This window comes from Neovison vison, chromosome 2, assembly GCF_020171115.1.
Source record: "Neovison vison isolate M4711 chromosome 2, ASM_NN_V1, whole genome shotgun sequence".
Classification (NCBI taxonomy): Eukaryota; Metazoa; Chordata; class Mammalia; order Carnivora; family Mustelidae; genus Neogale; species Neogale vison.
Genome location: NC_058092.1, coordinates 103,384,893 through 103,445,840, shown reverse-complemented (window position 1 = coordinate 103,445,840; position 60,948 = coordinate 103,384,893). Strand labels below are relative to the sequence as shown.

General features: G+C 47.3%; 2 protein-coding genes across 3 annotated transcripts; one reads left to right on the top strand and one right to left on the bottom strand.

Annotated features, from left to right (window-relative positions):
- Positions 1–379: 379 nt before the first annotated feature.
- On the top strand, positions 380–31,180 carry ZNF697 (zinc finger protein 697). 2 transcript variants are annotated; one of them, XM_044239018.1, is made up of 3 exons: positions 380–474; positions 24,586–24,866; positions 26,488–31,180. In XM_044239018.1, exons 2-3 carry the CDS (start codon positions 24,623–24,625, stop codon positions 27,882–27,884), a joined length of 1,641 nt encoding a protein of 546 aa, XP_044094953.1. In that variant the 5' UTR covers positions 380–474; positions 24,586–24,622; the 3' UTR covers positions 27,885–31,180. The 2 variants fall into 2 exon arrangements, with proteins under 2 accessions (XP_044094953.1, XP_044094954.1); XM_044239019.1 differs by lacking the exon at positions 380–474 and adding an exon at positions 17,998–18,009.
- A 13,749-nt stretch (positions 31,181–44,929) lies between these two features.
- LOC122898812 (3 beta-hydroxysteroid dehydrogenase/Delta 5-->4-isomerase) lies at positions 44,930–53,177 on the bottom strand. Its single transcript, XM_044236493.1, has 4 exons — positions 53,093–53,177; positions 52,758–52,976; positions 48,535–48,699; positions 44,930–46,089 (listed from the first exon to the last, which is right to left on the bottom strand). The coding sequence occupies exons 2-4, from the start codon at positions 52,900–52,902 to the stop codon at positions 45,278–45,280; spliced, it is 1,122 nt and encodes a 373-aa protein (XP_044092428.1). The 5' UTR covers positions 52,903–52,976; positions 53,093–53,177; the 3' UTR covers positions 44,930–45,277.
- Positions 53,178–60,948: the final 7,771 nt, after the last annotated feature.

Here is a 60,948-nt window from a genome sequence, read left to right as displayed (position 1 = left end):
GGGGGCGGCCGCGTTCGGGAGCGCGGAGTCGCGCTCCGCGGGGCCACGGGGCGGAGCGGGGCTGCGGGGCGGGGCCGTGGGGCGGGGCAGGGCCCAGGGCTAGACGCCCCTGCCGCTCCCAGTCCTGGAGCGCGAGAGAAGGAGCGAGCGCGTGTCCTCGCGTGCGGAGTGCGCGTGTGGCTGGGGGAGCCTCCGCGCCCGCTGCCCTGGTGGCAGGAAGTCCCCGGGAACTACAAATCGAGGCATGCTGGGAACATTCCCCTGCTCCTCCCAGGAAATGTCCTTTGTCCAGCCCTACAGGAAGCCCCAGTGAGGAGTCAGCCGGGCAGCCAGCCAGTCAGCCAGCCAGCCAGCCAGCCAGCCAGCCTGCGGCCGCTGCAGACGCCGCCGCCGCCGCAGCAGCAGCACAAGGGCAGACGCGGCGCGGGACTCCGGCCGGGGCGCGCGCTGCCCTCGCTTCTCGCCGCCGCGCAGGTAGGAGCGTGGCTGCGGCGGGGCTCTCGAGCGGCTGGGATTGGTCGGGTACCCGACCCGACCGCTGCGGGGATGGACTGTGCGCCCGCGAGCGGGTGGCGGAGCGGCTGGGCGAAGTTGTGCGGCGTGCGCTGGACCGCTGTCCGCTCCCCCGGGGCGCAGGGGCCCCGCGCGCGTGGGGTGCTCTTGCGGCCCCGAACCCGGGAGGAGCTCCCTCCGGGGTCTGTGGCGAGGGGCGGGGAAGAGGCGGCTGAGACGCTAGGGAGGAGGGGGCAGAACGGCGAAAGCGGGTGGGACCGTCCCGCCGACCACCGAAGGGGGCATCCGAGACCCTCGGAAAAACGAAGCCCAGGGAGGAGCTTGGAAGGCAAGGAGAAGGTGAAGGGCTTTGTGTGCAGCTGCGGACAGGGACCGAGTGTGCTTCCCTTCCCTTGTCTGTCTGCGCCCCCAGCCCGACTCGAGGCTGGAGGGGTGGGGGTGGGGCACTTCAAGGAGGGGCAGCGGGTCCTCTTGGGTCCCTGTGCTATGTGTTCCTCCTTTGCCCTCTCCGCTGCATTCTAGCCGACTCACATCAGCGGCTTGGGCTGCCATCAGACTGGGCAAATGGCACAATAAGGATGAGTGGGTGGGAAGATGGGCAGCAGCTCGTCGCCCCGTTTCTGTGGTAGACTTCCCAACCCCAGATGTCCATGTCTGCCGGTGGTGGGTAGCGGGGCAAAGCTGATACATTCACCCAAGGATAATGCTGTGAGTGGAGGCATGGGGGTGAGACGCGTGTTGGGAGGAGAGGGCGAGTAAGAAGAGGTTGAGGTGGGAGAGCAGCGGCAGCAGGGGCGCTGAGTGTACCTATGAGCCAGTGTACATTCTGGCCAGGCTTCGAGAATAGGGTTACCACTTCCTCTGGGACTTTCCACGATTTTCCTTTTTCCTCACTGTCCCCCCACCCCCACCCCAGGAGTGAATCACCCATCCCTTGCTACAATGAGCGCTAGGCTGGATTCAATTTGGGCTTGTTGTATTCCCGCTTTTATAGCGGACTTATTTGTCTTTTACCTGGGGTAGGGGGTGACATGAATATGCCGCATCCCCTCTGGCCTTATGCTTTTCCCTGGGGGACTGAGGGTGTGGTGAAGGTGGTTGGATAATGGCTAGCAAGTTAATAGCCTTTGAAGAGCTGTGATGGATGAGTGGGCAACTTTGAACACGGCCCAAGTGTTATTGCTGTATCTGAACTCACTTGACCAAGGCCTCTGGTTCTCCTTTTCCCCTTCCCGTCTTTTTTTTTTTTTTTTTTTTAATGCCGTACCCAGATGGTTACCTCTTTCTCTTAACAAGACAATACATGGATATTAGTTAATGTGGAATATATTTTAAGAGCCAGATGGACCTTTAAAAATGACACTTGGGTGGTGAAGCAGGAGCACCCAAGGCTCATGGTTAAGGAGGAGGTTGTAGGGCAGAACCCTGCACCTTGTATAAAGGGTTTGTAGGGAGAAACACACTATTTACACTGATTTCTGTAGGAGAAATGAAACTTCTGAAGGTACGGTAAGAATGGGGTGTTGGGGGAGAAACCCAGGTGTCCAGGCTGAGGGCATGAAGATGGCAAAATAAAGGGGGAAAGCTCTGTCAGTTTGGAAGATGATTTCGAGTTGGAACAATTTGGCTGTGTGTGCGTGTGCGTGTGCAAATGTTGGAGGTGGAGGTGGTCGTTGGGGGAGAATTTGATGTCAGAATTCCAGCTGGGCCCCCAAAGAGAATAAGATGGCACCAGAGTGAAGCAGAGTCATAAAAGGGAAGTCAGGCCACCCTTTACATTACACACAAAGGGCAACATTGATGGCCTTCAAAACCCGTTGGGATTAAGGAGGTGAATGGAAACAAATCAGACTGGGGCAAACGAGCTGGTGCAGCTGGCGTGAGGCAGGCGGTGGTATGAAGCTGACCTCACCGAAGGTTGTATGACTAAAGCCGATGGAGTTGCACCACATTTCCTCCCCCACCCCACCCCCAAAAAAGCTCCTTGGATTTCCTCAGAATCTACATGTTTGCCTCATTTCTAGCATCTGGCTAAGGGAAAGAGAAAGGGCAAAAATTGATGATAAAGAGGATAAATTAAGACAAGAAGGATATTGCCTGCTCATGGAGGGTGGGAACCCCCTTCCCCCAAAACTGCAGTGCCGTTTTAAGAGGTCTGGAGCCTGAAGCTCTGCCAGTGCTATGTGGGCTTTTCTTTGGATCTAAGATCTGATTTCTTTTCCTTCTCCCCCCCACACCCTTCCTGAACAGGTTTCTTAGCACTATGTAATGTTAATGTACTCAGTATAGTTACCTCCTTAGCTGGGCATACAAAACCTTTCACGGTTCTGGGCCCACCTACTTCCATTGGATCCAGGGCACCTCAAAATACCTACCCATTCTTGCAACAAACAGCTCCCCATTTCCAGATGCCACAGATAGACTTCCCCCAGTGTCTCCACCACGTTGAATTCCATGCTTGTTTGGCATCCCTGCGCGGCCTCTGATTAGTTTCTGCAAATCCTTGCCTATCTGATGTAGCACCCATCTAGAAGGCTTCCCAGACCTCCCAGTGAGAGTTCATCCCATTCCCATGGTACTTTGTATGCTTGGGATGACTCGAGGTCGGCCTTGTGATAGCTAGATGTTGATTTTATGCCCTTGGGACTGTAAACCCCTTGAGGGCAATGGCTTTCTCTACCTGGTGCTTTATACCTAGCAGTGCAGAACAGATGTTTCTTTGAAATGCATGAGTAAATGAGGAATGAGTGAAAGAATGCATATGTCTTAATTTATCTCTTTCCTTTTCTATAAAAAAAGGGGTGAAGCCTTTCTCAGACCTGTGAGGATTCCTCGTAGTTGTGAATTGAAATCGTCTGGGTCATGAGAGTCTCTGGTGCTTTTCCATGTGCTCCTGGATTAAGAGGCCCTAAAAAGATCCATCACAGTGTCTAATACAACGACACTCATTAAAAGTTTGTTCAATAGGTTCTTTGCCAGCCTATGTTTTCGAATTCTTATAGACAGGGTACGGAATCGATTAATCCCAGGTGGGTAATTAGTGAGTTTCCGCCTGGCTCCTGGACTGAAGAAGGTGACTGTTCTCTCTCAGTTGTGCAGGTGAGATGTACTTTATAGAAAGCAGCACCAACAAAGGCTGTCCTGGTATTTGGCCATGAAGCCACTGACATCTGTCATGTTGCTTTGATTTTTATAGTCCAAGCCATCTACCAGGATTAAAATGTTGTATGTAAAAGTGCAAGGCAGATCAGACAATCAGATTTTCCCCAAAGGTGCTGCTGTTTTATAATCCCTCACTTAACCCTAACTGACAGCTTTTTGTGCTGCTTTTTGCACTTGATGACAGCACCAGTTAACTGTTTATTGAACATCTATGTATCGACTATTGAACTGGGTAATTTCCATACATTGCCCTAATCTGATGATTTATGTAGTATTCTCTCCCTTCAAAAATTGAGGAAATGGAGGGTCAGAGGGAAGTTAAGAAACTTGCTGTAAGTCCCAGTTTCTCATCTGGAAATAGGCTGGAAATTTGGGTCTGTTGACTCCCAATCCTGTTCAGAATAGGTGGATCTTTGCTTACCCTTGGAGAATAATGCCAGGTCTCCCTTCCTTTTTCCTCTGAGATCCCTCACTTCCCAAATTTCCTACTGGAAACACTGTTGGGTTTTTAAATTCATCCTACTCGATCTCATTCTTAGAGGCACTGGTTTTTCATAAATTCGTTATTCTTATGCCCTTAAGCTCCCATGGGTGTCAGTTCCAAAGCTAAGGTTCAGAACCCCTAATAAGATCTTTGAGCACAGAACTGTTTGCCTGGAATCCTTTTCCTTTCTCTCCCAGCCTATCTGAATTCTTTCTGTTCCTCCCTCCCGGCCAAGTCTTACCCTTTCTAAGCCGCCTTTCTTGACACTCCAGGTCACATGCAGCCTCTCGAATTTTTTGCATTGTCTGAAATACCTGGAGCTCAATGTCTTCCCAATGAACACAAACCTGAATAAGCCCGCACCCCATGTGGGAACATTTGCATATTCCCTGCTCATGGCAGGAACCATATGTCCAGAACACAGCCTGGCATACAGTGGACCTTCGGGAACTGAGTTGACCATAAATTGGTAATGACTGACAGTGCAGAAATGTAGACATGAAACATCATTTGCATGTTGACGGTTTGGGAGACAGGTCAGAGGGATCGTTTTCTTAGTTAATTTTCATCCTTTTCATGTGACTGCCCCAAGAAATAAGCACCTTCTGGGAGCCTGGGTGGCTCAGTCAGTTGAGCGTCCAACTCCCGATCTCAGCTCAGGTCTTGATATTGGGGTCGTGGTTCAAGCCCCATGTTCGACTCCCTGTCAAATTTAAAAATTAAAAAAAATAAAAAAATAAAAAGCACCTTCTGGAAATATGCCAAAGCAGACCTGTGTGTTGCTGAGTTTCACGAGCTTGAGGTTGACTCAGACATCACTGTTAAGTGATTTTGGTGTTTTATTGAGGTAGTATGCTGGGGGGGCTAGCCTCAATGCCTGCCCCCTTGATGTCGTGCCCACCTCTCCATAGTCTTGTAGGAAGGGCCTTTTGTTGCACATCTGAGAAAATCAGAAGTTTCCTTGCTTCTGCAGAAACAGTTCGGGGAGGCAAGAGGTAAGGCTAAGGTGAGGAAGGAATTAATTCCTTTTTTTAACCTCTGGGGGAGTAGCATCACTTGGATGGGATATGTCTTTGGGCTTTATTGTATCATGTATTAATGGGGAAGGTAGAAAGGTCAGCCGGCTTCTCCTTTTCTGGTGGAAAGGTGCTTACCCACCACAAGAGGCTGAATCCAACTCCAGAGGCTGACTGTGCCACCTTTTCCCCTAACTTCAAGGCAACACAGCACTTTGGAAGCCTGCATACAAACACAGTGTGCTGTGGGTTGTCCTTAAGCACAGGATTCATTTTAAGGCAAATAGGATAGTTGTTGCCATTCCTGCATTTGTTCAGCCATTCACTGTGTATCCATAGCTTGGCAACAGTGTTACAGCTAGGTGAGGGGAAGAACATGTGCAAGTCTTCGTGTCCCTTCCTGCAAAGGGTGAAGTGTGCATCTTATATATATCCCTATAGGTGCAGCTTTAATTTGCTAAAATGTATGTAGTTAGGGGGAAAGGGTGTACTTGTATTCTGAGAGGCATTTTATTTATTTATTTAAAAAAGATTTTATTTATTTATTTGACACAGAGAGAAATCACAAGGAGGCAGAGAAGCAGGCAGAGAGAGAAGGGGAAGCAGGCTCCCCGCTGAGTAGAGAGCCCCATGTGGGGCTCAATCCCAGGACCTTGGGATCATGACCTGAGCTGAAGGCAGAGGCTTTAACCCACTGAGCCACCCAGGTGCCCCCTGAGAGGCATTTTAAAGATTTTATTTATTTATTTGACAGACAAGAGATCGCAAGTAGGCAGAGAGGTAGGCAGAGAGAGAGGGAAGCAGGTTCCCTGACAAGCAGAGAGCCCCATGTGGGCCTCTGTCCCAGGACCCTGGGATCATGACCTGAGCCCAAGGCAGAGGCTCTAACCCACTGAGCCATCCAGGCGCCACAAGGCATTTTAGATATGTATTGCCTTCCAAGAACTTTTCTTAGGGTCATATCCTAAGTTAGAAAACAGGAACCATTCTACCTGGGTCTTATTAATAATAAATGTGTCACTTTTATCGTTTCGATGCTGTGCATATTCAAGTGGTTAGCACACCTTTGATGCCTGATAACACTTAGGCGGGGCACCACTGGAAGAACATACTGCCCTTTGTTGCCCGCAGGCCCCCCCCCAACCTGGGAGCCTTTGTATATTTCAAATAATCACTGTTATTTTCTTTCGTAGTCTTTTTTCTCTTTTTTTTTTTTTTGATAATCTCTTAGGCAAGTATCAGCAGCGATTTCTGTTAGCAGTAGGTGGTTTTGAGAGCAGTAGATTTTGGGGGTACCTGGGTGGCTCAGTTAAGCGTCTGCCTTTGGCTCAGTCATACTCTCAGAGTCCTGGGATCAAGCCCCCAGTAGGCTCCCTGCTCAGTGGGGAGCCCACTTCTCCCACTCTCTTTGTCCCTCTGCCTGCTCATGCTCTCTTTCTCTCAAATAAATAAATAAAATGTTTTTTAAAAGTGGATTTTTTTAAAAAAGATTTTATTTATTTTATTTGACAGATAGAGATCACAAGTAGGCAGAGAGGCAGGTGGGGAGAGAGAGGAGGGAGCAGGCTCCCTGCTGAGCAGAGAGCCTGATGTGGGGCTCGATCCCAGGACCCTGGGATCATAGTTGGCCTTTTCCAGAAGGTCATATAGTTGGAATCATAGTGTATGTAGATGTAGCCTTTTCAGATTGGCTTCTTTCACTTAGTAAGAGACATTAAGGTCCCCCCATGGCTTGTCATGACTTGCTAGCTCATCTCTTATTAATTAACTCTGAATAATATTCTGTTTTCTAGAGGTACGGCAATTTGTCCATTGATCTCTTGAAGGACATCTGGGTTGCTTCCTAATATTGGTGATGATGCATCAAGCTGCTGTAAACCTCCACATGCTGGTTTTAAGTGTAGACAGAAGTTTTCAGCTCATTTCTATAAATATCAAGGAGTGAGAATATTGGATTATAGGGGGTAAAATGCTTATTTAGTTTTGTAAGAAACTGCCAATCACTCTTCCGAAGTGGCTGTCCCATTTTGCGTTCTCAGCAGCAGTAAGAGAGAGTTCCTGTTCCTTCACATCCTCACCAGCATTTGGTATTGCCAGTGTTCTAAGTTTTTTTGCTATTCTGATAACTGCGTGGTGCTATGTCATTGTTGTTTTAATGCGTGGATCCCTAATGACATATAACATCGAACAGTTTTTCATAAGGGTTTTTTGCCATCTTTCGATCTTTGGTGAGCTGTCTGTTCAGATCTGTTGCCCCTTTTTAAGTCAAGTCATTCATTTTCTTACTGTTAAATGTTAAGGGTTCTTAACATATTTTGGATAACAGTTCTGTATCGGATGTGTCTTTATATTTTCTCATAGTCTGTGGTTTGTCTTCTCATTCTCTTGATACTTTTTTTTTAAATATATATATGAACTTTTCCTTTTTTTTTTCTTTTTGATGAGTGTACGTTGCCAGTTCTTTTTTTTTTTAAGATTTTCATTCATTTATTTGACAGACAGAGATCAGAAGTAGGCAGAGAGGCAGGCAGAGAGAGAGAGAGGGAAGCAGGCTCCCGTTGAGCAGAGAGCCCGATTCGGGGCTTGATCCCAGGATCCCGGGATCATGACCTTAGTCGAAGGCAGAGGCCTTAACCCACTGAGCCACCCAGGGACCCCTGCCAGATCTATTTTAATGTAAAACCAGCCTACCCCAGAAATGAGAAACTACATGTGAAATAAACCTGAAAAAATGCTCCCCTGCTTTTTTTCTTTTTTTAAAATAAGGTAAATGTCAGTTGAATTCTACAAGACTGTGGCCTCAGTCTGGATTAGCTTGGGGGCACTTGCTATGAGGAACTCTTTAATTTCTGTTTCCCTATTCGCTACTAGGTGTTGTGTGTATTGATTGAATTGGTGGTTTGGTGACTATTTCTGGTCACCTACTTTCTGTAGAGCATATACCCTTTTTACAAATTCCTTCAAGAGCCTATGTGTGTCTCATAGCTTAATTCTGGACCCTTAGGAAAAGGGTTTTTTAGGCTGATTGCTTGTAGGTGAGAAGAGAAATCAAGACATGCATGCTCTTCCTATTATACTAGTAAGAAAACCAAGCCAAAACACAAAACTCTTGAAAACTTCCAGAGGATAAGCTTTGGTCTGAGTGGACACTGTCAGTGTTGAGTATCAGTTTCTCCTGTGTTTGATTGTGCTTCCTGTTCTACCTTCCCACCCATCCCCTCCCCGACCACACAACTTCTCAAGTTATTAGTCTCTTTTTCGTTCATGGTTTAATTTATGTTAGTTCTAGTCCTGTCTTTCCTCCAGGGATGAGAGAGAAGCAGCTGTCCTGTCAGGCTGGCAGAGTCTAATGGCGTTTCCTACCTTAAATACAAACACAGCTCTGCGTCACCTCTGTTCTTTGCAGAGCTGAACTGAATGTTAAAATCTTCGAGTGGGGACGCCTGGGTGGCTCAGTTGGTTAAGCAGCTGCCTTCTGCTCGGGTCATGATCCCAGCATCCTGGGATCAAGTCCCACATCGGGCTCCTTGCTCAGCAGGGAGCCTGCTTCTCCCTCTGCCTCTGCCTGCCATTCTGTCTGCCTGTGCTCACTCTCTCTCCCTCTCTCTCTCTCTGATAAATAAATAAAATCTTTAAAAAAATAAAAATAAAATCAAGTCTTTGAGTGGAGGGGAGGATACCAACAGGACAATTGGATGCAAATAAGGGGTGCTGGCATTGGGCCAAGGGATGCAGGATTCTTTTTCAAGAACATTCTGTCTAACTTCTGATGCTAATCACCACTTTCTATCCTGTCTACTTATTTAGCAGGATAATTAAGCATGCTTGGCTCTTGGTGCTGACAGGTTATTGGATCCTTTTAGGAGAGCTAGGTTGTTTCCAGGGCTCTGCCTTACCTGGTGTGATCTTGGCCACATGACTACATTTCCTGATCTTATTAGCTCTTCCTGTTGAGACCGAGGGAGAGAAATAAGTACACCTAATTTTACCCATTTTAAGGAATAATTGAGGGCTCATTATGTGGGGGATGACCAAAGTGAGTAAATAAGTCTGTTCCCAACAGGAGTTGACAGTTGGGAGGTGGGACAGAGAGGACAAACAAGATGCAAATTATTGTAACTCTGATTATATTTTAAAAACTAATATCAGACAGAACAAGATAAGGAAAAGTACCTCAAAGAAGTCATACGAAGTGAAACAGTAATAATTCTCTCTGAGCACCTAACAGTAATCCTATAGAGTAGATACAGTTGTGACCCATTTTACAGATGAAAAAACCCCACCAAGGCTCGAAGAGATTGAGGATCTTGCTTAAGATTAAAGAGTTAGAGGCTGGATTCATGCAGGTGGTGTGGCTCCAGAATCCAAGTTTTTACCACTCCAGGTGTTGCTTCCCTCCAGGAAAGGACAGACTGCCTCATGCCGTTCTGAAAAGGAAGAGCATGGCTAGCGAGGAAAAACCCTGGGAACCTTCTTGGGGGTCATAAAGCAGTCCCTTTGGCCTGAGGTTAGCTGATTAGAGGTTAGGGAGAGGTAAGAGAGTCTTGGGCTACATTGTTGAGGAATTGGAGTTCGTGCTTCTTTGAAGGCTCTGGCTGTCAATCAGAGGTTTCTGAACAAGAGGAATTAATGGAGGGGCAGCTGTGTTTTAACATGGATCCAACAGTGGTGAGTAGATGCCTGTAACTGGCAAGAGTGTCTGTGGCAGTGATAGTGGCTACAGAAAAAGAAAGTAAAAGGAAGGCCTGGGCAGTTGATTTGATTGAAAGGGGTGAGGAAGGGTCAGTCAGACTCAAGGGTTTTGAGCCTCCCCACAAGTAATGGGCACCCTGAGGAGCTGATTTGTAATAAAGATTCAGAAAAGAACTACTGGGTTTTTTTGGTGTGATACAGGTCAGATTACAATTGGAAATGACAAATGGAAATTCATTTAGTCTTCACAATGGCCTTTGAAGGTCACTTGTTTTTCTCATCACATAGATGAGAAAACTATGCCTATAGAGCTAAATTAGCTATTTATTAATTTAGCTAAAACTAGCTAAAGAACTAAATAACTGTCCTGGGGCATATGACATGTAGGTGGTAAACTTCTGCTTAAACCCGGGTCTGTTGATGCCTCCTGTCCTGTGTCCCATGTGATGTGCAGGGCAACACGTCAGGATGAGGAGGGGTATTAAAGCTCCTCATTGTGGTGCTTGGTGCATCATTAGAAACAGGGACGTGGGGTGCATATTGGGGCTGGGGGCAAGAGTTTCAAATTATCGAGGTCTCTGGATAGAGGTGTTTATTCAAAACTAGGGAAAGTGGCTGGACGATGGTAGGGTGAGAAAGAAGAAAATGTAAACAATCTTGGGGGTTGACTTGTTTTAGGAGTTAAGAGAAGGCAAAGTGGTAGGTGATCACGAGAAGGACTGGCACCGTGTAATAATGTGGATGCTCAGGAAGGAGAGAATTTCCAAGGCAAGCGTCTCAACAGGATTTCTGCCGTCACTTACCGAAACCCCTGTTTTGTATGCCAAGCACTTTATAGTGTTGATGGTGTTAACTTTAAAAATGAAAGTCACTTATTTCACTAGCAAAATGGGTTTATTTGGGAGAAGTAGAGAAATGTAATTTGAGACCTGAAAGCTATGGCAAAACCGTAGGCAAGTCCAAGCAACAAGGGAGAGGAACGTTATTTTACGGAGAAAAAGGAAGTGGAGAAAGGTTGTTTTGAATGCCATCAGCAGCAGAAAAGCCCAAGTCATAACACAATAAAAAAATCAATCAATCAATCAAAAAAAAAAAAAAAAAAGAAAGAAAAGAAAAGCCCAAGTCTAGGGTGACGACTTTCTTACTGGCTGAGTTACAGGATAGTTGATTTCTTGCAGGAGATGCAATGTACCTCTTTCTCTGTCGGGGATGGGGGTGGGTCTGAAATTGACAGCGCTTCCTTTGACCGACTTGAGCTGCATGGCTGTCTCTTTGAGCCTTCCCTTCTGCCCTCCAGACGCGACTTGAGCGAGGTTTCCCTTTACTAATTTTCACAATGGCAAGATCAGAGGAGAAGAAACTGGGTGGATTTGGAAGTTTGAAAATGATAGCCGGTACTGATGTGAGCCTGACTCTCCGGAAATGTTAGCGATGAGTACTGTGTGCGGAGACGGCGAACACCTGGGAAGCCCACAGTTAACTGGGAAACTGATAGGTGTGGTGATGATGAAGCAGTTTATCAGGGCTCAGTGGCATTGATCCCTCCTTTTCCCAGGAGTGTGTGAGACTTGTTGGCCAAAAAATGGCACTGCAGAAGGGAATGTAATAGAGTTTGATCATTGGTTTGGGGCATTTAAAAGATGATATTGTGAGGAAAAAGTGTCCCTTCTTAGAGTTTCATAGTTTGATAGAAAAATGTCTTTTAAAATTCTTTTAAAATTGGCATAACCAATACTGATTCTTCAGGTTGATGGCTTCCTGGGCTTTCTTTTCTCTCTAACACTCTCTCTCTCTCTTATGAAGACTTTTCTTTCAGATGCTGTACCAAGGGTGTGGACTTATGAACTGTTTACCATAACTCTATTAAGTCAAAGCTAATTCAAACAACTGCTTTGTTCTGGCCAATAAGATGTCTGTTTTGTCTAAGAAAAACAGTTAAATCTGAGACCATTTCAAAGCAGCCCATAAAGATAAGTTTGAAGGACATTTTCTGTGTTTTTTGAGAGGAAAGATAATTAAAATAGAAAGAAAAAATAGGAGTCTGGGAGGGAACAAGGAAAATAGGAAGAAAGAGGGTAGCGTCCTTGACATGTTATATCAGTAAATCCAGAGCACTAAACCCATAAATATGACAGAGCTGGCTGGGAGAGTTCCATGCAGTGGAGATTGAACTTCCAAGGAATCACATAACCTGGATGGTAGTCATAGTTCTACCACCAGCTGACTACTTTTGTGAATTCAAACAAGCTACTGATTTTCCCCTAGTCCTCATTTTCCTTACTGGTGAAATGAGGGATCCTTTAGGGGTGCCTGGGTGGTTGAGTGTCTGCCTTTGGTCCCGGTCATGATTGCAGGGTCCTGGGATCGAGCTCTGCATCAGGCTCCTTGTTCAGTGGGGACCCTGCTTCTCCTCCTTCCTCTGCCTGCCATTCCCCTGCTTACCCGCCCCCGCTGTTGAATAAATAAATAAGATCTTAAAAAAAGGCGGGGGGGGGTGTCTGAGTGGCTCAGTCCATTGGGCTCTGCCTTTGACTCAGGTCATGATCTCAGGGTCCTGGGATTGAGCCCCACATTGGGCTCCCAGCCTGCTTCTCCCTCTCTCGCTCCCCCTGCTTGTGCTCTCTTGGTCTCTCTGACAAATAAATAAGTAAAAAAATCTTTAAAACAGAAACTGAGGGATCCTTTAAAGACATTTTCAACAACAAAAAAATACCTTGAGATTGTCTCAGGATCTGTGGATATTGTCTCTTCAGCAAAATTTAGCTTGTGGTTGGCCTGCTTCCACCACCTGGCCTGCTTCTGCTCACCTCCCACACAGGGAATGCAGAGCTATGCAGGAGCAAAAAGATGACAGAAAAAAGGGTGAATCGGAGCAACTGTATTCATTGTAATGGGTCATGTTGAAGGTGGATGGCGGGGTAGGTTTTTTCCTTGCCATTAGGTGTGAACCAGGGCTCCTTACGTTGGTTTTTTTTTTTTTTTTTTTGGATACTCCCAGAATCCCCTTTCTCACCTGGGAATTTCCAAGTTATTATTTGTAGGTTGGATGACTACACGAACACTTTGAAGATTGGTTAGGAATGAGTTGGCGACTTCGGCCAGATTTTAGTTCTTTTTCCTTCGAGAAAAGGAGGGTTAGCTAACGAAGCATTTTGTGTCCTGGGAAGGTAACGGCTTGATTAATGTGCTTTGACTCACTGCCCAAGTAAGCAGCTGATGGGAACCATAAACCCAGGGTCAAACTTGTATAAATTAGCTTCATCCCAGAGACGCAGTGTGTTAGAAGCTTGAAGAGCTACTTAAGGCCCTCTTAGTGCCTCTGCCGTGTGACACAGGTGATTAGGAAGTGAAAAGCAGGTGAGGTAATGCTCGGCCGCAGGGGCAAGCAGGAGTGCTTCAGCCAAGCACCGGAGGCTGCGTGGGGTTGAAGAGAAAGGGGATTGGGACAGAAGTATCTCGATGTCAGTGATTTCAGCTCGAGTCTGCTTTTAACTGGCACATTCATGGGTAATTCACTGAACTTTCCTGAGTCTCCATTGCCTGATGCATCTATGAAATAGGGTCCTGGATGAGACAAACCAATCAGGCAGGTTGCTGCACCCCTCATTCTGCTCTAGCCCCTATTTGAAATTAACTGCTGTTTTTGTCTCTGCTACCACCTCATTTGGGATTTACTGTCAGTATCTTCTCCTCTCTACCAACCCACCAGAAGATTTCTTGGCAGATAGTGCTGCATTGAAGTGGTTTCTTCCTGAAACCACTGTGGATTTCTGAAATACTGGGCTAGGGAATGTATTGGGAGTCCTCTGTAGCAACGGGGGAATTGCCGGGTTTTTGTTTTGTTTGTATGCCATGAATCCTTTCAGAGTCCAAAGGAAAGAAAGCTGTGGGTCTTCTATTCAGAAGACAGTTTCTGCAGACACCTTCACATAAGGTTTCAGAGAGTTCGTGGACTCTGAACGCCCTCAGGCTGAGAACCCACGCGCAAGGAAGATATCATTATTCTGTTTCTGAGCTTGTACAGGACTTCCCCTCCAGGGAATCCGAGGAGCTGGAGGTAAAGGGGACGTAAGGAACCCAAAGGGCCTGAGCCTCACGAATGACTTAGGGACTATGGTATTCGAGCAGCGAATGAGGCCTGGACACCAGAGTCTCCCTGAGACACGTGTGCCACTTCCTGGATGAAGCTGTGACCCGTGACGAGTTCTCTGCGTCCTTTGCTAAAACAGATGGTATCTGTGAGCTTCCGGTTTCCAACCTAAAGTGGAAACATGCTACCTTCTTGCCGCTCTCTTTGTAATGTGGGGTGAGTAGATTTGGGTGGCATTTCTCTGAGAAGGACACTCTCTAAATTTAAAAGTTGTCAGTTTGGGCTAGTAAAGTAATTCATGTTCATCGCATGGAGATCACTAATTACTGTTTTCATAAATCATTAGTTACTGTATTAACTTCCTGTTCACCAGCACACACCCTAACATTGTTCATGCCTTTAGAAGATCATTCTGCGGATGACCGATTATCAATGTATTCAGTCTGTTGGATACCTCACGTTATTTGGTCGGTGTGACTCCTGGGGATAAAGCATTCCTCTCACAGACTGGTCAGGACCTCAACCCCTAGCCAGGTTTATTTCCCCCTTTTGTCTTGGGTATAAAATTGCCGAACGAATGGTGGAAATAAATAAGCACAGCTGTGGCGCGATCCTTTTTTGAGTTCTTTGGGAATCCAAAAGTAGATGAAAGTGGAAACTGTTTTCTGATTCTTTTTTGCATGTAACGGCTATTGTTCTGTCTCATAAAAAGAAAAAACGTCTCAAAAGCATTGAAGTTAAGGTCTTTAATCTCTTCACCCCACTGTCTCTGCCCCCAGTTTTCCTGGGCTCAACTCAGTATCGAGCATTGTCATCAGTCCTGATTCGGGGTACTCTAAAAGCCAGCTAGTTCTTTGGTGGAAGTCACTGACTGTCGATCACAGACTGTTCAGAATTTAAGTGAATCTGATCAACCTCATTTCAGAAACAAGAATGTATGTTTTCTATTTTAAAATTTATTAGTAACTTTTCTAGCAATCACAGGAGTAGAGGACAACCACGAACACCGATCAGCTTCAACAGTAATCAGTGGCTGGCCATCTTGTTTCTTCTGCATCCCTGCTCACTCTCCTTTGTCCTAGAATTCCAGACATTTCGTTTCAAATAAGGCAAGTTCCAGACATGCCACTTCACCTGTGAATTTCATTACGTATACCTTTACCTTTGTAAATTGATTCCCAACACCAACACCTTAAAAAAATGAATAAGTTTCTTACTATCCAATATCTAATCAACATTTGCAATTTCCTGACTGCCTTATAATTTGTTTTTGTACTTCAGTTGAACTGGGATTCAAATACTATGCGTTGATGTTGGTGGATACATCTCAAGTATTTTGACATACAGTTTTTCTTCCTTTATCTTTCTTGCTACTTTTCTCATCACTGTTGATGTGTCTCCTATGGTTCTCCTGTAGTTCTGTGATCTGGGTTTTGTGGATAATGTTATTTTCAAGGAAATAAGAAGAACACAAGTATGTAATTTTTAAAAAGGTGGTTTTTCGTGTATATAAATGTTTCACTTTGTGCTGAAAAACAGCCTAGCTCTAAAGAGTTTACAATTTTTTTTTTTTTTAGAATTTATTTATTTATTTGACAGAGAGAAATCACAAGTAGGCAGAGAGGCAGGCAGAGAGAGAGAGAGGAGGAAGCAGGCTCCCTGCTGAGCAGAGATCCCGATGTGGGACTCGATCTCAGGACCCTGGGATCATGACCTGAGCCGAAGGCAGTGGCTTAACCCACTGAGCCACCCAGGCGCCCAAGAGTTTACAATTTAACTAGGCAGGGAAATGGAAGCATCGGGAGATGCCTCTACATTTTTATTTTTCCTTTCTCTCTGTTGGAAGACACCTTAGCCGATTATATGCAGAGGTGTTACTTACCCACTGCTGAAATGAACTGGGCGGGAACGCCAGCCATCCTTCATCAACAACGCCAAACAGATATTTTGGGCAGAGAAATGGAAGAGCAGTTTTGCCTGTTGAATCTGTAGAGGAAAACGTGGGTGATTGAATGTATGCATCAAACCCTTTGGTCCCAATCCTCCTCTCTCCCTTTGAGGGTGTGGTAAGCATTCCCTTGAGGACTGTTCATTCCAGAGGAAATATGATCACAGAATCATTTGGGGTGGAAAAGACTTGCTGAGGTCACCTGGCCCCATCTGGTAACCTTAACAAGAATTCTAGCATCAACTCTCCAGAAGGAGGCTGTTTGTTAACAACTTCCTTATCCCACATACAGCTGCTGTGCATTCTAAGTGGGCTCTCTGCCTTGTCCTCCAGTGAAACAGATCATTAGATTGTGTGTGTGTTATGTCTCTGCAGTGGGAGTATGTGTTTGTACTCATATGTGTGTCATTGTAACTCTTTGGGTAAGATTAATTTTGATTCTTTCCTACTGTTTGTACACTGCATACGTACCCAGTTCAACTATATAGAGGAATAGTTTTTATAAAAAGGAAGATGTTTTTAGCGAGTAAATTTTGACTTATGATGGCATTATTGTGGATTTATTGTGTGTAATGATTAATTTTATGCATCAACAATTTTATGCTGAACCACTAGGTACACAGATACTTGATCTAACATTCTGGGTGTTCCTGCAACAGAGTTTTGGGATGAGATTAACATTAAAATTGGTAGGTTTGAGTAAAGCAGATTGCTCTCCATAATACGAGTGGGCCTCATCTAATCAGTTGAAGGCCTGACTAGAACAAGAAGATTGATTTCCCTAAGTAAGGAGGAATTCTCCAGCAGAAGGGCCTCAAAGTATTAGTTTTTATGGATCTCCAGCCTACTGGCCCACTGTGTAGATTTTGGACTTGTCAGTCTCCATAATCCCATGGGCCAGTCGCTTAATAGTGACTCTCTTTCTATATGCACATCCTGTTGGTTTTGTTTCTCTAGAGAATGCTGACAAATGGTGTGGAGGGGGAAAAAAAGCAAGTCAGTATATGTCCTGGATTTATCTCGCTGGCTGTTTTTTTGTTTGTTTGTTTGTTTTGTTTTTTTAAGATTTTATTTATGTGAGAGAGAGAATGAGAGATTGAGAGCATGAGAGGGGAGAAGGTCAGAGGGAGAAGCAGACTGCCTGCCAAGCAGGGAGCTGAATACGGACTCGATCAAGGGATTCCAGGATCATCACCTGAGCTGAAGGCAGTCGCTTAACCAACTGCGCCACCCAGGTGCCCTGGCTGCCTCTTTTTGAAGTAGTGTTTTCTATTAAAGAGATGGAAAGATCGTTGGAGAGGCCATGAGAAAATTGAGATTTTGACCTGACATCTTCTAGCAAGCTGTCTTTCGGTTCCTGACCCTGTCATTTTCCCTTTCCGAGCCTCACTTTCCCATCTGTAGGAGTTTGAGCTAAGGGATTTCCAGCTCGATGATTCCATGAGATAACAAATGTTGAACATTGGAGCGAGCTACCGAGGAGGCATCTGAGGGCAGTTCTCCCGAGGACTGCCCAAGGACTCCGTCAGAAAAAAAAAGCCAAGGATGTATATATACAGTAGTGGTGGTGGTACAAGGCCAAGCACAGTGACAAAAAAAATCATGGAAAGAAAGGATGCTCTGCACATCAAGTAGGACATTCCAATTGGTTCATTGTAAAACATGGATGAATAAATGTCCGCAGGAGAACCTGTAGCTTCTGTGCCTTCTCCTTGAAGGGCAGATGGTCTCACTTTGAGGGCACCCAGAATCTGTCTCTGAATTGGAGGAATGCTTTTTTTTTTTTTTTTTTTTTTTTGGCAGCAGAGTAGCGTGGTGGTGAAGTCCTGACAGCTGTGACAAGCTGAGGCCCTCCGGCCAAACTGAGGGGCCCCTAGCACAACCAACAGACAGGAAATGCCTGACCCCAAGGACATCTGTGCTATTCTTGACCCAAGAGATTGGAAGGCGTCTCAGACTAGCTCTGGCCAGTGGGATTGTCTATTGATTTCTCTGTTGCCTTGGTTCGAGCCTGTCTCTTTTTTTCAACTTGGGCTTTCCCCCTCCAGGTAAAAAAGCGGTAACCATAAGGAGGAAACCGTATTATTTTAGCTTCTCCTGTCTGGTGAGTACTCTGTATTTAGCTGCAGTAATCTTTTGGCTTTCTGTAAGAAATTAATGTTCACCTCATGTGGCAGCCTGCCACTGGTCAGGTTGGCATTTTGGGTTGGACAGTCTGGGTGTATTGACTGGGGAAATCAGCTGCCCCCTTTGGATGTGGACACACTCTCCTTGATCACTGGAGGCATCCAGGCAAATAATGGTGAGGTGGATTTCTTTGCCTCTGGGGTTCTTTCCAACCACAGGCTCATCGTGAGGAGGCAGGACCCTGATGGGCATCTCCCCAGAGAGGCTAGTGCTGGTTGACTGTTTACTCAGTTGGTGCTGAGGACTGACAAATGATTAACCCCATGGAATCCCTGGTTAGACCCCAGTTATGGTCATGAGTTCAGCCTTTTGAACTGCAGACTAAAATTGTTTTTCCAGCATTCTCCCCAGTTGGCGTCCCTGCCCGTTCCTGCCCAGCCTCTGCTATGGAAACCCTCCCCAGGGAGCAAATGGTGCGCCTGGGGGGCGTGGGAAGTGAAGGCTGGAGGCCTCAGTCGGCTGCTGCGGGGGAGGCGGGGAGGCCGCCTGGCCCTAGCTGAGGTAAGGAAAGCACTCTGGAGAGGACAGGGAGACAGGAAAGGCACTGCAGCCTGGAGGAGGCGGAGTGGGAGCTGCTCCTGGCCCTCTGCCCAGCTGCTTCCTTCCCGTGACATGACAGCCCCGTCGGCCTGGCTCCTGGCCACCTGGCAGTGGCCGTGACACGTGACTCCCCCACTGCACCGGCCAGGAGTCTGTCGGCAGAGGGCTGTGCGCAGGCCAACCCCTCCACCTGCCAGGGCCCTAGGTGGGCCATGCTCCGCTCCCCCGGCCCCCAGAGCTCAGCGTGCCTTTCCCTGGCAGCAGTGCCAAGGCAAGGGGCCTGGACACGCTGGCCGGAATCCTTAAGATACCTAGGAGCTGTGTCACTGGGAGCTCATCTGCCGAGCTCTGTGAGCTGTGGTGTTCGTTTAGTGTAGACCTGGTAGATGGCACTCCGTGTTTACTTCCCTGATTGACTAGATTATTGGAGTCAAATGAGCTGCAGCGCCCAGGGGGAGACCGTCTCACAGCAGGGGCCTGGGAGCACCTCGTGCTACTCCACCTGCCCTGGCCAGAGGTGGCATGACCATGTGGGGTCCTGTGCCAGATGCCCTGGAAAACCATGGCCAGCACTCTCTCTTTCAAGAAGGTGGGGGAGTGGGGCACCTGGGTGGCTCAGTGGGTTAAAGCCTTTGCCTTCAGCTCAGGTCATAATCCCAGGGTCCTGGGATCGAGCCCCACATCAGGCTCTCTCCTCCATGGGGAGCCTGCTTCCTCCTCTCTCTCTTTCTGTCTGCCTCTCTGCCTACTTGTGATCTCTGTCTGTCAAATAAATAAATAAAATCTTTTAATTTAAAAAAAAAAAAAAAAAAGAAGGTGGGGGAGTGACCTGGATTTGTCTGCCCCAGCCTGCTCCCAGAAGTGCGGTTGACTCCATAAATTGGTGGGGCCCTCGCTTTTGGAAAAGAGCTACGTTTTGTACATAGCTGCAAAGGGGGCCACTGTGAAAATGTACCAGTACACTGTGGTTAAATGCTAATTCTGGCCCTGCTCCCAGCTTCACTTCCTTTTCCCCCACCTCATTGCCTCAGTACCTCCTTCCAGCATACTTTATCCCATTTACTTCTATGGCATTGTCTTCACATTGATCTGATTAATCGTTCCATTGGGGTTGAATTTGTCTAGAAGGCACTTAAGCATTTTCCTAGTAACTTTCTAGGGTAATGAACATGACTCTTTGAGTTGGGGGGCATGGGGTGGAAAGAGAGGACATGAAAATATTGCAAATTCTAGAAACTAGGATTTAAGCAGTCTTTGCAGAGATAACTGATCCCACCCTGGAGTGATCTGTACCCAGGGAGAAAGGTGTGGTGGGGGGGGCAGGGAAATGGGGGTGGACACTTGGGGCGTTAATAGCTCTGCTGTGCTAGTTGAGTAAACATGAAGATGTCTAATGACACTGACAGTGATGTCCCCTTGGATTACCTCTCTCCTGCATGTCATATGACAAGCCAGAAGAGGCCTCGGGTCCATTCAGACCGAACCTTCTCGTGGAACAGAAGCCCAGAGGGGGCAAATACTCAAAGTCACACAGCCCAGGCGCTGTGCTAGTCAAAAACAGGGGCTCCTTCCTCCCCATTGCTGCTAGTTCAATGATTAGAGTTAGATGCAGGATTCATCTGGTCTGCCTCACTGCCTCCACCATTACCTGTTTGGTTTTCCGCCCCCACCCCCTTAAATTTCTGTCTCTTCTGCAGGGGTGGGCAGGGGGATATCCGGGTTTATTGAACACCTCATTCAGCTCGCTTGTACTTTCTGAACGCAGGTTGTATTATCCGCATCTCCAAACCACTATGGGACTATGGGACCTTCTTCCCTCACCCTCTGCTGGCTCTTGTGTCCACAAGGTGGGCTGTTCATTTTAAAGTCTTTAGTAGTGAGGCCACAGGAAACTGCGATGTACTTGCCAAAGGCTATTCTTGGTGAATAGCTGTGAGCTTCAGTTTAGGAGGGGTATGTGTGTGCATATAATTTTTTAAATCAAGAAGTTCACGTAAGTTTCCTAACATTATAACTACTGTTTACTGTGTCACTATGCCTACTGCTTTTCCTAATCTTATAGGATATAAGCAACAATCTGAGGGGTTTGAAGCAGCACGGGGTGGGAGGTTGGGGGAACCAGGTGGTGGGTATTAGAAAGGGCACGGATTGCATGGAGCACTGGGTGTGGTGCAAAAACAAGGAATACTGTTATGCTGGAAAAAAAAAAAAAGTGATGATCTTTCAAAAGAAAAAGAAGATTAGTTACAGTTTTGAAAATCTGGCAAGGAGGTCTAAGGTCTCTTAGGGATTCCATAAGTCCCTGTATTTGTATATGCATGAGTAAAAAGTTAAAAAAAAAAAATCTCATAGGTGGCAGTATAGTTGTTGTTTTTTTTTTTTTCCGTGCAAGCTCTGAAGATGAGCAAGGTTAAGTCACTTGCACAAGGTCACGTAGCTGACAGGATTTGAACCTAGGTCATTGTAGTCGCACATCTACCACAGTGCCTGGCCACCCACTCATTATCTACCCCTGGCCTTGCCCAAGAAGGCATGTTGCTAGTTTTTGTTTTGAGAATGAATGGGAAAGGAGTTGGGACAAAATGTGCTTACAGATCTACTGACTGACACTCAGTTATACCACAGTGTTTAGATAAGTTTCTGAAAATTGTCTCCCATAGATTGAGATAAGTACAACGTCGGCCCTTGTCTTCTTGTTTCTAAAATAATGGAGCTATTCCTTCAGTGCGCTTTATCGCATTAAAAAACAAAGTTGGCTTTTCTGCTGATAAAAAAATATATATCTTTATTGTAGAAAATAGAGATGTTCACAAAAAGGAAAAGCGATCCCAAGCAATACACCAGCTCTTGGCTAAGACTGTGAGCACTGGAACTATCCTGTAGGGGTTTGAATCCCCGCTGGGCCACCGGCAGTATGTGTGACTTTGAGCTAGTCACAGCGTCTTTGCCTGTTCCTTCATGGGTCTCTGAAGTTGAAAATTAGACCCTGCCTCATTGAGTTGTTTAGGTTAAATGGTACACAACCCTTAGATGTGACCAAGAAATGTTTGATTAATACCTCAATAAAGTTCTAATTTTCCTCTCTGAATATGTATATACATGTATAAATATATATGTGTGTGTGTATGTATATTATATGGTATGCATATACTAATAAATGAGATTTTTTTTTTAAGCCAGCTAGTTTTCATCTAACGATATATCATGACTGCCTTTCCTTACTTCTAAATAGTCTTCTCTAGGACTTGGTAGCTGCCTGGAACCTACTGATGGGTTGGTGTGAATTGAACTGAATCCATTATTGTGGGTCATGAAGGTTTCCAGGTCTGCTCTAACATAGGACACTCTTAAAGAAATCTCAGTAGATGTTGCACCATAAATGGTGTTCCTCTAGGTGACAGGAGCTCCCCACTTTTTGTAGAGCATACCTAATCTTCCCTCTCCTGGTGTGAATGAGGATCTGAGCATTTCCCTTTGGGAGCTCAGAAGCTTCTGAGTGTGGCACCTGTGAACCTCTGTATTCTAGCCCTATCCGGGGAACTCAGGCTCTGCCTCTTTTCCTTCCTCTCCCTTAAATCTATAAAAGCTGTGTTTCTTTGTTTAATATTTCTGGTATCTGGTATCTCTTGATTCCTGAGAAATCACAAATCAGAAAGTACTCTCATTCTGTTTCTCTGTACCTGAGGTATGAAGAAGGTGTGGTGTCCTTTTTTAAAAGGAAAAAAAGGAGAAACCCTAAGCATCTCTGTTTTCCCGGGTGGACCCCCAATGCCTACCCATCTGGGTGAGCTGTAGTCACTTCTGTATCATTCCAGGCACCATGCCCTGCCATTTTAGTGTTTATTTTATTTTAACTTTATTTGTCAGTGAGGGAAAGAACAAGCAGGGGAGTGGCAGGTGGAGGTAGAGGAAGAAGCAGGCTCCCTGTTGAGCAGGGAGCCTGATGTGGGCCTCAATCCCAGGACCTTGGGATCATGACCTGAGCCGTAGGTAGCCACTTAACTGACTGAGCCACTCAGGTGTCCCTGCCATCTTAGTTTTATATTTCTAGCAACATGCTTATTTGATGATTTTATTGATGTAGAATTCTGCTTGCTGGTCTGAGATTGTTTCCCTGGAAGTGGCCGCACCCCTTCTCTGCTTTTAGCCTCTCGCAAACCAATAAGTCACATGTTTTGAAAATCCTGCTCTGTCCTCTCCACCCCTAGCCTTCGGGGTATGTCATATATGCAGACTCAAGGGATGTATTTGTCTGTGGAGTCTGAGCTCCAGAAGACAAAGAGAGTTATGGATGGAAGTGACTTGGGGTCAGTAGTATCTCATGTAATATTCCTTTTTCAAAGTTTATGGCTTTACTGAGATTTTCTCCTAGAGCCTAATCCTGGGTGTTTGGAACCTGTCATTTTAAACTGTATTGAGTCTAAAGAAACTTAGCTACATTCCAGGACACTGATGACTAAACACCCTCAGACACGGCCATTTTCTTTTTTTGCTTTTCTTTCTTTCTTTCTTTCTTTTTTTTTTTTTTAAGATTTTATTTATTTATTTGAGAGAGATCACAAGTAGGCAGAGAGGCAGGCAGAAAGAGGAGGGAGGAGCAGGCTCCCCGCCAAGCAGAGAGCCTGATGTAGGGCTCGATCCCAGGACCCTGAGATCATGACCTGACCCGAAGGCAGAGGCTTAACCCACTGAGCCACGCAGGTGCCCCGACACGGCCATTTTCTGATGATGGTTAAGGGCCAGGCTTGGCTTTTCACTGTAATCTAGGGAGTATATTCTCATCTCTGAGAGAGGGTAGAATATGTTAGTTAGGGCAAAGGGTCTGGGAAATTATGGTAGTGATTGTATGTCTGAGGTGTGCTGGAATGGCATCAGGACTTAAAAAGAGAAATAATTCATATTCCATATTGGACGGAGAAATGGCCTGTGTATTCCATGTTTGTAATGCTCCAAGTATCAGTTTCTCGCTACGGTGTTTTCTAAAGCCCATTTTAATGTTTCCTTCTGATATCCTCCCTGGGAGAAAGGTTAAGTAGCATTGTCCTCCTTGTACTACTGAAGAGGAGGTGGAGACAAGAACAGGTGAATTTCCTTGCCTTGGACCCTGAAATAAGGCTGACAAGAGCTTGCAGAGGCAGGACAAGCTCCCAGCCAAGGAAAGAGCATTTTGCTCAGCGGTATTCATATAAGTCCTGTCTGGGGGTTGCTGAGCCAGAGAGTGCTGAACACTTCAGTGTCACAGTTCAAGATCCTTGACCGTTAATCTGCTTTGCTGCCTTGAGCTAAGCCCTAAGAGTGATGGATGGCAGAAGTCGATTATTTTTGGCTCGCCTGGTCCGTCTTGGCAAGGGGCCTTTACATGTAAACCTGACATCTACAAAGGGTTTTGGAATCTGATGTCATTTTTTTTCCTACAATTCACATGTTGGCCTGTGCTGTAGATGGGGTTATCTGTTATGTGAGGGTCACGTTCCTGTTTGGGGCTCCCTGTAGAGATGGCTTCTAACACAGAAGGCCCCTGCATCCTCTTCCACACCCCAGCAGACTTGCTAGAGCTTCAATCTCTTGACTCACTGGGTGCAGGAAAGCAGCAGGCCCTTGCTGGTTAATCCCTACCTTACTGCTTATAGGTTAGTCTAAGGCTGACGGGGTCCTTCTTTTTGAGCTTCATATTTTCTCAGCCGAAAAATGGGAACAACCACTGTTAAGGCTAAAAAGCCAGGTTAATGGAGAATCCACTTCAGAGATGGGAGGAGATGAATCAGCTTCCAATCCAGTGGGAGTTGTCATGTGATCTCAGATGGAGTTGCCACTGTTCCCATGTCATCTGGGTCTTGAACCTCTACACATTTTCTTGAACTGAGCCACTGATTTCCATGGAAATCAAAGCCAGATATGGTGAGGGGGTGAGGCCAGACTGACCTGACCTATATCTGTGTTTTGTCTGGAACAGGGGTCCCCGGTCACCTCCCTTGTGCTGTTCTTCCTGGATGGAACAAGAAAATAAACAGGGTGTGTGTGAAGCCCAGGACTCAGCAGACAAAGGGATGGGCTCTGATTTTGAGAACTCTGAAGACAGAGAACGGGACCCAGAAGAAAGCAGAATGGGCTCCTACCCACAGGATGCCAACAAGAGAGAAGGCCCCCCAGAGCAGGAGCTGGACTCCAACGCACATGATGAAGCTCTGGGAGGGGACCCAGAGGAGAGGGAACTGGTATCTGACATCTGCCCAGGTGAGGAAAAGCTGGCATTTCCATGGAAGTTGCCCCCACTCACAGTTATTTATAGCTCCTCTAGAGTTAGAACCCAGCGCAGCATTCTTTGCGGGAGAGCCCTCTAGCAGAGACCATTACGCGGAACCGTAAGCCTGAGGAACATTCTTTTCTTCAATCCAGTCTGAGGTGGGCTGTTCTGGTAAACGTGGATGAAGAAGGTAACTCACTGGTGTCGCACTCCAGTGTACAGAACACTGCTATAAATTAACACTTGCAATAACATGAGAGGGAGCACAGCTAATATCAGAACCTACCTCATCAGGTTGTTGGGGGAGTTTAGATGAGTTGCTGCATTTGAAGACTTATCACAGCATTGAGCTAATAAAGTGTCCAGATGTTTGCAGTTATAGTCATCATCATCTTTGTTCGCAGAGAAGTAAACTCAGTGGTAAGTGACCTGCCCAGGTTTATGTGGCTAAGGCCCAAAGTGCTCAAGGCCTCTGCCAAATCCCTTGGTATTCCTGACCTGGAAAGAGGAAGCGCTGGCCCTCCGCCTCCATCCACATCCTTGGTCCTATCTCTGGGCATTTGTTGCTTTATACTGCTCTGTGCATGCCTTGGGGACAGAAATGAACTGAAATACCTTGCGTTCAAGACTAATGAGGTTACATTCCCTCTCCTGTGACACATCCCAGACTTCCTCCTGCTCTCCCCTGCAGGGTACACAACACCTAGTCTTTAATATCTTAGTAACTTTCTGGAGTGCCCTCTGTTCCGTGTGAAGCAGCCAGAGAGAGGTGTGTGTTCTGGAAGTCTCTAAGCTGGGATCCCCAGCTCTAGGTCCTGTGCTCATTCTTCCTGCCTGGCTTACATAGTAAAGCCCTTAAGTTGGGGTGTGTTTGGGTTTGTTGTTCCACCACTAACAAGTTTTGTTTTAAAAATCAGCCCAGGGGCGCCTGGGTGGCTCAGCGTGTTAAGCCGCTGCCTTCGGCTCAGGTCATGATCTCAGGGTCCTGGGATCGAGTCCTGCATCAGGCTCTCTGCTCAGCAGGGAGCCTGCTTCCCTTCCTCTCTCTCTGCCTGCCTCTCTGCCTACTTGTGATCTCTCTCTGTCAAATAAATAAATAAAATCTTTTATAAATAAATAAATAAATAAAAATCAGCCCATTACCTCGTTAGGATGGGTGATCTTTTCTTGTGGTTGGCTGGAGTGGCCTTGTCTTTTGAGGCCAGGGCCCTGAAAGGCATTAGGAGCTGTGAGAGTAAGCTAATGTCTCCTGAGATCCCACAGAGTCCTACCCAGCCCATTTCAAGCAGACTGTCAAGCCTTCAGATGACTCTGCTGAGTGGAGCCTCGGGTGCCCTGGGTGGGGCCTGGGCCCCAGAGACAGTTGCTGTAAGAACTGGCCAGCCAAGGAGCGGTTGAGTGACCTTTGCCTGGGTTTCAGAGCACACACTCCTGTAGGCCTTCCTCAGGAGGTACCAGGTGGGAAGAAGGCTGGAATCGTGGGGGTCTTGGAGGAGGGGTTGAGAATACTCTCAGGAGGGTGGCCTGCACTTTTACTGAGACTGGTGCCCTCCGGGTTTGCCTCTCGAGCGCCAAGTATAGTCACGACCACTGCCACCTTTTCTGTTGCAGAGGAACTGCTGAGTGAGGAAGAAGGGGCTGCTCTCCGCGAAGATGATGATTACCAGTCTGGCGTAGCCGAGATGGCCATGTTCCCGGGACTGTCGGAGTCCGACAGCATTTCCCGGAGCCCCCGGGAAGAGGAGGAGGAGGAGAGCGCTGGGGAGAACCGGCTGGACGAAGAGGAGCAGCCGCCCCCTCCCATGCTCCCCTGGAGGCGGCACCTCTCCCTGGGGAGTCGGCACCGGGGCGACAAGCCCGCCCACCGCCGCTTCCGCCGGCTCCATCACCCCATGGCCATGGACCTCGGGGAGCTCGACAGCCTGATGGCCAGCATCATGGACGCGCCCACCATCTGCCCGGACTGTGGGGAGAGCTTCAGCCCGGGCGCCGCCTTCCTGCAGCACCAGCGCATCCACCGCCTGGCGGAGGCCGCCGCCGCAGCCAGCCTGGAGCCCTTCGGCTTTGCGGGCGAGTGTGGCGCCATGGTGGGCGTGGCGGGGGGCTTCGGGGCGGGGCCCGCGCTGGCCCGGCCCCCGCGCGAGAAGCCCTTCCGCTGCGGGGAGTGCGGCAAGGGCTTCAGCCGCAACACCTACCTGACCAACCACTTGCGCTTGCACACGGGCGAGCGGCCCAACCTGTGCGCTGACTGCGGCAAGAGCTTCAGCTGGCGCGCGGACCTGCTTAAGCACCGGCGCCTGCACACGGGCGAGAAGCCCTACCCGTGCCCCGAGTGCGGCGAGGCCTTCAGCCTCAGCTCACACCTGCTGAGCCACCGGCGGGCGCACGCGGCGGCCAGCGGCGCGGGGGCGGCGGCTCTGCGGCCCTTCGCCTGCGGCGAGTGCGGCAAGGGTTTTGTGCGCCGCTCGCACCTGGCCAACCACCAGCGCATCCACACGGGCGAGAAGCCGCACGGCTGCGGCGAGTGTGGCAAGCGCTTCAGCTGGCGCTCGGACCTGGTGAAGCACCAGCGCGTGCACACGGGCGAGAAGCCCTACATGTGCTCCGAGTGTGGTGAGACCTTCAGCGTCAGCTCACACCTCTTCACGCACAAGCGCACGCACTCGGGCGAGCGGCCCTACGTGTGTCGTGAGTGCGGCAAGGGCTTCGGGCGCAACTCGCACCTGGTGAACCACCTGCGCGTGCACACGGGCGAGAAGCCCTTCTGCTGCGGCCAGTGCGAGAAGCGCTTCAGCGACTTCTCGACGCTCACGCAGCACCAGCGCACGCACACGGGCGAGAAGCCCTACACGTGCATCGAGTGCGGCAAGAGCTTCATCCAGAGCTCGCACCTGATCCGCCACCGCCGCATCCACACTGGCAACAAGCCGCACAAGTGTGCGGGCTGTGGCAAGGGCTTCCGCTACAAAACGCACCTGGCACAGCACCAGAAGCTGCACCTGTGCTAGGGGCCGGGCCTCTGGGAGGCTGCCCCGGTGGGGAGCATGTGTTGAGGAGCAGTTCTGGGGATAGAGCTTGTGGAGAGAAATGGGGAAGGGGCGGGAGGGACAATCTGAGTGACCGGGGAGTCTTGGTGTTATGGGGTTTTGAAGGGGAGGGTCGAGTTAGTGTGGTTTTTTTGGGGTGTTCTTTTTTGCCTGCCTCCCTAACGGGACGTGTTTGGGAGATGTGCTTGAGCCATGACGTCTTCAGATACACGCAGTAGGGGTTGAAGAGCACGGAAGAGCAGGCACTTTGAGGACCTTGAAGAAGGGGGGGTAGGAGAATGAACAGGATGGCAGGCAGTAGAGTAGGTCGGGCTGTGGGGGCCTGTGGGCGTCGGGAGAGGCTCATGGGGTAAAATAAAAGGCGGGTATGAATCATTCTGTCCTGGTCTCACCAGGTGTTAGGTTAACACTGTTTGCCCTGTCGCCTCACATCAGCCATAGTCTCATGAAAAGTAGAGGAACCTTGTCCATGCTATGGGAGAAGATATTTAGTATGTATTCCCCTTCATTTCTCTGAGCCACAGTTAGCTGCTATTTTGAGGCATCCAGGGGAAACTGGGCAGGAAAGCTTATGCACTCTGATTGCAAGGACAAAATTGAAGTTTGGAAATCCGTTCATAACTGGCTTTAAGATCACCTGGGAAATCTTGGTTCTTCTCCCCCTGGTTCTTTGCCACTTCCTTTAAAGTAGTCTAGCTTCATGCTGGGTCAGGGTGATCTGTGTGGATGGGAGGTGTTAGGTGTGTGCCAAGCCCGGTATTTCATGTCTCACTTGTGATCTTCTAAGTGCAGGGGAATGAAACAGTCCCAGCTATGTGTGGCTTTCCCTTTTCCAGGTCAGCATGTTGCTTGTTTGAAGTGAATCTCCGATCAGCAACCATTGCCCCAGTGACCTACTACAAAAGTCATCTATCTCAGAGTTTTGCTGGCCTTATGTGAGAAATCCAGGAGAGCAAATGTTCACATGTTGGAGTGCAGAGCTTCTTTGTCTCATTTGTCTTTGCTCTGTATCCATTGCCTCCCTCCCTCTTGGTAGTAATGGGGGAGATAATCGAACAGCCACCTCCATCCATATTGATACGGGCTTTTGGTCTGAATAGAGATATCTTTTATGTACACAGGGAGGCACAGTAGAAAGCTCAAGGGTTTACACAAGGAAGGCCCAAGCAGGGAAAGGTGTTAAGTGCAAAATTGCCAAATAGCACAAGCAATGAATGTTTTCTGGTTGTTATATAAATGCCAAAATAGCACTTTTTTATTTCTAAAGTGCTTTATGCTTTTTAATGACCGTTAATTGTTTCTCACACCTTTGTGAGGTAGATCAGTATTATGACCCCTGTCGTAGGGAAGACCCGAGGACAGGAGTACAGCAGGCTGTTTGGAAGACAGGCTGACGACCGTGGGGATAGGTATGGTCAAACCTTTTGTGTTCTCCTGTCAGCTGCTAGAAAGACTTAACCTGTCATGATTTATATAATAAAATGAAGACACTGAAAATTCATAATGCTTCATGGAAAACTTAAGGCTAGTCTAGAAGGGCCAAAGATGTCCTTATTGACAAAGCTGGTCTTTGTCACATAATTAGGGTATCTTAGGATTGTTCCATTTCTAGTAGGGGGCTGTAGTTAGATGACTCTTGTACAGATTTCGGTTACCTGTACGGAAAATTCCTCCCCCAGGTTAGCCTTTAGAAATTAGAGTTGTGGAAAGCAGTCTTGTTTTCTTTACTAGTGATTGTTAGTTGTTCTGTACTTTTCATGGAAGCATCTTCACAAACTGTTGGACACACTTGAAAGCAAAGAAGAAAAACTGCAAGATTGTTTTTACAGTTTTAGCAAACTTTCTGTGGATGCTGGTAATTTATACTTGATCAATTGTATTTTAACAAAGAACCTCCTTGGGGACTGTAGGGAAGCATGTTTTTGTCCTTATAAAAACACCTTCCCAAAAGAAAAAATCCTGAGAATTCTGGGCTTGTACAATGCCTGTTGATCTTGCCCTCTTAATCAGTTTATTGTTATTTACAAATGCAAATCGATTTTCAAAAGATAGATAATTTTGCAAGACACTAATTCTTTATTTTCTTTTAGTTGAGTAATCTGAGCAAAATCAATGTCCATTATTTATTCTGACTCTTTACCCTGAATACTGTGTATAGGACTCCTTTGAAAATAATATAGCCAATTTGTAGGTAACCTTATTCCTTTGTGTGTGTTTTTTATGCACATCTACCTCTTCCAGCCATTTTATGTTCTCTCAAATCTGTGCCTATGAAATCTCATGCAAATTTTGATTATCCACTTTATGGGTTATTTGGCCTTTGACTGCCATTGTACTCTGTGTGGTCTTGTCTGCAGCAGCTATGTTATATATGGGCAGCTTTCAAGAAGGTTCAAGAGGGAAGGGACATTGAAGCTCATATGAAATAATTTGGTGGCAGTGGAAATGTTTGGGTTTCATTGACCTCTCTTCTTTCAGGTACCATGGGTAAGAGAGTCAGCTACCACTTCAGTATCCCTTTGAGGAGCAGATCCCTCAGCAGAAGAAAACAGCCCAACCACCAAAATCCCCACTCTCATGGTGCATTTAAAATGTGATTCCATTTTTCCTACACTTCTTCAGGGATCATAGCTGCATTAAGTGAATTTAAATGCAGTCAGGAGGCTGGTTCTTGTATCTAGTTCAAGAATAATAGTTTTTCTTCAGCAAGCCCCACTAACTGTGATGCACCCTTAAAAATGCTACTTTGAAGATTCCTTCCGTCAACTCATTCATGCTGGTGGAGGCAAGTGTATCATTTGTTTCCTGGGGAGTTTGGTCAAGTGCAGGCTGCTCTTGGCTTAGCAGAAGCCAGAGCAGTTTCGGTAAGTTAAATGGCTTGATTTGATCTTGAGCTCTGAGTTGGAAAGAGAAGATGGGAAGTTAACCCCTTGAGCCATGTGGTTTCTTCAGGATCAAGAGGCTGTACATAATGTGAGAAAGTACAGATGAAGAACCTGTGTTCATAGACAATCTGGACTGTGTTTCTGAAGTTTGCGCACATTTCCCTTCAGTATAATGTTATTTTACAGCTGTTTGTTAAAATAGTGAATAATTTAATGATCCTAAATGTAACAGGTTTTGTGTGAGTGTGTGCTTGTATATGTGAGAATTGCTTTATTTTCAGGTGGTTTTATTTAATGATGGTTCCTCGGACAGCATTCTGGTGTTCAGCAACCCATATGGAATATTTGTCATTAAATCCATATCAGTCTTTTTCCATGTCATTCTTTCTTCTTTGTCATCCATTAAATGGCACTGAGATCCATATACAGAAGCTTACTGTCTGGTAGAACAGGGGTCAGCAAACTACTGAGTCTAGCCTATCTCCCTTTGCAAGTAAAATATTCTGGACTGTGGTCCTCTCCATACAACCTTGCTTACATGTTGTCTGTGGTTGGTTTTGCTCTACCACAGCAAGGCTGAGTCTTTGTGACAGAGGCTACATGGCCCACAATCCTAAAATGTTTACTCTCTGGATATTTACAAACAAAGGTTGCTGACTCCTGTGTTTGAGTGTTCTGGTAGATCCTAGATCATCCTGGAACTGGTTGATGTCTACATAATCTGCCTATTTTAACCAGTAATTCAGCAGGGCACTTCCGTATTCTTGTAGCTTTGGGATGTTGGGAAATGTGTGAATGCTATGCCACTGGTATCAATTTCTTCCTTCCTTGGAGGAACCTTTCTGTGGGGCATTTTGACAGGAAGTGGGGAAAGCCGATATGGGGAAGGGAGGCAGTCTTAAGTCTCACCCCTAATCTATTAAAAAAAAAAAAAAAAGTATTCCTGAATCACATCACAAAGTATTTTCTTTCCCTCAGCTCTCAGAAAGGTAACTTAATGGCTGTTGATAATACTGGATGGAACTTACCAGCTAGACTGGCCTTTTACTTAAAATGTTTTTTAGTTGCTCTGTGCCCAACCTCAGGGAAACAATGAGACAGGCAGTTTGTAAGGAAGGGATTCATAAGAAATAGAAAAAACGCAGCGCGAAAGGCACTTTATGTTCTTGTGATGATCACAACCACCTCCTTGTGTGAGTGTCCACCCACCCTGTCTTGCCTGGCAGGGCCGGTGGATTTTGGGTCCTGGTCATGGAAGGAGGCACTCAGTCCAGGATTTATCAACATTCCTCCCTAACCTAACTATTGAGGTCTGAAGCAACCACCAGTCTAGCTCCTGGTCCCTAGGAAAACTACTGAATCAAGTATTTGAAGTATTTGTTCAGTGCTCTGTGGAGACATGGCAGTGAACCTGGACTTCTGGGCTATGCCATGAGAGGATGCTGGTCCTGAACATGCTGTTGGAGCAGGGCTCTGTCTGCCTTCCAGGTAGAGAGGATGTATCTGGTCAACTTGGAATTTTGGGGGCTGAATTAGTTTGAGATCAAGATTTCATTAATCTAACTTAACTATATATGGTAGAATTGCCTGGAGAGCTTTTTTTCTTTTCTTTTCTAAAGATTTTATTTATTTATTGAGAGTGAGAGAGAGCATGAGAGGGAGAAGCCGACTCCCCATGGAGCTGGGAGCCTGATGCGGGATTCGATCCTGGGACTCCGAGGTCGTGACCTGAGCCGAAGGCAGTCGCCCAACCAACTGAGCCACTCAAGTGCCCCTCTGGAGAGCTTTAAAAACAAACAAGCCCCCCCCACCAAAAAAAAAACCCCGGGGCACCTGGGTGTGTCAGTCAGTTAAGCATCCTACACTTTTTTTTTTTTTAAGATTTTATTTATCCACTTGTCAGATCACAAGTAGGCAGAGAGAGGGGGAAACAGACTCCCCGCCGAGCAGAGAGCCCGATGTGGGCCCAATCCCAGGACCCTGAGATCATGACCTGAGCTGAAGGCAGAGGCTCAACCCAGGCTCCAGAGCCACCCAGGCTCCCCAAGCATCCAAATCTTGATTTCCGCACAGGTCATGGTCTCAGGATGATGAGATTAGGCCCCACATCAGTTCCACGGTGTGAGTGAAGCCTGCGTAAGATTCTCTCCCTCTCCCTCTTCCCCTTTCTGTCCCTAAACACCACCCCACTAACACCACCTCCACCAACAAAATCTGACAACAACCAAAAAATTCTACCAAATGGTGGTTGGTTGGTTTGGGGTGAAGTCCAAGTAACAGTAATTTTACATAGACCTCCTAGGCAACTTTTATGTGCAACCTGGAATGAGAATTCTAGAGGACCAATCAGGCGCCTTCGTGCTCTCTTGGGGATTACAGTAAGTAAAACTAATAAGCCTCACATCCTCTCCCCTGCTAAGAGTATAGAGGCAAAGGGTGTGGGCAGACAGCAAAGCCTGACAATGCCAGGGTCACTGCTGCAGCAAGTCAGGCTTTGCTGCCTGCCCACGCCTGCTAGGCCTACTTTTTACGTACACCTTCCCCACGTAGATAATAATAAGGGCCAGGAGAAGTGCCTGTTTTCGCCATTCATCAGATAATGCCAGATGGGCCTCACGGGCTGCTGCTGGCCTTCCTTTGCCAATCATAGACTTCCTGCCTTCCCTTCTTTCTGATCTTCATTCCAACTCAGCTCACTTAACAAAGCAAAATTCCATGCATTTCTCCCTTCCTGAGCTGCCCTTGGCAATAGAGTTGTTTTCTGAATTTTGCTCCTGGAGGGAAAGGGGAGGAGCTCACACTTCAGGTTTCCAGCTTGAACACACTAGCCCTGGGTTCCGTTCTTTCCTGGCCAGAGCCTCAAGTGTCTGCAGATTACAGTTCCCTGCTGCCCGCCTGTGTTTCCAAGGTCACCCCGGCTCACCCAAAGCCCATTCCCATGGTTTTCAGTCTCTAGCGGCCCCAGTGGGATCCAGGCGACTGTTCCCAGACTCGTCTGCATCCCGTTGGTGACCTGCTTCACCGCAACCAAAGAGCTGGATGGCAAGGTGTTTCATGTACCTAGCTGGCTTCCACACGTCTATATTTCTAGGGGTTTTGTGTTAAGTGAAAGGACTGAACAGCCCCAGGCCTCACAGCTGCTGGAAACTAGGGACTCCCTGGAAGTGACTTGACGTCATTTATTCACAGAAGAGGCTCCCCAGAGATGCCTATCCTGACCCACGAGGACTGGAAGGCTTCTTCTGCCGAGATGTTCCCAGAACGTCCCAGACACAGCTCCTGTGTATGAGCAGGTGCCCTGAGGTGCTGGCTCATTAAAAGCAGAGACCCAGAGAGGGTCACTCCATAAGGATGCGGAGTGCCGCTGGGGCTGGGTGGTGCTTGCTGCCAGGGGGGGTTAGTTAGAGAGAGAGAGAGAGATGTTCACATGTTCAAAGGCTCCAGAACAGGGCAGGGGAAGGCTGGTTTTGCTCTCTGCCTAACATCAACCCCAGGTTCCTGGTGGTGAATCATTTTGCAAACTGCAAGTGTGACTTTTTGGATTTGGCCCCTGATGGGAGAAGGAAGAACTCTGTAATACCAAGGCGGCGGGTGTTAATGCCAGGGTAAGATGAGGGCTCCAGCAAAGGCTCGGGGAAAAGCAGACTCTGCAGTGGACGTGTGCCAGGGTCACTGCTGCAGCAAATCAGGCAGTGTCTGTTTTATCTGGCTTTGGAGGGTAGGGGAAAGAGGCAGTGTGACCTTGGAGGAGTTAATGAAGCAAGGGGTTGCTTAGGGACCCGGCTAGACACTTTGTCAGGTCTAGTGTTCGAAGTTGACTGAGTAAAGCCAGGACTTTGATGCACAAGGACCACTTCCAGGTTTCCACTGAAGCAGCTCTACTGCTCTCTGGGTTAACATCGATGGACACAGTAGAGGTCATTGACATGACTTCACAGCCAGACAGCTGCTGAACCAAGGGAGCCACTGCCTAGTGCTGCCGCAGCCTAAGCTGGGCACCTCGGGTGGGCTCAGTCTTGGCCTCGTCGGTCCAATGGAAAGATGTTGGTGTGAGGTGTGGGGAGAAGATCAAACAGAATCACAAATGTGAAGCTTCCGGAAGGTTTAGGGGCTGTGCAAAGATTAGGAAACAAGGCAGTTGCACACCGTTGTCTCATAGCCTGGCTCCTGGGGGCCTAGAAGGAGAAGAAAAGCAGTTGCTTGCCTTTGGGACTGCATCCTTTCCAACTTCCAGCTCCTGAGGCAGGGGGGTGGAGGGGACAGTGGGGAATGGCCTTCACTCCTTTCCCGGGGACAGAGGAAGAAAGGAGGAGTCGGTCCTGCCGTCCTTGGAGGGAAGAGTGCAGGACAGAGCTCTGGCATTCACTGGCTGCGTTCTTGAGCAGGGCTCGGATTTCTCTGGGCCTGTTTTCCGCTTCAAGTGACACCATCTCTATGGACCCTCCCCACTCTAGTGTCTGGTGGTGGTCACAGAGCTTAAAACTTGGGAGGCGTCCATATCTCAATACAAGAATGACACGAAAGCTCGTCTAAGTCCGCGTTAGTTTCTGGGGCTCAGCTGTGACCGCACTGCCAAGGAGGGAGGGAACACTCTCCCTCCCTGGTGGGCTCCTGCTCTGTCTGGCCTTGGTCGTCCACAATCGGGAGGGGTGTTGTGCCCTGTACAGATGAGAAGCCAGACCCCAACAGAGCTGGGGAAGGGCTAGGGAGCCACTTGGTCAGCTTTGGCTCTGCAAACGTACGGCTAGAGAATGGTGTTATGGGGGCTGGTCGCTGCAGAAGCACAGTAGTGCTGGGGGGGTGGGGGGCGCGACTACTCACCAGTGTCCAGTATCATTGGGATTGGACCTAGAAGTCGTCGACGGGCTCCAGTGTGCCGGTAAGGGCACAGACCCAGGAGAATAAAGAGCGTTGAGTCACTCTGAAAAGGGCCAAATTGAAAGAGAGCCCAGGTGTTCACTCTTGTTTGCAGAGACGGAAGAGTCTCTTCTCTTTTGCACTGGTCTTCCCAGCCCTCCCTGGTCCTGGCTACGTTTATTCCTGTCCCGGGAAGCCCCTGCTTGTCTCTGTTCTTGCCAGACCAGCATTCCACAAGCTGGGTCGGGCTGCATGGGCTCCACAGAAGGATCAGGCGGTTGGGGTGCCGGTTAAGCCTGCCCCCTGCCCTCTTTCCAAATAGTCTCTCTTATCCCTATCTCTTTTTCTTTAGCAAATATGCTGGCCCTGTGCCTTCTTGGCCTCCAGGAGGTTGTGCCTCTCCTGCCTATTCTGAGCACTGTACTCTCAGGCCAAACTCAGGCAGCAAATACAAGGTCACCAGTACAGGTGGGTAAAATCTCTAGACTTGTCTTGGACAATCTTCACTCTACTCCTTCCAATCCCATTTATTCTGGTCCAGAGTCTTTTTCCGTTCCTTTTCCGTTCTATTTTCTTTCCTTCCCTTCCCTTCTCCCTCTCTCTTCCCTTTTCCCTCCTCTTTCTCCTTCCCCTTCCTTTCCCCCTTGTCTTCCCCCTTCCCTTTCTCTTTCCCTTCCCCTTCCTTTACCTTTCACGTATTTGCTTTTCTTTAAAGATGTATTCATTTATTTATTTAAAGATTTTGTTTATTTATTGACAGAGAGAGACACAGCGAGAGAGGGAACACAGGCAGGGGGAGTGGGAGAGGGAGAAGCAGGCTTCCCACGGAGCAGGGAGCCCAATGCGGGGCTCGATCCCAGGACCCTGGGATCATGAGCTGAGCTGAAGGCAGACACTTAATGACTGAATCACTCAGGTGTCCCTAAAGATTTCTTTATTTATTTTAGAGAGAGAGAGTGTGTGTGTGCGAGCAGGGGGAGAGGGAGAGAGATCCTAAGCAGATTCGATGCATGGAGCCAGTCATGGCCAGGGGTGGGGGATGGTGAAGTGGGGGGGGGATCCTTGACCCCAGGACCCAGAGCTTATGACCTAAGCCAAAATCAAGAGCCAGTGGCTTAACCAACTGAGCTACCCAGGCACTCCCAGAATCTCCTTCTTTAAGAACATCATCTTCCTTCCTTCACTCCTTACATATTCAATGGGTGCTCACTCGGGGCCAGATGTGGGAATACAGCTGTGCACAGGTTGCCAGCACAGGCTCCTCGCGGTGCCTTCCAGAGTCCACAGTCTAGTTAGGGAGACAGACGAGTTCATAAGCAGCCCCCTGGACTGTGACTAGTGCCTAGTGGAGAGACATGCTTTACCCTTCCCTGGAAGGCTGGAGACTCTCTGGGGGAGGCACAGCCTGAAGCATGAGGACAAGTTGGCTGAGGGATGGGAGCCAGGAAATAGGCATGTGTTGCAGGCAGGAGAGGCCATGGTGGGAGTGTGGTGTGTGTGGCTGTAGTATGTTCAGGTGGCTGGTTGAGAGATGTCAGAAGCTATAATAATCCCCCCTCCCATATCCTATGCTGCTCAAACCCTATGTTGCCTGGCCCCAGGTGCCCCTGCTATAAACATTCCTCTTTCCTTTACCACGGGGATTCTAGTATGTTCTCAAGAGACTGCACCCTAGGCCAGCTCTGATCCTGATTTATGGGTGACCTTGGGAAAGTCACTTTACATCTCCGGCCTCAGTTTCCTTGTTTGTGAAAAAAGGAAGGGAAGGAACCCATAGCTAAATGGGCTATGGGCCTATGGCCCTAGATCAGCTTATTTTAAGTCTAAAAATTTAGAGTTTATTTTAGGGTTCATTTTAACTCTAAAATGTGAACCCCACAAACAATTTGCTCTGTCCTGGAGGGGATAGGGAGACTCCCTGGTTTACCTGTGATTAGGAGGGAGTTGTTTTACCTACTGATGAAAGAAATGCTCATAATCAAGACTAGTCACTTAGTTCCCAAAGCTTAGGGAAAAATCAAATGTGGGGCCCTGCCAGGTCTACATCAGCCCCATACCCACACATTCTCCCTGCTTCTTTGTAACTGAGCCCATGACTTTACAGATTCCAGCTGGTGCAAGGGGGAGTTTCGTCCTGCCTCGTGTAAAGGATATTCCTGCCTCGATAAGGGCAGAGACCATGCTCAGATGATGACAGAGCCAGGAGCCCATGTGCCAGCCCTATCTGTGGCCGGCCCCTATTTTGGGAGAAGGACTGACTTTGCTCGTGCAAGTTCTTTTGTTTCTTGAGGAAAGACTGCACTCTTAATTACTGGGGAGCTTCAGGTTTCTAGAACAGACTGGTGACTGTTCCAGAGTTTGCAACTGACCCCAGGGTCGCCTGCCCTTGGGGACAGAGTGGCCAATCCACTTTTTGTTAGTCCTCCCCTCCCCCTCCACTCCATCATAATGAGTCTCTTTCATGCCTGGAAACACCAGCTCCCATTCCCCCCACTCAATACCCTTGTGTGGGATCCCATGATAAAGGAGGACTCCCTACAAACTTCCTTCAGAGTCCCTGATGCTTTAAGAAGCATCTTCTTTTTCTTCTAATGAGATTTTCTCCGAATTCAGTTTTTAAACCTAGAACATCCTTGTTTTTGCATTTTGAAAGCTCTCTGGGCATTACGTTGTTTCAGACTGTACATCTAATTTCCAATCCCCTTAAAAATCTTACCAATTGCGTTCTGCCTTCATAAATGTCTTTCCCTCTCACATTTCCTTCAAGAGCTCACTCTTCATACAGTGCGGATGGATTGCTCTGGCACCCCCCCTCCCCACCTTCTTCAGGTTCATTAATTTCCTGACCTTATCTTTAAATTCCTTCTTGCTTTGTCATTCCTTCAGCCTCCCCGACTCCCTTCCCTCCCCATCTCAGCCATGCCATTTGTTTGCATTTTGTCTGCCTATCTATCTATCCAGTCTTCTGTCCAACCCACCACCCATCCATCCGTCTGCCTGTCAGTCCGCTGTCCATCCATGTGCCTGCTTTGTGTCAGGCACCGGCCCAGGTACTTAGAGACACAGAGATGAAACAGCTAATTGCTGTCCCCAGGAACAAGACAGCATGACGTGGGAGGGCAGAATAATCACTGTGCAATTAGACGTGCACATGGCACGCAGATGATCAGATGGAAGCTTTGGATGGTGGATAAGCGCTTGGGAGGGATGTGCTGACAGGAGCAGTGGGCAAGGCCTGAGTAGGAGGGACACAGTGCTTAAGCGCAGCCATATGTAAAAGCGTAATGTTTGCAGGAAGTGCCCAACCCTGGCCTATTCCTGGAGTAGAGCATAAAGTTGGGGAATCCGGAGATAGGGTAGGAACTGGCCGCAATATAGTCCAGAGAGGTGGGCAGGGACTAACTCTCCAAGGGCCTTAGCTGGTATCCTAAGACACTCCGGGCTCTCCTAAGGGTCCTGGATGGTTTCTCGGTAGGAAACAGACGTGGTCAGATTTGACGTTGGGTCGACAACTCCGGCAGCAAGGATGCGAGGGGATTTCGTGGGGACTCTCTGAGGCAGGGAGGCTGGGCAAGAGACAACGATGGCCTGAACAATGCCGTGTTCCTAGGGAGAGAGGGGACACCCACAGCAGGCACTTTGGAGGGGAAATGGGTGGGACTGATTGATAGGCTGGAGGGAGAGTGGGCGAAGGACTCCCCAGGTTTCTGGCTTGGGAGAATGGGTGCATAGGGGGTGCTGTGACCCTATTCGGGCATTTCCTGACGTAGTAGTGTGTTCGTTCTGCCTCAGTCTGGCCCCGGTTGCCCTCTGTGTCCCGTTTTTGCTAATACTACATAAATGAGGCCTTTATTTCTTGCTGAGATTCTTGAAGTATCCTCTTAATCCTTCCAATCCATCCTACACACCGGTGCCAGCGTAACCTTCCAGGGACAGCTGAACAGGTTGCTGACTGCATATTCAATAATCTCCAGGTTCTTTAGCCTGACTATTAAGATTCGTTGCTAGTGGGGACATGGAGACGTGCTCTTTGCCCTTAACAAGTATAGTTTTCCACTAAGGTATATTATATGTAAAGTAACTAAATGTCAAAAGGTCTTTATTTTTTATTTTTTAAAGATTTTATTTATTTATTTGACAGAGAGAAATCACAAGTAGATGGAGAGGCAGGCAGAGAGAGAGAGAGAGGGAAGCAGGCTCCCTGCTGAGCAGAGAGCTCGATGCGGGACTCGATCCCAGGACCCTGAGATCATGACCTGAGCCGAAGGCAGCGGCTTAACCCACTGAGCCACCCAGGCGCCCCTCAAAAGGTCTTTAGAAGGGCAACCGAGTTGTGCTCTGAGGGGAAAGAAGGAAGGAGGCAGAGTATCTCCTAGCGGTGACCCCAGGTGACCCTGGTCTTTTCCCATCGTGTCTTTCCAGGTGTGTCTTCCATTCTCCCTGACACCTATGCTTTCTGGTCTGTCCACACCATCTAAAGGGACTCCCCTCTCCCACCTCTGTTTCTTGGCAGACTTCCTTGCCTTTGCCTGGGATACATCCCCCCTGCCACATCTGCCTGTTGAAATCCTACCCATCTGTCAGTATTCAGCCCAAATGCCAGCGCTTTATTGAGTCCCCTACTCCGATGGGATCCTCTTTCTAACGGCCTTCGTACATTTTATTGTGTACGGTACCTGCCACCTGGGAACAGAGATGGAACCCTGGAAGCCTTAGCTGTGGGTCTGGCCTACAGATGTGTTTCATTAGTTTTTACTCTTTTTTTTTTTTTCTTAAACTGAAATTAATTTATTCACAAAATTACAACCAATATCAAACATACAGAAAAGTACAGAATATGCTGTAACCTTTACCTAGGACCTACCACCAAGAGTGAACACGGTGGGCTGCCCACTCTTTAAGAGATAAAATATTACACATAGGATTGCAGCACCCGCCCACATGTTCCCAGAGCTGATCCTCACACAGTTTTTGAAATTTAGAATTAGGTGCCAATATTTAGAAATATAAAATTTGGGAATGTTTTGCTTTCGTCGGAGAGTCCGAAGATCTGGGAACTTAGGGTGCATCCCAGGCCTGAACCGGGGGTGCTCGGCGGCCGCCAGCTCCCAGGAGCAGAGCGTGTGGTCTCCTGGACACCACAGTCCCCCGTCATTCCCCGCCAGGCCTCTTGGCTCTAGCCTGCCTCACTGATAGTCTGGGTGGCTGGCTTCCGTAGGTGTGTGAATTTCACCTCTTCGTGTAGGCCCTTGGAAGCCCTTTGATTACTTGACCTGAGCCACGAACTCACTGAATGACCTCGAGCAAATTACTTACCTCTCTGTGCCGCCCCTTCCTCCGAAGTCCAATTAGGACTGTATGTATGAAATGTGGAAGGGAATACCTGGTATGTAATTCTGCTGCCCGTGGTCCGTGAACTTTTGTCTGAAACTCTCGGGGCTAGCTGTGTTTTGAAATTCAGATTTCTTTCAGATTTTCAAGAGGTAATAAGGTAATATCATATATTAAGTAACACCCCAAGGAGGCTCTGCGCCAGCACTTCGTAATTGCAACACATTGAAATATCTCCAGGAAAAAAGCACGGATATTCACATGACCTGTGATACAGACTCGGCTTGCTGTCCTCATGGAAGCTTCCTAGGTGTCCGAGTGTAATCTGCACCCGGTTCCTACAATCAGAGGGCAGGGAGAGACTGAAGAGGCTGCTCCGGGTTGGTAGGCGGCAGCTACGCTGTAATAAGCAAAGGGACCTTACTAACGAGGCTTATCTTGGGTGGCCCCGAGATGAATGGGTCCTTGTGTCCATCTGCCAGATCTTAAAAAGTTTATATAGAGGCCTTCCCTGGGTTTGGTCAGGGATACTGGGCGGGTGTTCTCAACACCACATCGTTATCTCAAGACCTGTCTTTGGAGTGGCCTCTGGGAATGGAAAAGGCAAGCAAGGGCCCGCATTCCAAGGACCGGGGAGGGGCTGGAGAGCTTCTGAGAGCTCTGGTCCTGCCTGAGGGTCAATCGGGGGTCACATCTCTTGGATGACCTTCCCTGATAGCATCATCCATTTCAGGGTGGGCCAGACTGCCTGGAGCTGTCGGGGTGCCAGGGATGAGGGGGCCCATCCTAACCCCAGAGCTGCCCTGCCCTCATCCCAGACTATATTCGGCTCTTTCTTGGACATTTGGACTTACTAATGAGAGGTCAGTATTGCTCTTTGCATGTTAATGAATTGAGAATTTTATACGTGGAGTGAAAGACAGGGGCTCTGGGTTTCTACAACAGCTTGTCTGGCTGGCCTTGCCTTCGGGTCTGCCTCACCCCCTCTCACTCCTTCAGGCCCCCTGCCACCTTTCTGTGGGCCCTTCATTCAGCCATTCACCCGCCTGCCTGCCCCACCTCTGCCCTCAGGCCAGCCTCATTGTCCCCTCTGACACCCTAAACTGTCTCATCTCCCCTGGGCTAAACCCTTCCCACCTGGCAGGCCAGCCTCTTCATTCCCTTCACCCTCCTTCCCTCCCACCTCTACACTTCACCCTCTCCTTGGCACCGCTGCTCGGGCTCCTCACCTGTCTGCAACATCTCCCTCTTCTACCCAAGTCCCATCACCCCCTAAAGGCCTCGCTGAGGCCCCACTGCTCTGTGGGGCTTCCTCACTGCCCTCCCAACCTCCGGTGAGCTCCATTCCCTGGACTCACCCTTAGGGCTTAACTGGGTGCGGAGCCCTTACCTGCATTTTCATTCACTCATTCACCCCACTCCAGGTGGGGGAGGGGGCCAGGAAAGGAAATGGGGGAGAAGGGGATGGAGATGGAGATGGAAGGAAAAGGGAGGAGAATGGAGGGGGAGAGAGGGAGGGAGGAGAGGAGAGGAGGGAAGAGGGCTTCTGTGCATTAGCTCTAAAGGTCCGCAGCCCTCAGTTCTGTGCCCAGTGTGAGTAAGAAGGGCCAGTTTCATGGGCCCAAACCTTCCAAGGCTTTTAGGCTTATTCAGCTAGACCGCCAGCTCATCCCTTCCCCTCTCCTCTGTCTCTGCTCCCACTGCCCTCCCTTGCCCTCTGGCTACAGAGCTCCTTCTCTTCCTGGTGAGAATCCCTGGCGGCTTCATAGCTATGGAATCTCACCATTTTAAAAACTCAGCTGAAGGGCCCTTGTCCCGGATTTCACCTCCCTTTTTCCCTTTCCTGGCTCCCAGCATGCACCTGTCAAGGTGTGTGCATTGCCCAGGAGGGGACAGGTGCTGCCCCCTGTGTTCTGTGCCCTGGAGGGAGGCAGGAGGGAATGTGTCATTCTCCCCTACCCCCACAGGATGGGGCCACCCTGCTCTGATACCCGATGCCCACTGTGGGTCCTCGGCCCTTGGGGTTTTAAAAGTGATAGAAACGCTCGTCCCCACCAGAATACTTTTCCCCTTTCTCCTTAGAATGAAAGCATAGGGACGCCTGGGTGGCTCAGTTGGTTAAGCAGCTGCCTTCGGTTCAGGTCATGATCCCAGCGTCCTGGGGTCGAGTCCCACATCGGGCTCCTTGCTCCACAGGGAGCCTGCTTCTCCCTCTGACTCTGCCTGCCACTCTGTCTGCCTGTGCTCGCTCTTGCTCACTCTCTCTCTGACAAATAAATAAATAAAATCTTAAAAAAAAAAAAAGAATGAAAGCATAAACTATCTCCTTCGGGGTAATCAGACTCAACTGAATTCATAATCGGTACATTCCCTGGGTAAGAAAGAAGCCATCTGGATGCTTGGTGTGACCCTTCCGTGACTCTGGTTCGTAGAGACAGGCTACAGCCCAGTCTGGAGATAGGCAGCTCTCACCTCCCATACTCTGAGCCCAGCAGCCACCTCCTCACCAGCTTCTGCTTCTGCTTCACCAGTCTCTGCTGGCCCTGACTGTGTTTCTTTCTTTTTTTTTTTTTTTTTAGATTTTATTTATTTGACAGAGAGAGGTCACAAGTAGGCAGAGAGGCAGGCAGAGAGAGAGGAGGAAGCAGGCTCCCCGCTGAGCAGAGAGCCCGATGTGGGACTCGATCCCAGGACCCTGAGATCATGACCTGAGCCAAAGGCAGCGGCTCAACCCACTGAGCCACCCAGGCGCCCCCTGACTGTGTTTCTTTCAACTGTTGGTCCTCTACTCAATTGAGGACCGTGTCATCATTCAAGTCCCCAAACCTGCCTCGGTTGGCCTCCTCTCCTCAGGACAACAGAGAAGGATGCTTGTTGCAAAGGCCAGTGATGAAGGGGAAGATGGAGGGAAAGGACAGAGGCTAAGGAGGTAGAGGGATAAAGCCTCATTCCAGTAGGGAGTGTGAGAGATAGATGGGGAAAGGAGAAAAGAGTAGGGATGAGTTGATTCTGCAGGGGCAGTGGGGGTAGTAGACTTCTCTACCTCTTGAACCAGGTAGGAGACAAAGTTTTAGGGGCCTTCACACCTGTTCCCTTTACTTTCCTGGTGTGGTTTCCATGGTGTGGTTTCATGATGTGATTTGAAAGTTTAGATACAGGTTGTGAACTGCCAAGGTGGCCCCAGTGCATCCTATGTCCTAGGGGTCTTCAAGGACATTGATATTGGTGATAGAGGCTGGTGGCATCTCTGCCTCTCCTTCCCCTGCCCAGGCCATCTGGCAAGGGCTTGACGACCTCCCAGCTACCCCTCAGGGGTTCTCCTGGGTCTCCTACCCAGGGCTGAGCAAGAAGGAGGTGACCCAAAGGAACCGGCCTCTCCCAAGGAGCAGCTTGGGCACACTCCTCCTCTCTGTGCTCTGTTGCACCGCTGACCAAGCCCTCCACCCCACCCCCATTGTGCTATAAATTTAGGCAGTTCAGGTTGTAAGATTCAGTGGACAGATAGGGGCTTTCTAGTCAGTCTAAATGTCCTGGTCACTTAGCAGTTAGTGAGTGGTATCTGATGATCAAGTTTCCTTAGCCATAAAAGGCAGTAAGGTTTCTAGACGGTACTGGAAGAACTTCCTACTTTCTAAACATTACTAGAAACCTTAGTAAGGTTTCTAAACCTCTCAGAGGTTTCTAGAGAGGGTTAAATGAAGTGATATTTGCCTGAAACATAGCAAATGCTTCGTCGGTCTTAATCCCCGCCCCCCGCAACGCTTCTGCCCACCTCCATTCCATGCTGCTTTTCTAAATAGGAGATAATGATCCCTAGAAATGGAGGGGGAAGGAGGAAGGTATGTATTCACGTCAACCACGGCGTCTTCCAGATTAGGCATTAAAACATTTATTACTCTTTCCACTGAGCTGTGCGTGGGACTAGGGATTTGTAAAAGATAAGAAATACTTTGCACGTAACAAAGGAAATGGAACTAATAGGCAACATTCTACACGGAAGAGGCCCGAAGAGCTCAGAGCCAGGAGTGGAGGCTTTCGTATGAGCAGCTACAGCAAATCTCCCTGTCTGTCCTCTGCAGTGTGGGCAGGACAGAAAGCTTCCGGTTGGGCCAGGGACTGGGAAGGTTTCCGCTGGTAGGAGGAAAACAGTAAGGCAGCCATCTTGTAAAGGGAGACAGTAGGACCTGGGCCTGTGGCCTTGTTTCTTCCTGTATGAAGCCAGAGGGGGAGAGCTCAATAGACGTCTTCCAACAACCTCTGTATCTACTTGTCACCCCCAGATTAGTGAGTCTTTGTTTTTAGGGTCTCTTTGTGCTGTTTCACCAGGGAACCAATCCACTCCATAGTTTTCTGCTTGGCTTCCTCCCAGCTGAAGAGCGGCTTATACCCTAGATCCCGCTGAGCTTTCTTATAGGAGAAGGTAAATACACTATTTAACAGTGTCACTGTGTGGCGGTTGAAGGGGGGTGGATATTTGTAAATTGGACGGAGCAGAAAGCTCACTATTTCCAGTAGGAAGGCAAGCCAGTACTTCAGACATATGGGAAGGCTCATTCTGGAATCAAGGGAGAAGCCCCATTCCTTGCTCAAAGTGTAGTTGAAGTCATCATAGCTTTGGTGAGGTGTGTCATCGGAGATGTAATAGAACTGTCCTTGGACGCTTGGGGCTTTCTTGGGGTCCCGTAGGGCCCTCAAAGCCAGAATGTGAGCCCAGGCCACATTGCCAACATAGACAGGGTTGGCGATGGAGAACTTGCTCTGATGTGTTAGGACCCCATCGTTCCTCAGGGCCTTGTATATACAGTCATAAAGGAATGCACTTCCTTCCCCATAGATATACATGGGCCTTAAGGCACAGGTGTGCAAGGTGCCACCATTTTTAAGGGCCCACCCATTAGCAGCTAGCACCGCCTTCTCTGCAAGCTTTTTGCTGTAGGGGTATGGAGCAGACCATCTTGATTCGAGGTGCTCTTCTTCGTGGCCATTCTGGATGATTTCCCTGTAGGAGTTGGGGCCAGCCACCTCAATGGTGCTGGTATAGATGAAGATTGGCACGCTAGCCTGGGCACAGGCTTCCAACAGGAGCTGAGTACCTGCCCATGGGGAGTACAACATCAGCGTCAACAAATAACCTAAAGGGCCTACCATGGCTGCAGACCATGTCCACCCCCTCCCCCAAGTGAGATGGTTACTGCATATCAGGAGGAGTGCATTCGTCTGTGTCTCCAGCTAAGATCTGAACATGCTATAGCCATAGGAAAAATGCAAAAAGGCAAAAGTGAGAAGAAACCAAACTTTGGGTTCTGGAGAGCAAGAATTCTAGTTTTTTTTTTGGAATTCCTGGACCTGTGTGTGTACTTTGAATTTTGGAAAAGGACAGAGGATCGCCATTTTATGTTTTGCTGAGTGAAGACATTAGAAAATTTTCACTTATCCCTACCACCTCGTTAAAAACAGTTTATTTTAAATAAAATATAATTAGGAGGCCATACTCAGAATATGGACTAGAATTTTACCTAGTCCTGATGGAGTGTTCCATACAAAGGCCACTCCTAATTCTGACTGTGACTCCTTTTACCCAGGTCTGAAGAGTGGGGTTGAGAAACCTTCCTTTTACTTACTATTCTGGAGCCTGACATTAGCCTTCTAGGCTGAGCTTGGGGGAGAACCAGTAGGAGGAGTGTGCCCTCTGGTGGTTAATACCTATAATGGGATAATCTTGTAGAATCCTTGTAGCTGAGGGAGGTCAAGCAGAGCACCTTCCCCTTAAGTATATCCCCCACAAAGTTTCATTTTTATTTCTCTCTCTCTTTTTTATTTGTGCAATTTGATTTTTCAGAGAGAGAGACTCATTAAAAAAATCAGATCTAGAGGCTGAGAAAATGTGGGGCTAATCAACCTGCAGAGAGGGAAATGACCATTATTTGAAGTATCTTTTTTTTTTTTTCCTAAAATTAATTTATTGAGTTATGGACTAGTTTATTTGTCCATGGAAGATACATTTGAAATATTAATTCTTTGCTTAAATTTGATGATTTAAAATTAAATGTGCACATCAGAGAAGTATTCATTTAACTCATCTAATGTTACCATGTATGAAAGTAAATGTCCTCATATGTATCTAGTATCTGAAATTTCCCAAAAGCCTTTATTTATTTTTCAGCATAACAGTATTCATTATTTTTGCACCACACCCAGTGCTCCATGCAATCTGTGCCCTCTCTAATACCCACCACCTGGTTATTTGAAGTATCTTTTAAACCTGGAACTGACCTTAGTTTTAATTAACTGATACCTCTACCACTTCTCAGGGATTTCAAATCCCCTGTTGTTGGGAGTCCTGGAGAGCAGGAATTAGCAGTAAGGGCTAAAAAGGAAAATTCGGTTAATCTAGCACCCTCCTTGCAGTGTGGGAGTGGTGAGGATATGGATAAGTAGAAATTAGAAAGGGTCTTCCTTGAGGTTGTACTTTAGGCTGGAGACCCTAAAGCAACGAGTTGCTTTAGAGAAGAAGCCTCTGTCTAAGGACCAACTTTGTAGAGCAGGGCATGAAAACCAGATGGGACTGGGGGTTGGGGCTCTGTGGTCCTAGAGGGACTGGCCTCCAGCGCTCAGAAGGATTACTTTGCATGTGAAACTAGTAAGGGATTTAAACTAATCCCTTAAACAACTGTGTCTCCTTTTAAAGTAGATTGGAAAGTCGCAAACCAGAAAGAGCTACCAGCCATTTACCGATGAGGATCTAGGGGGGTGTACTTTGGGCACCTAGCTAGAAAGGCCCCTTTTACAAAAGACCCAGCAGCGAGCTGAAGAAGTACTCTAATGGATATGGGGAAGCTATTACTGTTAAGAAGATACCATGGGAAGGCCAGGCCTGGGTAATTCTGTCCTGCCAGACGGCTGTGAACTAGCTTTGCAGGTCTCTTGAGATGAATCCTTCTTTGGGGTGAGCAGGAAGGAGCTAGATGTTCTCATTAGGCTGGGGGATCTCCCACAGGAGTCCTGCTGGAAGGAAACTGGCCGGGAGCTTTGGCCCTTCACTCATAGTGGACATGGGGACCCTTCTTATCACAGAGTTCCTAGCTCTCGGCCTTACTGTGTGACTACCAACTCAGAGGGGCACAGAAAGGCTAATATGATGACCAGGAGGCACTTGTGAGGTCTGGTCCTTGCCCAGGAGAAGCAGAAGAGAGTTGGATAGCCAGAGTTCAAGGTTGGATTGGAGTCGACCCTTGATTGGAGCTTCCATAGAAAGAGCTTTTGTGGCCTTTGGAGACACATAGGTGTGGGCTTAAATTCCAGCTTTCCTACTTGAACAAGTTATTTAGCTTTGCTCAGCCCCAGTTTCCTCCTCTAAAAAACTGAGCATAGCAGCCTTGAATCTCTCAGGAGTGATCAAAAAAAAAAAAAAAAAAAAAAAAAAGCAGCTGGGGCAGACTCAGCAGGTGTTTGGGGATGGGAGCCTCTCCTCCCTTCCTTTTCTGTTTTCTGAGCCTCATTCACCCACCTCACTCCATAGCCTCCCTGGGATACTATACCCTTCAGATTGACATTCATGATGGTCTCTCGGTGAAGGACATTCATGACGTCAATGACAGAGGCAGTGTGAATGACAACTGAGATGCCCTGGCAAGCTCTCTTCAGGCACTGCTCATCCAGAATGTCTCCTTCCACCATCATCAAATTGGTCTTGCTCTGGAGCTCTGTGTGAACACAAGTCAGGTCACTGGAAGGCTTTCTGGATCTGGAAGTTTCCTGATAAAGGTGGCGTTTTCCCAGGTCTTCAAGGACAGGTACACGGGGGAAAGGGTGGGAATGGGGGACAAATCCATGGAAGGAACAAGTTAAACAGAGGCACATACGTCAGAATGTGTAGCATTTATTGGGGAAGAGTGAACATCCGTTTCCATCCCATTTTATTCTAAAGGAAGGAAGGAAGGAAAGAAGGAAGGAATTCGTGCAGTGAGGAGTCAAGTATGGCTGGGATGAAAATTCTTTAAGAGATTCATGGGAAGTTCATAAAATTCATAAAGGAGAGTTAGGGTGATTATGGAGGGTGGATATAAGAGGAAAGAATTTGAATTTAATCCTATAGGGAATGAGGACTCACACGTGGATTTGGAACAAGAAGAGAAACATAAACACAGTTGTGGGGTCGGTGCAGCCAACCCGGGCTGCAGTATGTGAAATGGGTCAGTGTGGGGCATGAAGTGGAGACATTAATTGAGAGAGAAATCGAGAGAATGTCTGCAGCAGAGTTCAGAGGAGGAGGACAGAACCTGGGTTCCCCCAGCAGCATCAGGGAAGGGGATGGATACACAGGCTCGACTTCTCAGAACCTATCCAGCCAGCTCTTGGTTCTTATTGGAGGGAGGCCGAGAGGAAGAGGTAGAATCTGTGTCAACCCAAGTATTTCTTGCTTAGGTGACCAGAAGGATAATGGAGCCAATAGCAGGGAATTTTAGGATGGGCCCAAATGAGAGGTTTAACTGAAAACAACAACAACAACAACAACAAAAACCAAAACCTGATTAGATATCATCTAAAGCAGATATCAGTGCCGAAAATAAGTCAGCCACCAAGGGACTAACATTCTGGCCATTGAGCCAAGGGCAGTGGATTCAACCCCAGGGACATCAGCTTCTTGGAAATTCACAGGAAGGGGCACTTCAGCTAACATCCTCACTTCACACTGGCTGGTGAACTAAACAGGGCCCCACGAATAGTTTGGATAAATACCCTCCACTTATTTTGTGCTTTCTGCTTTGCCCACACCACTACAGTGTCCTGATTTTTCTTTCACGGTTATCTCATGACATAGGTATTCCGATTTCCACTATACAGACAAGGAAACTGAGGCGGATTCAGGTTAAGGGGCAGGTCTAAGTCACAGTTCCTTGAAAGACTCAGGCCTGTTTCCTGCCTTCAAGCCTGGTTCTCTTTCCCCTGTCACCCAACGGCAGGACTCTTTTTCTTTCCCTGAGGCAGATTAAGGATAATCTGCATACATACATTGCATGTATGTTATGTATGTATGTATTTAAAGGATAAGACAGTTTCATTGAAATAAGCAATGGAGGCCCGAGAACAGTGAGAGAGAAACTAGGGTGAAAAATTCAGTGCAGGGAAATTTCCTTCCTGGGTTACAACTTGGAAGAACCATCTGCATCTCCCTACGCTTCTGCCAAGTTTGCTCCACCCTGGGCAAGTTCCCGTTGTTGCGCAGCTCCAAGAAGGCCCCGGAGGGGGAGAAAGGCAGGGGGAAGGCTGCTGGGAATCAGTAGGATTTTCTCTGATTGTGTCCCCATCTCTGCCTCCCCACCCCTTGCCCCGCTCCCTTCTTCCCTTCCTCCCTTCGTCCTTCCTCGGACTTCCGCAGGCCGCCTCAGATCAACCTATTAGTTTGCAGGGGTGCAGAGAGACCAGAAGAGGGCGCTGCCGATGTGTGGGTGGTAGAGGCGCAGCTCCCGCCTTCCTCAAGGCTCTGCGGACGCCTGCATTCTGCGCAGCCCCAACTCTCCCTTGCTTACACGGTGTGGGCTGCCTTGTAGGGAGGCCCTAAGAGACGCTGCTAGACGAATTAGTGGCTAAGAGCACAGCCGCTGCACTTAGACCTTCGGGGTTCAGTTCCAGCGTTGCCATTTTTTCAGCTGGGGGACCTTGAACAAGTGAGCCTTTGCTATGGTCTGCGAGTTTGTGTCCTTCATGCGTCGAAATCCTAATGCCGGTGTGATGCTGTCAGGAGATGGGGCCTTCTCTCCTTCTCCGAAGGAGATCAGGTCTCAAGGGTTTGACCTCATGAAGGGGGTCATCGAAAAGAGATCCCAGAGAGAGCCCTCTACAGCAAGAAGACGCAGGCTCTGAACGCCGAGGGAGCGCTCACCAGAACATGACTCTGCTTTGCTCTTGGGACTTCTGCCCCCAGAGCTGTGAGAAATAAAATATCTAATGGGTTGAAGCCACCCAGCCTGGGGGATCTTTTTGTAGCAACCTTAGCAGACTAAGACACCCTTTTGTGCCTGCTTTCTTGTCTTTAAAAAGAGGAGGATAACATTACCTATCCTCCAGGGATGGTACCAGGAGCAAGTGAATCGACAGGCGTAGAACACGGAGCGCAGTGCCTAGTGTAGACAGACCGCTGTGAGGATTCTCCACTGGGGTCTGTACAGAGCCCCCTGCCCGCCCCGGATGCAGCCTGACTGGTCACACCGGGGAACCGTCTTCTGGGTTGAACCTTGCCTTTCCCCGCATCGGCTGTCAGACTGTGAGTATTACGGAGATGAAAAGATGGCAAACAAGTGGTGCTGATCGTGTATGTTCATAGGTGTTCATCGGAGGTCCCGTTGAAGCAAACGGTAGAGGAAATAAGACATGTGAGATGTTCAGAGCACAGGAATGAGGAAGAGAGAGTGATGGGTGCAGTCCTGGAGGGCGGCTGGGGGTGTGGGAGGCTCTGTGTGGAGAGGTAGGGTCTTCCGGGCACCCCGGGCCTGCATGTTGACACCCAGTCCGCAGGGGCTGGGAAGGGGAGGGGCTGCTTTGGGGGATACTCAGTGGGGAAATGAGAGAGACTGAAGACTCCCTTTGCCAAGAGGCAGCCTTAGAGCCATATGACCGGGACATCCGCGATGAGGCTCTACTCTGAGCCCCACAGTCTGTTAATCAGAGTGCCACGGCAAGTTGCTTTACCTTCATGTACCTTGATTACCTCAACACCCTGTTGGGGGAGAGCCCCTTCCTACCTTCCTCAAAGGGCTGTTTTGAGGATTTGGGGGTGAAACAGGTTTTTAGAAGTCTAGGTTGGCATTAGCACCCGGGCAGCAGTCTGGGGAAAGCAGCAGAGCAGTGAACAGATTCTGCTGTCACTTTTTTTTTTTAAAGATGTTATTTATTTATTCGACAGACAGAGATCACAAGCAGGCAGAGAGACAGGCAGAGAGAGGAAGGGAAGCAGGCTCCCTGCTGAGCAAAGAGCCTGGTACAGGGCTCAATCCCAGGACCCTGAGATCATGACCTGAGCCGAAAGCAGAGGCTTAACCCACTGAGCCACCCAGGTGCCCCTCTGCTGTCACTTTTCTTGTGGTGATAAGCAGGGACAAATGGGAAGAAGAGATGTATAAGAATTACACATGAACCCACGCTCTGGAGCCTCACAGTTTGTCTCTGGCTCTCTCCCATGCTGTTCGCTGTGTGTCCTCTCCACCTTCCTCCCCCCATCCTGTCACATACACACGTGTGCACACACACATACATGCACACACTCACACAGGTGCATGCACACACACACACACACACACACACACTCAGCTTCACCTTCACTGGAAATGCTAAATGAAGCCACAGAAAGACCAGGGCAATTAAGAGGGGCAGGGACCTACTTGTAGGATCTCCAGATAATGGTGCTTGCCTGCCCTTTGGAGGTGTTGCACAGCCATTGCCAAGTCCACAATCTTCAGAACATTAGGGTTGTTGACAAGGGAGAGATACGTGATTTTATAAATGAGAAGAAGAGAGACCTAGAGGCCAGAGTGGTGGGCCTGCAGTAGTCCAGATCTCGAGTTCTGGATCAGGGTCAGACCCCGTCTCCTGACAGCTGGGTATGTCTTACGTTACACCACAGATTTCCTTTCTGATGACTTTGGACAGGGAATCATCCTTGATTTGGCTACAACTTTCCTTGATCTGCTAGACAAGAACCCCTCCCCATACCTGTGTAGAGGTTAAGATGGAGCAACCCACCCATGAACTCAAGTTCACTTACTAGAAAATTCCTCCCGCTGTTCTGGTCTGAAGACTTTGTCCAGTGCCCGGATCTCCTGCAGTTCCTTTTCCTCCGCCAACAAGTGAACGATCCTCTGACCCAGAAACCCTCCTGCACCTGTCACAAGACAGCTCCACCCAGCCATGGTCAAATAGGGTTGCCAAGAAGCACTCTCCAGGAATGAAAAAACTGGTGAGCAGATTAGATTACAGGGTGACCCTGGGATGGCCAGAAAGAGAAGTCAAGTGGTTATAGGCTTATTTTGTTCCCTCCACTCCATTTTTGCAAAACTCCCATGCCCAGGAACAGTTGAAAGAAAATTAAAAAGTGCTAACCTGTTAGACTGTTGGAAGCCACTTGGAAGAGCCTGGGTTCTGGTCTCCTTATTTCCCAAAGGCAGGCCTGGAGTTTTATCCACTCTTGTTTCTGGCTCAGCCTCTTCACCTTGAACTCTTACCACATACTCATTGCTCACGCCTTTTCCAGGTTCCCTCCTCCCCCAATGAGTAGTGACCTTTAATATATCTCTCATTCCTCTGAGGCACAGGAAACAAGTTTCAGGGCCACAGTGTGATAAAGGTTTGGTTCTCTTCGCAACAAGACATCCGGCAGTCAGTGCCAGCTGTCTGGGAGGCCAAGACCTGCAGATTTAAATGAAAAGACAAAATCTGCCAGCACAATGGGAAAGGTTGCCTTGTGAAGTAAATACATTTGGGGAGACGATCCACTGTGTACTCCATTCACTCCCCTCTCTGAGTGTCATTGGAAATATTACTGTCTTGCCAAGTGTAGACATTTGCATTGGCGGCAGCTTCAGTCAACCTTGAAGTTCTATGGGCAGTGAATTTCTTCCAATACTATATATCCAGAATCTCAGTTTTCGTTTCTCCTTGGAGACCTCCAGAGTTGGGGAGGAAGATTACCACTGAAGGGAAGGTCTCTAGCGATAACTGTTTAGCTCCACGGCTTGGATAAGGAGTTGTGGCCACAGCAGATCTTATGACGTCTTGATTACAAAACCACTCTCAGCAGAGTCTCAGAGGATGCTGTGAATGCTTTGGGAGCTCCAGAGCTGTCCAAATACCAACTCCATAAGCTTTTTTTTTTCTACTTTAAAAAAATCGAGGTGTGATTTACATGCATGAAGACATCCAAATCTCTCTCTTTTTTTTAAGACATCCAAATCTTAAGTGTTAGTTCAATGACCCTTTACAATTACATAATCATTGTAACTACCACCTAGGACAACATATGGAACATTTCCTTCACCTGAGAAAGCTCTTTCCTGCCCTTTTTCAGGCAATTTCCACCTCCCCCCACCAATCTACCCCAGAAACAATGACTTTCTGATTTTTAGTCCCAATAGATGCTCTTTGATTTTTTTTTTCCCTCCTAAAGTCTTTATGGTTCCAGATATACATTTAAATATAGAACACATATGAAATTAAATTGTGTGGATTACAGAAAAGTTAACAGTTGTATTTCTCTATTGTTTGTCCCTTTTCTCTTTCATCAGCTTCTTTTGCTTATCTGATTCCTTTTATTTCCTTTGGCTTCAGTTTAGTCTTGCTTTTCAAGGTTCTTAGGGTTAAAGCTTAGATTATTGATTTTATCCCTTTGCTTTTGTGACTATTGACATGTAAAGCTATAAATGTCTCTCTCAGCACTGGGTTGGCCACATCAGACAATTTTGGTGTATTGGATTTTATCGTCATTCAGGTAAAAATGTTTTCTAATTTACCTGTGATTTCCTTTTTAATACATGAGTTATCCCAAAATATGTTGTTTAATTTCTAAAATTGGGGATTTTCTAAATATCCTGTTGTTATTGATTTCTAATTTAATACTCGGGGTCAGAACATACACTCTGTATGCTTTTGACTCTTAGATAATTATGGAGACCCGTTTTGAAGTCTAGCCTAAGGTCCTGGCAAAAACACGACATGCACTCAAGAAGAATGTTTTCTTCAATTCTTGGGAGAAATGCCTTACAAAGATTGACACCCTCCTCTGGGCCTCTCTTTCTCCTTTCCTTGTGTTGGGGACATTCTCCTTTTCCCACTTGAAAGTTGACTCCTCGTGGTACCAACACACTTGCCTAGGGAACTTTGGCTGTAGTCCCTGAATTGTAGGAGCGTGTTCTCTGAAGCTGTCAGCACTAGCTAAAGGCCCTCGGTCTTGCTGAGACCTGTGGAGCCCAACCTGGGGCCACCAATGTGTGTCATACAGCTTTGCCTGCCAGAGTCATGCTGTCAGTGAACCACACACAACCCCCATCCGCTTTAGCACTAAGGTACTCACTACCCTAGCTGTCGGGAGTGTTGGAGGCTGATAGAATTCGGCCAGTGTCCCTCTGGGAATCGCTTTCAGCCTAAGAGCAAGAACAAGGGTTTAAAGTCTCTGAGTGGAACCAATAACTATAAATTCTATAGAAAATGAGAAATAAATGAAGGGCAAGGCAGATGGGGGCCACAAAATCACATTTCTTTTATTTCCAAATAAATTTATTGAGATATAATTTACATGCCATAAAATCCACTTGTTTTAAGTGTGTAATTCAACCATTTTAAGTAAAATTATAGGCTTGTGTAACCATCACCACAATCTTGCTTTGGAACGTTTCTCTTGTGCTCATTAGCGGCCACTCCTCAGCTCTAGGCAACTTCCAACTGCCTCTCTGACTCTGCAAACTTGCCTTTTCAGGACATCATATGATTGAAGTCAAACTATATTTGGTCTTTTGTATCTGGTTCATTTTGTTTAGCATACTCTTACTCCCGAGATTCATCTCTGTTGTAGCGTGTTTCCGTATTTCATTCCATTTAGGGGCTGAATACTCTTCCATTGTATGGATACACCATATTTGGTTTATTGGTTCGCCAGTTCGTGGATAATTGGGATTTCCCCACTTTTTGGACGATTACAGATAAAGCTGCTGTGAATACCCACATAAAGTGTTTGTGTAGACCTATGTTTTCATTTCTCCCAAGTAGATAGGTAGGATTGAAATCACTGAGACATATGGTAAATTTATCTTTCACTTAAGAAGGTGACAAACTTTTTTCAAAATGGCTACCCTTCCCACCAGTATTGAGTGAATGTTTCAATTTTTTTCCGCATTGTTTCCTGACATCTCCAATCATTATACACCTTTTTAAAAATTATAGCTGTCCTAGTGGGTGAGATGTGGTGTCTCATCATGCTTTTGATTTGCATTTCCTTAATGACTAGTGATGCTTCTCATGTGTTTGTTGGATGTACCTGTACCTTTTAGGTGAAATATCTATTGAAATATTTTGCCCGTTTTCAATTGGGTTATTTATATTCTTTTTTTTTTTTTTTTAAAGATTTTATTTATTTATTTGAGAGAGAGAGAGTGTGAGAGAGAGAATGAGCGAGGAGAAGGTCAGAGAGCGAAGCAGACTCCCCATGGAGCTGGGAGCCTGATGTGGGACTCGATCCCGGGACTCCAGGATCACGCCCTGAGCCGAAGGCAGTCGTCCAACCAACTGTGCCACCCAGGCGTCCCGGGTTATTTATATTCTTATTGGTGGGTTGTAGGAGTACTTCATATTCTGGATACAAGTTCTTTAATAGATAAGTTAACCTACAAAATAAAACTGCCAGTTATTTTACCAGCAAAAATGGGTTTATTCAGGAAAAGCAGAGAATTGCAATCCCAGATAAGCAAGCTAGGACAGAACCATAGACTAGTGCACCAAACAAAGAATAGGAATGCCTTTTTTATAGAGGAAAAGGGGAAGCTGGGATGCTGTTAACAGAAAGTCCACTGGGGTGAAATGCCATTTTGAAGGATAGTAACTTTTCATTGATTGAACTGTGACAGCCTCTTTGGTTGGGCTCCTTCTGGGGGAGGAGGAAAGCCTTTTCGGGTAGTAAAGTGGTATCTACTTGCAAGGTACCTCTCCTGGTCTGGTATGCAATTGACAATGAGTGGTTGGCATAAGCCCTCCCCCTGCTGGCCTACTGACTCCATCTTAAATGAAATTTCTTTTTATTTATTTCCACAGATAAATGATTTGAAAGAATTTTGTCCAATCTATGACTTATCTTTTCATTTCCTTAGTAGTGTCTTTTGAAGCACAAACATTTTTAATTTTGGTGAAATCCCATTTAAAAATTCTTTTCTTTGGGGGTGCCTGGGTGGCTTAGTTAGTTAAACGTGGGATCTCGGTTTTGGCTGAGGTCATGATATCATGGGCTGTGACACTGAGCCCTGCACTGGGCTTCACCTGAAGTAGGGGGTCTACTTGGAGATTCTCTCCCTATGCCCCTCTCCTTGCTCGCAGGTACGCTCTCTCTCTAAAATTGATAAATAAATCTTTAAATTTTTTTTTTACGATTTTATTTATTTATTTGACAGAGATCACAAGTACGCAGAGAGGCAGAGAGAAAGAGAGGAGGAAGCAGGCTCCCCGCCGGGCAGAGAGCCTGATGTGGGGCTTGATCCCAGACCCTGTGATCAAGACCTGAGCTGAAAGCAGAGGCTTTAACCCACTGAGCCACCCAGGTGCCCTAAATTTTTTTCTCTTTTATCACTCATGTTTTTATCTAACCCAAGGTCATTAGGATTTTCACCTATGTTTTGTTCCAAAGGGTGTATTGTTTTAGTCTTTACATTTAGGCCTATGACCCATTTTGAGGGAATTTTTGCCTATGGTGTGAGTTCATACTTTAAATTCATATGGCCACTTGATTTTGACAAAGATGCCAAGTAAATTCAATGGAAGAAGAGTATTTTTTTTTTAAGCAAATAGTGCTGAGACAGGTGTTCAAGGAAGATCAGGGCATGTCATGTAAGATGTGGCCTATCTGCATCTTTACCATTCAACATCAGGGTTTGACAAGAACTCCCCAAAATGCCATAGCATGGATTAATCAATATGCTGTATTAGGAAAACTCACAAAGGCCAAGTCCTGGCGAATAAACAGAAGGCATGATTTCCCCATCCTTTCATTCTACACTGATGCCTAAGTGGTGCCCAGTGTGGGTCCACATTCCAGTGTAGGGACACTAGCCTCCTTTATTATAAAGGAGACTATTATATTATAAAAATATCTCTATGTCTGTGTCTTCTTTGGTGAGGAGTCTTTTCAGGTCTTTTACTCATTTTAAAATTAGGATATTCACTTTCTTATTGTTCAGTTTTAAGAGTTCTTTGTAAATTTTGGATAACATTCTTTATTGGATACCGATTTTGTGAATTTTTCTCCCAGTCTGTGACTTGTCTTCTCATTCTCTTGACAATAAAAAATCAGTTGGCTATATTTACATGGGTTATACTGTATACAGTATAATACTGTATATCACATTTGTATTGTATAACCACAGAAAGCAGCTTTATCAAAGGAGCAACACATGTGATGTTGGTGCCAGACAGTCTGGGTTTGGAAAGCCAGTTGTTTATAAAAGTTGCAAGAAAAATCAATTGTCCAACACCTGGAGTCAGTGGAGCTCACGGGAACTGTTTCCCTCTCCTCGGGGAAGAAAGCCACTGGTTCCACAGACAGCCATTCAGGATCTGGTCCTTCATGCTGGGGAGAGTGGATCCCACTTCTTGGTACCTTGTTAAACTCCTGGATCACTTTGGGACAATTATGCCCTTATGCCATCTAAAGAAGTAAGTTTGAGAAATGGACGTATACAATAATTTTTTAAAGTCACAGGATTAGATGAAATATAGAATGAGAGTATTCAGGGATAGAAGGAAAGGCCTCAGGACTAAATCCTATGACAGATAACAATGATTAGGGGCTGAACGGAGGAAAAGGGTCCAGCTGAAGAGCCTGAGCAGGAGCATTGTGGGACAGGAGGGAAACTGGAAGAGTGTGCCACTGTGAGAGTCAAGTGAAGAAAGTATTTCAAGAAGGGAAGTGTGGCCAACCATGTTGAATGGCGGTGGGGCATCAGATGCAATGACAAAAAAAAAATGACCTTCGATTTTGGCAACATAGACTTAATAATTAACTTGATAAGCGGAATTTCCATGAAAAGTTGTGTTGCAAGTCCTCCTGGAATATGTTGGATTGAAAGTCTGATTGGAGTGCATTGAGTCCAAAAGAAGTTAAGAGAGTGACTACCAAAAAACCCAACAAACAAACAAACAAAACCCTTACCTGTTCGAGGAGTTGTACCATGAAGATCTCACTAGAGACGTGTTAAAGCCAGTGGGGCAAGAGTTTGTCGTTGTGGTTGTCACACCATTTTTGAAATGGGATGCTCCCTTTATTGCTGAATCCTTAACACTTAGCACAGTGCATGGCACATAGTAGATGTTCAAAAACCATTGAATGTCTGACTGAATGAAGTGTCTACATCTATACACCTTTATATTCCCATAAGAAATAGCACACTAGAGGAACACGAAGATGGTGGAGAAGTAGCAGGCTGAGGCTACATCAGGTACCAGGAGATCAGCTAGATAGCTTATCTAAACATTGCAAACACCCACAAATCCAACGGGAGATCGAAGAGAAGAAGACCAGCAATTCCAGAAACAGAAAATCAACCACTTTCTGAAAGGTAGGACTGGTGGAGAAGTGAATCCAAAGCGACCGGAAGATAGACTGCGGGGGAGGGGCCGGCACCCAAGCGGCAGAGCAACAGAGCAATGGAGCACAGAATTGGGACTTTCAAAAGTCTGTTTTGCTGAGGGACATCGCTCCAGAAGCTAAACCAGGGTGAAGCCCACGTGGGGTCAGCGTGGCCCCAAGTCCCGCAGGGCCACAGAAAGATCAGGGGTGTCTGAGTGTTGCAGAGCTTGCAGGTATTAGAATGGGGAAGCTGGCTACAGAGACAGAGCTGAGGAGTGAGCTCTCAGCTCGGGGTTACCTTGAACTGGTTGCAGCCTGAGTGAGCTTGGAGCGCAGTCGGAGGCCAGGGAGTTGGGAGTTATGGGGTGCTATTCTCTGAGGGCGCACTGAGGAGTGGGGCCCCTATCTCTTGCTCCTCTGGGCCGGAGACTGGGAGGCCGCCATTTTCATTCCCGTCCTCCGGAACTCTACAGAAAGCGTTCAGGGAACAAAAGCTCCCAAAAGCGAACCCTAGCGGATTACTCAGCCCAGCCCTTGGTAAGGGCAGTGCAATTCTGCCTGGGGCAAAGAAACTTGAGAATCACTACAACAGGCCCCTTCCCTAGAAGATCAATAAGAAATCCAAGCAGGACCAAGTTCACCTACCAAGGAGTGCAGATTCAATACCAAAGAGAGCAACGGAATTCCAGAGGAGGAGAAAGCAAAGCACTGAACTCATGGCTTTCTCCCCATGATTCATTAGTCTTGCAGTTAATTTAATTTGTTTTTTTTTTCTTTTTTTTCCTTTTTCAATTTTTTTTTCTTCTGCTAAATTTTTTTAACTTTTACCCTTTTCTTTTTTAACGTTTTTAATTAGTTTATCTAATATATATATATTTCTTTTTTTATATTTTTTCTTTATTCATTTTTTTAATTGTTTCTTTTTTTTTCTGAACCTCTTTTTATCCCATTTCTCCCCCTACCCCCATGATTTGGGGTCTCTTCTGATTTGGTTAAAGCATATTTTCCTGGGGTCTTTGCCACCCTTTTAGCATTTTACGTGCTCCTTCATATACTCTTATCTGGACAAAATGACAAGGCAGAAAAATTCACCACAAAAAAAGGAACAAGAGGCAGTACCAAAGGCTAGGGAACTAATCAGTACAGATATTGGTTATATGTCAGATATAGAGTTCAGAATGACGATTCTCAAGGTTCTAGCCAGGCTCGAAAAAGGCATGGAAGATATTAGAGAAACCTTCTCAGGAGATATGAAAGCCTTTTCTGGAGAAATAAAAGAACTAAAATCTAACAAGTTGAAATAAAAAAAGCTATTAATGAGGTGCAATAAAAAATGGAGGCTCTCACTCCTAGGATAAATGAGGCAGAAGAAAGAATTAGTGATATAGAAGACCAAATGGCAGAGAATAAAGAAGCTGAGCAAAAGAGGGACAAACAGCTACTGGACCACGTGGGGAGAATTTGAGAGATAAGTGACACCATAAGATGAAAGAACATTAGAATAATTGGGATTCCAGAAGAAGAAGAAAGAGAGAGGAGAGCAGAAGGTATATTGGAGAGAATTTCCCCAATATGGCAAAGGGAACAAGCATCAAAATCCAGGAGGCACAGAGAACCCCCCTCAAAATCAACAAGA

What these genes read in the sequence shown, in the direction of transcription:
- ZNF697 (XM_044239018.1), top strand. Translation starts at nt 24,623, where the DNA reads ATGGAACAAGAAAATAAACAGGGTGTGTGTGAAGCCCAGGACTCAGCA. An exon ending in GGTATCTGACATCTGCCCAG is followed by an intron (nt 24,867 to 26,487) that starts GTGAGGAAAAGC and finishes TTTCTGTTGCAG; the next exon opens with AGGAACTGCTGAGTGAGGAA.
- LOC122898812 (XM_044236493.1), bottom strand. Translation starts at nt 52,902, where the DNA reads ATGGCTGGGTGGAGCTGTCTTGTGACAGGTGCAGGAGGGTTTCTGGGT. An exon ending in ACAGCGGGAGGAATTTTCTA is followed by an intron (nt 48,700 to 52,757) that starts GTAAGTGAACTT and finishes GTGTTCACACAG; the next exon opens with AGCTCCAGAGCAAGACCAAT. An exon ending in CATGAATGTCAATCTGAAGG is followed by an intron (nt 46,090 to 48,534) that starts GTATAGTATCCC and finishes CCCCATGGGCAG; the next exon opens with GTACTCAGCTCCTGTTGGAA.